This window comes from Panthera pardus, unplaced genomic scaffold, assembly GCF_024362965.1.
Source record: "Panthera pardus isolate Hobbes unplaced genomic scaffold, ASM2436296v1 HiC_scaffold_13, whole genome shotgun sequence".
Lineage (NCBI taxonomy): Eukaryota > Metazoa > Chordata > Mammalia > Carnivora > Felidae > Panthera > Panthera pardus.
In genome coordinates this window covers 147,064,601-147,136,689 of record NW_026526688.1, presented here as the reverse complement: position 1 = coordinate 147,136,689, position 72,089 = coordinate 147,064,601, and the positions used below count along the sequence as shown (strand labels likewise).

The 72,089-nt window shown below is 37.4% G+C and overlaps 1 protein-coding gene across 1 annotated transcript; it reads right to left on the bottom strand.

Moving 5' to 3' along the window:
• Positions 1–14,488: 14,488 nt before the first annotated feature.
• Positions 14,489–45,807, bottom strand: GC (GC vitamin D binding protein). Its single transcript, XM_053901494.1, has 13 exons — positions 45,592–45,807; positions 33,219–33,288; positions 32,523–32,655; positions 30,043–30,254; positions 28,797–28,929; positions 28,411–28,505; positions 25,184–25,313; positions 23,846–24,048; positions 22,993–23,122; positions 22,443–22,540; positions 20,521–20,653; positions 16,911–16,965; positions 14,489–14,660 (listed from the first exon to the last, which is right to left on the bottom strand). Exons 1-12 carry the CDS (start codon positions 45,647–45,649, stop codon positions 16,936–16,938), a joined length of 1,425 nt encoding a protein of 474 aa, XP_053757469.1. The 5' UTR covers positions 45,650–45,807; the 3' UTR covers positions 14,489–14,660; positions 16,911–16,935.
• Positions 45,808–72,089: the final 26,282 nt, after the last annotated feature.

Below are 72,089 nucleotides of genomic sequence, written 5' to 3'. Positions count from 1 at the left end.
TAGATATAATTCTCCAATAGGTGGAAAACAACATCAAGTTTATTGTTTGGTATCATCTTCAATTTTGCAAAATGCTTGACACATTTAAAAAATTCCACCATATCTTTAGCAATGTTATAACAGTACTGGAGAGGAAAGAAAGAAGGAGAGATGGTGGAAGGAAACTAAAATCTTCGGACCCAAACAAAAATATATAAAATGTACCTGGCTATTAGAATATATAGGTAGAATAGACTGGGTAGCCTCAGTTGGTTAAGCATCTGACTTTGGCTTAGGTCATGATCTTGTGGTTCATGGGTTCGAACCCCACATTGGGCTCTGTGCTGACAGCTCAGAGCCTGGATCCTGCTTCGGATTCTGTGTATCCACCCCCCACCCTGCCCCTCCCCTGTTGTCAATCTGTTTCTTTCTCAAAGATAATAAACATTAAAAAAAAAAAAAGAATATATTGGAGAAAATGCCTTCCTGGCCAAACATAAATGTTTCTTTTATCATAACTTTGGGCATAATTTAGAGAAGCTGCTTTTTTCTTAACCATTATGCCCAGTGGACACAGACAATGAGGTGTACAAGTTGAGTACATGGGCTCTGAGGTCAGACTGCTTAGCTTTGAATCCCAGCTCCACCACATTTACTAAAGTACCATTTAGCCAGTCACTTAATCTCATATGTGTCAATTTTCTACTTTATAAAATTGGTATAATTACTGTAGCTTTTTCATAGAGCTTTTGTGTGTGTGTTGGAATGAGATAGTGCAGTTAAAGTGTTTTGAACAATGCTTTGCACATAGTAAACACTAATCTTCAGCTATTAAAATAATTGTTATTAATGGCTCCAGAGATCTTGAAGAAATTAAAGTCTAGGCTTAACTCAGTGGAACCATGAATCAGATAACATTTCTCTTGGACCAATCTCCATTTTAACCACTTCGAACTAATTCTGTTCCTTGGAGAATAGTTCTTCAATGTCTTGAAAAGATCATAGTTTCCTCTGAATGTGTTGAATCTGGCTCCACTCTGTACTTAATGTGGGGGCTAGGATGCTACAGCAGGACTCCAACTGGGGAAGTCATTATCCCTTTTCTTTCTCAGCAGTTGTCAGAATTGGTTGGTATTACAAGAGTAAGTGACAATGTAGGCTACTCTTCAACAGCACATGGAAGATGCTAAGTTTTGCCCTACTCATTGGCTTACTGGTCCCTGGGCAGGAGACTATGGACACACCTGATCTCTGAGAGTGATATCTTTATGAAATGTTGGGCCTGTGCCAAGGAGGCATGGGTATTGAGGCCCTGGATGATTTACACTGGAGAATATTTTGGATACCACATAATATCTTCCTCATCTCCCTCAACCATTATCACAGACCATGGGAGAGCTCTTGGAAAAGCCATGGATAGTATGGAGCTAGACTATATTTCACTTATAGGAATGAGGAAGTCTTGGTATAGCATTTTGACATTTCAGGTCTCCACTCCATATCTTAGTTGGAATCTTTCTGCTTTCTCATTGGATCTCAAGGATAGAAGGTAGTTAATGATGTTAATCATACTTTTCAGTTAACATACATTATCATCTTTGGTTCATGTAAGGCTCAGCGTTTAATATATCCCCATAACCCCATATCCCTCTGCCTATGACTAATCATTCTATGTGCTTCCTATGTATACTTTCACAATGTTTCTGTTCTTGTGAAATATAAAAATTGTGTTTTGCAGGTATGTATTTTTCATTGGAATAGATGGTATTGTGTAAAAAAATGTCATTGTATTTTTTTTTACTTTTTTGTGTGAGCACTATGATTTTAAGATCCATCCATGTTGCTATATGCACATTGTTTGGTGTTTTTAATGTCTGTGTAATAGTCCATGGTGTGGGTCCATTACATTCTACTTGTTTATTCTTCTAGGCTAGGGCTGGATAGGCAGTTTTTGTTTGACTCTCTACCTCCACAAACAGCACTACAAAAGCATCCTCCTCCATGTTCTTTTTCAGACCCATGTGATAATTTTAAATGTATTTATATGTTTATGTATTTATCTCCAAGTACAGAATGTGGGGTCAGAGTTTACGTCTATGAGTAATTGGCTAAGGGCCTCTATATTCCTCCCACAACATATACACCAGACTGCACTCCAACCAGCAATGCATGAGGGGTCCTTTGTCCTCAGATCTTCACCAACTCTTGTCATTACACAGCTTTCCAAGTTTCTTCAGTCTCACAGAGGTAAAGTGATATCTCATTGTGATATCTCATTGATATCTCATTGATCGCTTTTCTCCGATAATTAATGAGTGTGATTATCTCTTTATATGCTCACAAGTCTTTTGGGTTTCCTCATCTGTATTTTGTTTATTTAATTTTTTATTAATAGGTTTAAATTTTTTTTTATTACTAGGCTTTATCTTTTAGAGCAGTTTCAGATTTAGAGAAAAACTGAGCCAATAGTACAGTTCCCATACTTCCTCCCCAACTCCCATATTGTTTCCCCTCTTCACACGTTACATTTGTATGATACATTGGTTACAATTAATGAACCACAGTTGATTTAGATTTCTTTAGTTTTTACCTAGTACAGTTTCTTGGTTCAGGATGCCAACAAGAATACCCCATTGTATTAATTTTAATGTATCCTTGGGCCCCTCTTGGCTGTGACAGCTTCTCAGACTTTTCTTGGTTTTGATGACCTTGAGAATTTTGAGGAGTACTGGCCCAGGTATTTTGTAGAATGTCTTTCTATTGGAATTTTTCTGATGTTTTTCTCATTAATAAACTGAGTTTATGGATTTTTAGGAGAAAGACCACTGATGGAAAGTTTCATTTTCATTCCATCATTATCAAGAGTACATTCTATCTACATGACTTATGATTATTGATGTTGATTTTTATTACTTGGCTGAAGCAGTGTTTTTTAGGTTTCTTTCCTGTAAAGTCTCTTTTTTTCCCCCCTTTTTACATAGTATACTCTTTGGAAGAAAGTCACTATTCAAAGTCCATACAGAAGGAGTGGGGAGTTATGCTTCCCCTCTTTTAGGGTGAGAATATTTACAGAATTCATTGTAATGCTTTTGCAAGGAAGTTTTGTCTCTCCTCATTTACTAATTTATACAATCATTTATTTATATTGGTATGGACTAACTTATCGACATTTATTTATACTTTGAGCTATAATCCAATACTACTGTATCTATTTTGTTCTAGTTTTGACCACTAGAAACTCCTTACATTGACTCCTGTGTCCTTTTAACTTATCCCAATGTTCATGGTTCACCCCACCATACTTTTTTTTTTTTTTTTAGCACTTCCATTCTTTCTGGAGATTTTCTCACTTTGAATATTTTCTCCCTTGGTTATGGGATAGCCATTTCTCCAAGGGTGCCTAGCTCCTTTTATTGGAGGATGGTATTAGAAACTAAGATCAGAGTGCTAGGTATTTTCATTGCTTCTGGGTTATGGTTTCTTTTAGGCCTTCTCAGCTGGCAGAACAAGCACACACACGTATACATATATATATATATATATATATATATATATATATATATATATGTATATATATATATACACACACACATACATATATATATTCATAAATATTTCTATGTGTAACAGTCTGCGTCCATTTTAAGCTAAACATGAGTTCTTATTGATGTTTCCAACTCTACTCCATTGCCACATGGATCATTTCAGCCTCCTTCCCTCACTTATTTGTAAATGTCCATCCCAACAGTGAGAAACCTGGCTCCTACTATCTTCCATCCACTTACTTAATTATTCAATTCTAGTATACACCTATAGCAGTATCAGAATTGTTAACAAGTATCCTCATGGGAAATAACTTTATCAACTGGAACACAGGGCTTATGTGCAATTCCTTTTGCCCTTAGTTTTACAGACTTTGTTTCTAAATTAAAAAAAAAAAAAGTCTACTTATTTTTGAGACAGAGAGAAAGAGCGCAAGCTGGGGAAGGGCAGAGAGAGAGGGAGACACGGAATCTGAAGCAGCCTCCAGGCTCTGAGGTATCAGCACAGACCCAACATGGGACTCTAACTCACGAATAGTGAGATCATGACCTGAGCCAAAGTCAGACACTTAACACAATGAGCCATCCAGGTGCCCCCAGACTTTGTTTCTAAGGTTATTTGACACCTTTCCCCCTAACTCTGTTGGTGAAGTTGTTTCTTCTCTTGTCATAGTCTGGATTCTTTCCTGTGGTCCTTGACCTCATAAATGATGTTTTTAAAGTTGCATACATTAAGGTTCAGCATTTGGGTTGTACAGTTCTGTGGATTTTGATAAATGCATAATGTCATTTATCCACTATTACAGAATCATACAGAAGAGCTTCACTACCCTAAAAACGCCCTGTGGTTCCCCTAGTCATTTGATCGACAGATTTTTATTTTTTCATTTATGCATTTTGTCTGCATGTGTCTGTGAAGTTTACTCAGGGTATACTTTGTTGAACAGAATTCTTTAACCTTTATGTAATAAAATCCATCACTATTTTGCCTATGATTTGTCCTTTTTGAATATTTTTTAAAATAGGCTGTTCTTGATATCATGTTATGAATATGTTTGCTTACGTTTTTCTCTATCAACTTCAGAGTTTTATAATTTTATCTTAAAGACTTTAGTCCATTTGTATCTTTACATATGTTGTTTGATAGGATTCAGATTTAATTTTTCTACACATTGAAGAAAAATTCCACACCATGTACAAAATAATCCAATGTTTTCACATTGATTTATGATGCCATTACTATAGTTTTAAGTTCCCATATATGCCTGGATTTGTATTCTACTCTGCTTAACTATTTGTATGTTATTATATTGTTTATTATTTGTATGGCTTTGTATTATGTCTTAATATCTGCTTATGCACATTCCCAGACATTACTCTTCTTTTTTTAGCCTTCTTTGTTATCGATGTTTTAAAATTTCTACATATATTTTCCAACAAGGATTTTGAATGATTCTTTAAAAAAATTCACCTGGAATTTTAATGGGGTATTGCATTTAATTTATAGATAAATTTGAAGAAAATTTATATTTTTATGACAGTCATTCACTTCAAGAGCATGGACTGTCTTTTCACTTATTCAGCCCACCTTTAATGATTTTATCAGACTTTTAAACTTTTCTGAATGCATGAGCAGAGTTTAGAAGCTTTCTTCTGCATACTTTGCCTGAGGTTGAATCCACTACAATTCAACCTTCTTCCCCTACTATGTTCCCAAGTTCAAGACAGCCTTTAGAGAATTCTCCAGCCTTCAGACTCTCCAAACGTTCTCATAATTATTGTTATCATGGCGGTTAGTTCTTCAAATCATTTTAGTTTCCTTTCACATTTATAGTTGTTCAGGTTTGGAGGAAAGAGTCAGCAGCTTGCTTTAAGTCACCATCCTGATAAGCCTGGTGCAATTTGTTGTTAAAGGGGGCTGAATAAGGCTGTGTATTGCTTTTGTGTGTGGAGGGGGAGGGGAGGGGCGGAGGGAAGAAGTCTCTTACTTGATCCATTTCGGTACCTGTATAATACAGACCTGACCTGAAAAACTGCAGGCCCGTGTGGAGGAGCACAAATGGAGGCCCACATAGCATATGTCTAAATATTTGAAGGTTTGAAAGCAATCTGACAAACTGTTAAATAAATAAAACATGTTGTATCCTCCTTGTTTGGCAAACATACTTTTATAACAACCTGAAAATCCAGGTTTAAGCTTAAAATCCTTAGATTCCTCTGAATTCTGTAACAGAACTTGGCAAAATGCAAAAAGCCAGCGTCTACCCAGTGGCCTGTCTCTGTCCACCTCCGTGGCGATCTCACACATATGCATATGCAGACCTTGGTCTACAAAGCTAACCCCTGTCCACATCCTCTAGAGACAACTGCCTCTTGGGCCACCGGTGTGGTCTTTCTAGTGAGGAGAGCTGTGCAAGTGCTGCAATGGAATGGAATTCTGGCATCCTGGGTACTAGAATGAGGTGTGGAAGGAGGAAGAGTAGATTCTAGGGTTGGCATATTCCTTTGGCTCCATGGATGTCTGGCTCCATGGTGCCATGGGAGAGTCCTGGCTAGGCAAAGGCAAGAACAAGGTACCCTAAAGTGTGGTGCCCAGAGCTGGAGTTCTGTGTGCCTAGGTCTAAGGGAGGTAGTGGTCAAGTACTGTTGCTTTTTTTAGGCTTAGGCTTTGAAGAAATATCATCCATTCCATTTCAGTTCTGAAGAGGTATAGTTGTTGCCTAACCTGATGTAGGGGAGAACTTTCTGTTTTGGGGGTAAAATGAACTATGGATTATGAGAAGAAAGACATCTCCTCCCAAATTGCTTTTCTTCCTGTTCTACCTGCAGAATGTAGATATGAATCACAAGTTTGCTCTTAGCCTGGCTCCTAAAAGAGCATGGACTGACTTAAAACAGAGGCTGGGAAGTGTGGATGGTGACTCGGGAAAGCAAGCCTTCTTTTATTTATTTTTTATTTTATTTTTTAAAAATATTTTAATGTTTTATTTATTATTTTTGAGAGACAGAGGGAGACAGGCAGAGCATGAGCAGGGGAGGGATAGAGAGAGAGGGAGACACAGAATCCGAAGCAGGCTCTAGGCTCTGAGCTGTCAGCACAGAGCCCCACGGGGGGGCTCAAACTCAAAAACTGTGAGATCATGACCTGAGCCAAAGTCAGATGCTTAACTGACTGAGCCACCCAGGTGCCCCAGCAAGCCTGCTTTTAATGAGACTTCACTAAGGATGGATCATATAGTTGTTTTGAAGTTGTGTTATGGTTAGGATTAAAATCAAATAATGTGTTTCCTTAATTATCTGTGCATAGAAAAAAGGGCTCAATCCTGAAAAGTCCACATCACTGATGTTCTTAGCATTTTATTTAATGGGATAAAACAGTCCTTTATTAAGGAGGGGAGGGTGAAGAGGACAAGATGCAATCTTTGTTCCTCTTTTGTAAGGACTGTGTTCTGGACTGGCAGAGTCATGAATCAATCTCTGCTTGGGAGGGGTGAACAGTACTGTATTTTGCATAAAGTAGCAGAAAAGGTGCAAATCTCATAGGTACACAAGTCAGAGAGACAGTGGAGTTTAAACGACTGGTTACTTCCGGTCCCTGTTGTGTCTCAAATCTTCGTGAAGTAGATGAATGATAAATAGTGATGGCCTCATCGCACTTGCAGCACAAGGGATGGGTGGGTCTAGGTCGTGCCGCTGGTGTGCTCTGATAACCTGAGTTTCTGGGTAGAAGTCCAGTCCTTTCATGTTTTCTGCATACGGCTCAGAAATGTAAGCAGTGGAGTGGAGGCAGTGACCAGTTTCATAGACAGGTGCTCCTGAGGGAAGTGTCTTCTTTTTATTATGTATTAAACCACAGTACATCCTGCCTTCGTGGTTGTTTTCCAGGAACAGCTAAGAAATAGAAGAAAGATCTGGGAGGTCTATTTTCACAAACAATGATCTGGTCTAAATTTACGGCAAGAATGATGCGGTTCTAAAATTTTTAACATGTCAGAAAATTTTACTCAATGTTTGCGTTATATAGCCATGGAAGTGCTTAGAGCAACCATTTTGAAATACAGTTGTGCTAATTAAAAATTATATAATCGACTATATATAATTGCTAATTGGTGACGTTGATTTTATTTGAACCAAAATTAATCACAGATTTCATCATTGCAGTCTTTTGAGTTAATAACTGATGATGCTTCACTATATAATTCTGTGCTTTTTACATAGAGACATTCTATTAGAAATTAGATTAATAGCTGAGTGTATTTGTCCGCTTGACTTAAATATATTAGACATCATAATTAGGAACATATGAATGACAATGAGCCAAATATGATAAACTGGATGAGAAAAACTCATTGTAGACTGTAATTCACTTTTTTCGATGGTAAGTTTGTAGTAGTTTTGATCTTATTCTGAGTTTATATTAGTTTCTTATTTTCATCTGATTGATTTTATAATATCTAAATTTATTCTATGCACTACTTCTCAGATTACTGATCTAGAAAGTAATTTTTTAAAAATGGTGATTTTCTTTCTGTTCAGCAAATCTATATTTGGCTTAGACTCCTATTTACATGATTTCTCCAACCTTAGGAGTGCTTTGTCATATTCTGCATAGCCATTGCCAATGACAAATGGGTTGATCTACAGATTTTATCTGGAGGGTGGTTTTAAAATGTTTGCAAATTATTTGATACTTCATTCAACAACAAATGCAGTCTATCTCATCTTGTCTTGAAGCACTGCCTGTTAAAATAGAATGCAGTGGAAAGAGAAACTTAACAGGTGAACACAGGGGAAAGGAAGGAAAAATAAGATAAAAACAGAGAGGGAGGCAAACCATAAGAGACTCTTAAATACAGGGAACAGACTGAGGGTTGCTGGAGGGGTGTTGGGTGGAGAGATGGGCTAAATGGGTAATGGGTATTAAGGAGGACACTTGCTGGGATGAGCACTGGGTGTTATATGTAAGTGATAAATCACTGGGTTGTACTCCTGAAGCCAAGACTATACCGTATGTTATGAATATAAATAAAAAAAAAATAAGTAAAAAAAAAATGCAGTGGGAAGGATGCTGCCTGACATCGAAGGGTTGATTAGAAAGGGCAGTTTCCAGGGACACCTGGGTGGCTCAGTTCAACTTCAGTCCAGGTCATGATCTCAGTTCATGAGTTGGAGCCCTGCATGGGACTCTGCTGACAGCTCAGAGCCTATTTCAGATTCTGTGTCTCCCTCTCTCTCTGCCCCTCCCCAGCTCTCTCTCTCTCTCAAAAATAAATAAAAACATTAAAAAAAAAAAAAAAAAAAGAAAGGAAGGACAGCTTCCACCATTATGTCTTGGGAAACTCAGGAATCTGTAGCCACCTAAGAAAGGTCTGGCTGTCTTGAGGCTGCCTGAGAAGACCACCTGACCAGACTACCTGGAGCCCGCCCTCTGGTTCCTTTCAGGCCCAGTCCAGCTTATGTGAATGGAACCACCTTCAGGATGGGCCCCACTGCTGCCTGACTGCAACTGCACAAGAGACCCTGAGCTCAGTCAACTCGGATAGACGTGAGCAAACTTTTAATGATTGCAATTGTCTTCAGCTGCTCTGTCAGGGTGGCTTTTGACTAAGCCATAGTAAGTGGCACACTTACCAAGTAGTACATGCTGTACCTGACTTACGGGAAGTGCTTAGTGCATGTTCAGTATTGCTAGATCAGTCTTCGCTGTTAGCTTGTGTTCATCTCACCGAACCCATGTTACCTGTAAATTAGATGTGTTAGGATCTGGATTATCTGCTTCATGTAAATGTGAAGATTAGTTGAGATCATAGAGGAAAGTTTCCGAAAAAGTAACATCAAAACTGCTTAAAAGCATGAAGTTGAACAAAAATCAAGATGGCTGCACTATTCTTCAGAGGAGCTTGATTTTAAAGTAACCTTTTTCCTCTCTTCCCCAAACCTCTCCTCCTCTTTTGGTCTTTTGTTTCAGGAACCACACAGCCTGAAAAACCACTAAGGAGGCTGGCACACACACACAATTCGTGTAGAAACCGACTAGGTCCTGTATTTCCCTACCCACCCCTCCGCATCGTCAAGCCCCTTCCTCTGGGTAGCCTTGCAGTTTCTGAAGACCTTAGCCTTCTTCAGTCTCCTTGCCCCACTAAGCAATACACCTCTTGTTCCTCTTTATCCCAAACTCTGTTTTCGAGTTCTATTTTGGCCCTGAAGCACACAGGTCAGTTATAGACAACGATACAGTGTGTAAAAAGTGAAGTATCATACTAGTTTTTTTTTTTTTTTTTTTTTTTACATGTTCTTACCTAGTCTTTTACAGGTTCTTACCTAATTCTTACTCCATCACTTATGCTATATTTAAAGAGAGAAAAATGGCTTAATTTTTTTTTTCTCAAAATTTTAAACATTCTCAGGAACTAAATGAAAAAATTAGACTGATCATTCGGTTGTGTTGAGTACAAAGTTGCCAAATTGACACAGTTGTTAAAATCTCCTAGAAAAGTTGAAACTTCTATATCTTGTTAACTTGGCTTTTCATATTGTTCTAAATAGAGCTGTAGCACAAAGTAAGCATATTCCAGGTGATTAGTACTGTCCGTTTTATGAAAATCTGATTTCAGAATAGATTTCTGCACGGCCATCTGTCTTTAGGCCTGTCAACCACAAGGTGGAGGCAAAGATTTTTATTTTAAACAGGCACGCCTTCCAGAGGCTTTTCATGGTGCAGCACACAATGTGACAAAGATCCATATTTCTGATATTGAAGCGTGGGAAGAGACACTAGTTCATTGTTGGAAACTTTCTTACTGGGATAGAAACAATACAGGACTTCTAAACCGCTCATCTGTGGATAGGTAAGTAGGTACTATTGTTAATTGCAAACTAGAATTTGCTGAAAAGCATTAGTTATACAACAGGAAGATTTGTGGTGGTGGGTGCAGTGCAAGGAATAATTAGGTACTTTTCTTGGCCTAAGGGAAAAAAAAGCTCAGATCCTGGAAGAAATGGATAAGGATGGAATAGCTTCTGGAAAGGGGCATCTTTTGACTAGATTATCTATGACTAGGTTTCTTTCTTTCTTTCTTTCTTTCTTTCTTTCTTTCTTTCTTTCTTTCTTTCTTTCAAGTTTATTTATTTATTTTGAGAAAGAGAGAGAACACATGACAGCACAAACCGTGAGGGGCCAGAAGAGAGGGAATAGAGAGAGAATCCCAAGCAGGATCTGCACTGACAGTGCAGAGCCCCACGCAGGGCTCACACTCACGAACTGTGAGATCATGACCTGAGCAGAAACCAAGAATCCTCCCCTATGACTGGGTTTCTTTAATGAGAGACAGAAATTTCACTGAATAATTAAAAAAAATGTTTATTTACTTTTGAGAAAGAGAGAGAGAGAGTGTGAGCAGGGGAAGGGGCAGAGAGAGAGAGAGGGAGACACAGATTCCGAAGCAGGGTCCAGTGTCCCCACTATCAGCACTGAGCCCAATGCAGGGCCTAAGCCCAGGAACCGTGAGATCATGACCTGAGTTAAAGTCAGCCGCTTAACAGACTGAGCTACTAAGGCGCCCCGCGTTGTATAATTGACAACATTTTCCTAATGCAATGGCAGACCGAGAGAAAATGATGTTAGAAATTTACCCTTGCCCCGGGTACCTGGGTGGCTCAGTTGGCTAAGCATCTGACTCTTGATTTCGGCTCAGGTCATGATTTCACAGTTAGTGAGTTCAAGCCCCGAGTAGGGCTCTATAGTCACAGTGCTGAGCCTGGCTGGGATTCTCTCTCTCTCCCTCTCTCTCTGCCCCTCCCCTGCTCTCTCTCTCTAAAATAAACTTAAAAAACAAATAAATTTACCCTTAGCCAAAAGGTCCTTAACTGGTTAATTTCAGATGTCTCCCTTTTCCTAATGTGGGTGAGGGTGTCAAGCTTCTAAGGCAGTGATTTGCAGGCTTTTGCACTTCAGGTTCCACTCAAGACTGATTACCCATCTAGCCCCTCTCCCACCCACCTCCCTCCATCAATCCCCAGTTTGTTCTCTATCTTTAAGAGTCCTGTGGCTTATTTTCCTTGCTCTCTCCCACCACCAATCCTCCTTAGGTTCATCTGTTTTGTTTCTTAAATTCCACATATGAGTGAAATCATATGGTATTTGTCTTTTTGATGAATCACTGAATTCTACTCCTGAAACCAATATTACACTATGTGTTAACTAACTAGAATTTAAATAAAAATTTGAAAAGAAAAGAAAAAAAAAGACTAGTTAAATCTGTGTCTCTGGGAATTGTTGGTCTCTCATTTGGGTGAAGGTGAGGCTTTCGTGGTGGGAAGATCAGAGTCATAAAAACACAAGCTTCTAAGCCTTCAGATTTATTTTTAGCTAATTGGAAATTGGGTACACTGTCAAGTTGATGGAATTCTTGTTTCATGAGGGTTTATTGCTGTTGAATTAAATGACATCATAGACACAATCCCTTTGCTATGTTTTTAAATTAAAATCTCCATAAAAAAGAGCTTTGTTTTTGTTGAAGGATTTCCAGGAAAAGGTATTGATGGCGTAGACCAATTAAGGTGATGGTTCTCAGGTGACAGTTCGAGAATCGCCTGTGAAATGACTTAGGCATCTAGAAAAGCACAGGAGGTTAGTACTACAATTTGAAAGACAGTAAGCCTGATAAAGGACAGTGCAAATAAGTTTTGTGTGATGGCTACCCTTTTTTGTGTCAGTTTGGCTAGGTTATGGGGGCCATTTGTTTAGTCAAATGTTAGTCTAGACATTTCTGTAAATGTATTTTGCAGATGTGATTGACATCTACCATCAGCTGACATGAAGTAAAGGAGATTACTCTTGATGATATGCAAATGCATCATCCAATCAGTCAAAGGCTTTAAAAGGAAAAACTGAGACTTTCCAGAGGAGACTTTTACCTCAAAGCTGCAGCACGGAAGCAAATCCTTTGTGGTTTCCACACTGTTGGCCTGCCTTGTGGACTTCAGGCTTGCTGGCTCCATGACTATGTAAGCCAATTCTATAAAATCTCTTCATTTCTCTATCTCCTCTTAGTTCTATTTTCTTGGAGAACCCTTATCGATATAGTGTGTAAGTGCCATTTTTAGAAATACACAGTTTTATTTTATCATGGTGAGTATCTGGTTTCTGGAAGAAGGTGATAGGCAATGCATAAAAAACTGAGGATTATTTAATAGACACAAGTAAATTCAGCTATGGTTGACAGTAGATGGAAATTCAAAAGCATGTCTTTAACGATGAGAAGCACTTAGGAAGTAAGTGTAAGTTTTGGCAATATCTTCTCAAAAGACCTCTGCTTCCCATAAAGTGGAACAAATACAGGCATAATTATGCATATAAAGTCTAAAATTAAAATTCTTGCATTAGAACGATGGTGTATTTGGGTCAGATATGCTTAATATAAAAAAATAATGAAAAGTGTTCGGAATTGGCTGGAAAATCTATCCACAGGAGCCCTGAAAACACTACTTCAGCCCATCATGTAATACTTACTGAATACTTAGTGGTAAAAAAACACCCGGTGCTGGTCAGGCATAAAAATGCTTGACGAAAATTGACTTGTTTGTAGTGATTAATGAACATTTTGTGAATGTAATTTCTCAAATAAGAACAGTAGAATTTTCCAAGATTAAATTTACAGAGAGATAATTCTGGGTGACATCCAAAGAAAAAGGGGGTCTGTGGTTAAATTTAGGGAAAACTGAATTGTACACAGTAAATTGTGACTCTTCAAGGGAGCTAACCTAGATTGTTTCCAGAAGTAGTTTAGTTAAGGAACACATTCTTCAAGTATGCCCATTAATCTTGCATGGCATACTGGACCTTGAAAACGAAGTCTCTTCTTTATTGTTGCATTGGGCCATTCATTTGCCTTTTGGAGTTTCATTCTCTCATTTTTATCAGTGATGTTTACATATCAGAATTGGTTTTGAAACTTCAGCAAGGTACTTTCAGAAATGATAAAGAACTTTAAGAAATCTAAAATACTGCCTAAGTATGTAGCGTATAGTTGGTTGCCTCTTTTTTTTTTTTTCTTCATTGTATCTGAAGAACTCATTTGAGGTTAATTTCCTAACATTAGGGAATATTTGTGTAAGGTAGGACTCAACCTTCTACTGACACTGCAAAGGGACAGGCATTTTACTTCCCAGATACTGGCAGCTAAAGTCTTGAGCATTTGACCTTGACTTAGTTAATGAAATTCTCCCTGCTGGGACTTAGAATCTTGAGGAGTGACCAGGGATGATTCTGGTTAATGTGACTCCAGTTACATTTGCTATAAAATCTGTATCTCTACCATAGAACTCTATATCTACCATGAGATAAATGTAAAGTCCTTCAGGTAATTAATTATAAATATAGAAGTTTTCCTTGGCTTGTATTGGTTTGAGAGGTATTTATTTGAAAGGTATGATCTTTTTTTCAAAACTAAATATGTTGAGTTAGAACACCTTCACTTTCCCTGAGCAAAGAAAGCACATAGAAATATTCTCTACAGTGTACACATGATAAATTGGATTAAGCTGAAATCAGGTTTTTAGAATTTTGACCCAATAAATTGCTCTGAGAAGTCATCTTTAACAAAAACTTGTTCAGGCCACAGAGATTTTCTTTTTGCAAGGTAGATGTTACTTAATCCCATACAACCTGCACCTGGGAGCAAGGTTTTCTCCAGAAGGTGGTGGTGATGGTTCTTAAGGAAGTTAGTAATCCCAGGCTATTTATGATAGAAGCCTGGCTAACTTTTCCTTAATGGTACCTATTAGGCCTGAGGAGCAATTAAGGAATGGAACTTCGTGTGCTGGGAATTTGAAAGTGGATACTTAACGTTGTGAATCTTCTAGATATAGATAGAAAACAGGTGCTTGTAAGGTGGGGGCTGCCTATCTCAGCATTTTTGTGAAAATCACAGGGACAGTGCTGAAGATCAACGTGGTGACATCCTTGGTGACATTTATGATCTGCATTGTTTTTATTTTATAGCAAATTATCATACTTCTCATTGTATAAAGATACTGTAGTTAATAAAAAGCAGGAAGTATTCTGGTCTCCCCAGGAGCTCTGGTTTTGCTTAGGTAAGGTCATCAGATGTTGTTCCCAGGGTGGTTCCAGCACTAGATCTATGAGAACAAGGCAAATAAATGTTAGACGAACAGCTAATGGGCACAATCATAATACTGCTCAGCAGAAGTTTATAAGATCAGGTTATTTTTATGTTTTAAGAGAAACCTGTCTAGCATGACCCATATATCCACTGTGACCCACCTGATGGGTCCAGAATAAAAATGTAAGAAATTCCCAAAACCTGTACATAAGGCCATCACTGTTGTTATGCCAAGGTATATCATAGCTTTTCTTTTCTTCTTTGAACTAAGGATGTATGTAGCTTTGTGCTCTGAGAATGTTCTCTGCCATAGCAAAAAACACAGCAACCATGAGGCTTCTTAGTCATGGGATTGAGATGATAGTTTATTTTAGTAAAACACTTAGTGTAAGTTCTTATCAAATCCCCTTCTACATTGTAATGAGCCAAATGTGTCTCCGTTTTGATTCCCACCCCCCCCAAGATACTACAGCAGTTATACCATAGTTCTATTTGCACCGTGCAAGAAATTCTACCTTTCATTGTCCTGTGTGAGGTTATGTCTGAGGATGAGACAGACACACCTGTGTTTTCCTCACTTGTTTCTTTCAAAGTGTAAGCACCTGGCTATGCTGAGTTCTTAGGTTTCTCTCATGTAAGCACCTGCTGAGTGTAATTCTGGTAGTGCTTTCTACCCAACTTGAATCTTCAATGTGGACCAAATCCTTTATCTGTTGGCAACTTGGGGAACACCATTTCCAAAGCTGAAGGAAAAAGATAACTAGATTTATGGGATTTATTAAGAGACCATAATTCCCCAGTGAGACCTACAAATGTGGCCACAATCCATCAATTTGGGGGCTTGAAGAAAGAAAGTGATCAAGGGGACCACTAACTGTCCAGATGACAACTCAGGTTTACAATGGTTTTAGTTAATCAAATAGCATCACACTGTTGACTGGAAGACCTGAATCATAGGTGTCCTTGAGGATGAGAACACCTTGAGACAAAGGCTTCTGCTTCTCCAAGGCCAAATCTCTGACGAGATGAAGGCTTTCACTGAGAAGGCAGGCAGCGCTAGCCAGTTGGTTTAACAGTTGTAGGAACTGCTTCCTACTAAACAATATGTGCCACTTCTGTCTTGGAGAGCTGATGTGTTCTAGTAAGAGAAAAATCAAAAGAAAATGGATCTATTCTAGAGCAATTTAAAATCTGAAAAGCCTCTCTGGGGGAAACTTGTTTTAGTTTAGATTTACATCTGTAATAGAAGCAACTGTAGCAACTTTGCTAATAGTATTTCTTGGCATTTTATACACATCACCTCACCTTCATCGTTACAAAAATGCTGGGAGGAGCAGTTGTAATTTTCTTTTTACAAAAAAGTTAACCGAGCTTTAGGGGGTATAGATAACTTGCTCACAGAGATGGATAGTTGGAGTGGAGATTCTAATGTAGACTGGGTAATTCCCCAAATTTCTGTGACCACCACCCCCTCCATTGTACTGCCTCTGAGTGTTAATTTTCTTTTTTACTGTTTCAGATGCAAATAGTTTATATTGAAAGCCTGAATGTGGTAGAAGAATTTAATTTCCTTAGTCAATGGTTTTTGCTTCCACATCATTCTTAGGAATGTTGTCAGTAAATTAGCAAAATAAAAATCTTACAGTGGTGAAAAGCCTCAGTTCAAGTAAGGTCTGAGATAAACCCAAATGATTGTTTTCATCACTTTAAATCTCAGAAGTAATCTCTTTAAAATGAATATAATTAAATCTGGAGAGAATAATTTTGTTAATTTGCAGAGTTGAGGTCACCTTCAGTTTAAAGTATGGGGTTCTAGCTTCTGTTCTTAGCCTCTTCATGTATTTTTTAATGGGTAAAAATGTAATACTTAAAATAAGCGAGTGAGAATATTTCAAACATGCTTTAATTTGAAAAATGCCTTTCTCCTCCTAAGAGCCCTGTGGTCTTTAAGACTTGATGGACTCGGTCTTTAAATCTTTAAACTTTTAATTCATCAAAATCCCTGAAATGATCTCTGTGCTGTCATTACCTTAGATGTGAGGTTGTAATAGGTACGTATCAAGCTGGAGACCTGTTTTCTAGTCCTAGACAGGTCAGAAGTTGGTTGTGTATGCTTGTATAAGCTCTTTAACTTTTTCACATACTTAATATTTTCATCTGTAAAATCAGTTTGAATAGCTAACAGAAAGGAGACTATTCAAATGCTGATGTTTAAAATACATTATATAAATCTACATTCTTTGCTGCCTTCAAAAACTATACTTACCTAAGACAATACACATGCATCAGGACTATAGGGTATTTTTCATTTCAGCCTCAATCTGCAATGAAAAAAAAAAGTCTTCTAAGTCATAAAGTATTTTGTAGACTGTTGTAGATGGTATACAAAAATGTGAAACTTGCTTGGGGAAAAGATTCTTGTCAAAATGTCGTTTCATATTAAATTATTTATTGGCCATCATTCACGTTGGGTTTTATACTGTCTCTGCTCTTAAATTTACAGTGTCCCAGGAAAAACAGACCAGAAAAAAAGTCAATAGTTAATAAGATCTAATTATTGGGTGTGCACAGAGGACAAAGAGAAAACAGAAGAGCTTGAGTGTCAGGGAAGGACTCCCAGAGGAGGTGAGGTTTAAATTGTATCCTGAAACTTGAAAAATTTAGTCAGGATGAAGTAGAAGGATTAGGCAATAGGGGATGAGTCATAATGTGCAAAATCCTTGAGGTAAGAGCAAGCTTAAGGTAATTGAAAACTTGCAAATAGTTCAGGAGAGTAAAAGGAGGAAGAACAAGAAGTAATGGTAGATCTGACTGAAGGGGCAAAGGTCCAAACTCTATTTAAAAACAAAACAAAACAAAACTTTAGATGCAATGGAGAGCAATTATAGGAATGTATTAACTATTTGGTAGTTTACAAAGATTATTCTGATCTCTGTATAGAGATGAGGTTAGGTGTAAGAAAAGGAAGGGGGGGGGGGGATACAACCAATCGGGATGTTGTAATCCAGGCAAAGGATTGCCTCAATTTAAGTACCAGTAACTTAGAAGTAGATAGGGAGACCAAGATACTGAGGTGTTAGAATCCTAGAATCAGTAGGATTTGGAATTTGGACGAATATGGAAAACAGGTGAAATACAGGAGTATTTGTTATCTTAGACAGTGGGTGAATTGTGATATTCATAAGTTTAGGAAATACAAGAGGAGGTTTTTAAGGGGAAGATTTGGGGCACATTGAATTTGAATTTCTTCTGGAACAAGAGAGCCCCATAAAGTTGGATAAAATGCTCAGTGCTGAAGGAAGAGATCTTGGCCTGAAGGTAGGGATTTGGAGATTAAAGGCATGTTTTTGGATGAGAATGCTCAAGGAAAATGTACTATAAAGATCAAGGAAGAAAACTCTGGAAAGGAGGTAAAGGATGGCTAGAAGAGGACAGTATAAAACAGCATGAGAAGGGAAAACTAGAAGGACAAAAGGTAGAAAATGATGATAGATGCCAAAGAAATTGTTTCAAGAAGGAAGGAATAGTTGTGGGTGTCAAGTGTTTTTGCAGAGAAGGCTGGTAAGAAAAGGACTGAAAAACGTTGGTTAGATTTAGCAAGAAGGAGATGGTCAGTGTAATGTTATTGTTATGGTACCATCAGAAGTTCTGTGAAGAACTAAAGAATTAACAGGTGCGAGGAAAGAGAACATACTATTTCAAAAATCTTGGCTGTAAGGGGAGGAGAAAAGAAAAATAATGAGGGAGTAGTGTCTAAAATGTCTTATTTAAGGTCAGGAGAGAAGTAACTTTAAATTGGATGAAGCCAGTAAAAAAGGATTGTTGAAGCAAAATAAGTATAACTAATGGAAGAAGAGCAAGGTAGTGGGATGGGTGGCATTCAGATGGACAAAGCTGACCCAGCACAATTTTTGTTCAACTTCAGAAATAATTTTGGATTTCAGTCAATAATTAAGTCTTTTGGTATCTATACTTTGATTTTTTTATCATCATTAGCTAAGTTGGGGCTGAAGTCTATGACCATGCCTGGAGTGAGAGTAATGGACTGCAAAGGAATAAACATGATTTTCCTAACATCTGGTAATCTTTGCATATTTCCTTAGACCCATCTGTAAAAAGGAAATTAAAAATAGTACCTTTCACTTAGAAAGGTTTTAGATAATTTTATAAATACATGCACGTAAGGCTATTATCCTTCACATTTAATAATGGCTTAATAAATGCTGGCTATGATGTTGAGGATCATAAAAGCTACTTCTAAGAGCTAGGATAAGCTGTAGTGGATATGCCAGTCTCCCCTGTAGTATGGGCGAAAGAAAGGGGGAGGAGAGAGTCTGTCTCCTCCTTGCCTGGCTCCCACTTGGCCATTTGCGGTTGTCTTTGTTGTCAAAATTGTAATGACCAACTCCAGCATGTAACAGAGACTTTCTGAAACTTTCTGAAACCATATTTAATGCCCCTAGCACTCTGTTGGGATCTTAGAGGAGCATAGTAATGAGTTCTCAGAAGAATCCATGGTAGTGCCTGGACTGAATGATGGGTGGAGAGGAAAAAAATTACAGTCTAATTTTACAACTGTTTCTGCAGCTAATGAGCTTCTATGGGATAATAATAATAATATAATAGAACTAGTTCTGAGGGTACCACGGTGAAGCTAAAAGAAAATTACACTGGTGGCTATTTGCTGGTCATTTCAAGATCAGGGTGAGGGGTAGGGATAGGTCAACTCCTAATGTTAATTTAGTTTGGTTCAGAAGCCCCTTGGCCGTTCTTCTAGTGGCTGTGCCAAGTATATTTAGAATGGCAGATAGAGGCAGATCCCTGGATATAAATGACTTTGGAGTCAGTGTAGTAGATAGGCATTAATTTTCAGGAAAAGATTTGTCAAATATAGGACAAGGGGATTTAATAAATTATACCCCCAATATTACAGAGTCACAGGACAAATATGCATACCAAGCATTGAGAATCAAAGCACATGCTGTTGTAAGCTGAAGTCAGAAAGTAGAGGCAGCTTGGTTACCCAGCTGTGAGATGAGTGTGGAAAGACCATCTAAAAGGCTCATACAAATAGCAGAGGTCTCATCTGAGTGCTCCAGACCATCAAATATGCGCAAGTGCCTCAACTCCATTTATCTCCCTCTTTGCTAGCAATTACCGAAAGACTGGTTGCTCAGCAGCACTGCTCCACACTTACTGGTTATAAAGCAAGAAAATAGTTACGAACCTGCCTTTTCATCATTGTAATTGAAAATACAAAGGCTTTAAATGGCAATATGTTATAGAAAGTAATGGAAAAGCAAGTCAAATGAAAAGCAAGAGACTTGAAGGAAGCCTGTGTTGTGTGCAGTTCAGTTTGTCTTGGATGATGTCAAAAAGGAAAGTGTAATTGGATAAGCAGATAAGAGGGACTAGGAAAGGGTTGTAGAATTGCTATTTTTTGACAGAATGTAAAAGAAAAATATTTCTTAAAATTGAATGAGACTCTCAGAGCAAAATCTGATAACAACTCCTAGGTAAGGTAACTTTATTTTCCTGGGATAAGGCAACCTAATGCAGCTGTTGTATCACCAGCACCCCACCCCCCCCCCCCCTCAAAAATAAACATTAAAAAGCTGTTAATATGTTACCACCTACAGTTGGGAAAAACCCTGCCCTGTACTTTGTTGTATTCACAAACCTTTTGTTAAAAAAGTTTAACTGCCTCATTTGCTTTTAAATTGGCATAACCAGGAAACAACTTTTGTCTTTACAATGAAAACATCAGGAAAAGTCTGCCACATGCGGGCATTTCAATAACAAAGGAATGAGTAAATCTGAGTACACAAGTTCTTAAAATGCTGTTGGGTGATAAGGAGGGGGTTAAATTTTCTTACCTCTAAATCACAGTAGAGAGGAGGTGAGTTTATGGAACAGCACTTGGAGGCAAAGTCTGAACGCTTGTCAATCAGCCCTTGGAGTTCCAGGGCACTGACGTCAGGCAATTTTGCTCTTAATCGTTCTGCTAGTCTGAAAAACCATATTTATGTAAGGTTTCCATACTTGTATTTTATAAACCTTTCTCATACAAAATGATAACCCACTTCTGGTCTTTTACAATACAAAGATGGAAATAGTTGTTCTTAAATTACGGGTCTGTGGAGTGATTCTTAGCGACTCAATTTGAGGTTAGAAAATGAAATCTCCAGCTCTTCTCAGATCCTAAAAGTAAATTTACAAATTGCTGCTAGATTTGAACTCCAGGCTTCCCCCTTCATTTGCTCCATTATATCAACATAGAAGACTTCCTCTCCTATTCTTGCTGATGTTCTATCTTCTCTCCTGTACTACATTTCAAGTTCCTTAAAAAGCCTTTCCCTGTCAGGACTTTATGCCACCTTAATCTTTTTTCTCTTTACTCACTTTATACAACTTCCCCCTCAGCGCGCCTACTTTCCAACTGGCTATGTTGGAAAACACAAAGAAGGTCAGAAACGGGCTCTTGTTTTTAGCTCTACTCTTCATTATGTCTCCACTCACTTTCAAGATGGTGCTAGGACTTGAGTTCTCTAGATTCTCTCCCAATTTGAATGGTCTATAATCTTGGTATCCCTCTATTGTTATAATGGGCAATTCAGTCTGGTTTTCCGACCTTCTCCAGGAACTGTTTGCCAGCCCAGTTGTGGGCAATGGGAGGTAGTAGAAACCCGAATTTATCTAGTTGGGGTAAGGTGGATCCTGGGAAAGCACAAGAGGATGAGGGGGGCTGGTTTGCTTATAAAAGCATTACTGAAATGAGTTGGTCCCAGCTGGAAGGGGAGGCAAGTCAGACCAGGAGGAACTCAGAGGATGGAGAAAGTGTGTGTGTGCACGTACCCTGGTGCAGTGTTTCAAATACCTAGACTCTGTAGTCTGTCTTGTGATTTTATAACCCTACATGTCAATTCCACTATATTGATAATTTCTATAATCTCAGTATGTTAAAAATATCAGTAATTGTCCCATGCGACCCTGGAGTACAAAACTTGGATTATCTGTTTAATGTTATTCTATACTATTTTTTTATAATTGGGAAATATTTTGGACTTCAGGCTTTCACAATTTTTCATTTTAGAACTTTGCTAAAGTAGACTTCATTGGGGTCCTACTTTTGGGGATTTTTTGGTCTTTTTGTGGAGTTCTATTTGTGCTTGCTTTAGGCCTATGTTGAGCAAGATGATTTGAAATGGATGTGAGCAATCTACTTAATGAAACTAGGAATGCAATGGGTCTTTAGGAACCCAGCAAAATTTCTTTCACTTTTATGTCCGTTCTTGAGAAATAGGACTACTGACTATTGTACAACATTATTGATGATTAATTAACATTTGTATCTTCAATTTATAGAGAATACATGCTGGTCATGGGTGGTACTACACTTGATTGAAAGTTTGGGTTGTTTGTCAGACCATCTGCCATGAAGTTAGATAACTTCAGTAGTTTTACAGTTCCTCAGTTATTGATAGCAATATCTACATATGGCTTTAGGGCAAGAATGTTGATGAACTGTGGGCTAATCTGTTGTTTTTTTTTTTTTTTTTTTTTTTTTATGAAGTTCCTATAGGTCTTATAAATATACTTTTGTGGCTGTGTTCTAATTGATATCTCACCTGATACACATGACCATTTTTTCCCCTCCAAAAAGAACTCCATTTAGATAGAACTCCATATAAATATCAGATTCTACTTTTTAAAGTCTCAAGTCTTCAACTATACTTTCAAATCATAATACCATGCTAATATTTTTGATAAATGTGGAGGAAACCGAAAATTTCCTTACTTCTTCTTAAACTCTGTGAAAGTGTTTTCTGAATAATCTGCACATAGTTTTTGTCCCTTGTCAATGAAAGAAGATAATTCCTTTTTCAGTTGAGGGCCCTGTAAGAAAACAATTACATAACAAAATTATTTGTCTTGAAGCACTGTTCTATGAGGCATTAATCAGAATTCCGTGTAATGTGTTATTATGTGTGTTTATTATCTACACCAGACATTGGCAAATATTTTCTACATAAAACCAGATAGTAGATATTTTAGGTTTTGTAAACCATATAGTCTCTTTTATAATTATTCAACTCTGCCAATAGGACACAAAAGCAGCTATAAACAATATGTAAACAAGGAGTGAGTCTGTGTTCTAATGAAACACTATGAATCCTGAATTTTGAGTTTCACATTTTAATGTGTCATAAAATTAAAAAAATTAGAAGACCACTCTTGGCTCATGGGTCATGTGAACACAGATATGGGGTCAGATTTGGCCCATGAGCTACAGTTTTCCAACTCTTGACCTAAACCAAGGTTGCTGAAGAAAATAGAGCATATAGTACCTGTGTATTAATGCAGGCAGCAGAGTCCTCAGACTCACAACATTCAGCAAGGCTTTTCAGGGTTGGCTCAAGGATTTTACTAAGGAATACTTCTGGAAGAGGAGTTCTCCTACTTAGTTCAAATATATATCTGGCATGAGAGAGAAAGGAGAGAATGCTCTTTAACATGTGTAGATTTGTGTAAATGTTCTCTGTATTATAAAACGGCAGATCACCTGACTTCTGCATCTAAACTAAAAATAAAAGATTTAAGTAAATGTGACTCCAAATTGACAGATTTTGGATTAATATTCTCATTGAAATGCAAATTATTAGCAGTTGCTTTGTAACTATTCTGACTAGTTCATAATGAATTAAAGCTGTGTGTACTGTATATGCATATGTATATGTTCTATATAAACCTATTTCAAAATAACATGGAACTAGCTTTTGTGCAACTATAACACCATGAATCTCACATAAAGCATCAAGTAAAAGCCTTAATTGGCTTTTCTATGAAAACAGATTTCTATAAATTCTTCCATTGTTTTATTCCATTGTTATCTATGCATTTATAAAAATCGTACTTGGACAAATACAGACTTCCAGCCTAAAGTTAGTCTCCATTCTGCTCTCTAATATTGATAATTTTCTGACCTGTTAATACAACCTATTTGTGAAATATTTCTATGCAATGAATATGCATATACTTGTAGCTTATGCAACTTAGGGTATATGCAGCAAGGATGTATTTTTAGTTTTTGTTGGATCAAAACAGATAAAGGTTTACCCTTTCTTCCATTTAATTTCTTTGTCATTTAATGCTAGTGAATATCCATACTGTCAAGAAAGAAAGTTACTCCAGTTAACTCACTGATCTATGGCTTTGGTGTTTCCTTTATCACATACGTCTTGACCTGTGGGCAGCTCAACAGCTGGCAGCTCTGGTGTTGGGGCAGCAGGCATGAAGTAAGCGCACATGAAAACGTCCATGGGCGTTTTTTCTTGACAACAGTCCTTAAACTTAGAATTCTTTGTGGCTAAGTTGTCACAGATCTTTACTGTGTATTCAGGCAGCTGCAAAAGCAATTGTGAGTTTGTGCATTGTTAGTTTCTTGGTTGGCCTAATTAAAAACAAGGAAGGCTTGGGTGCCTGGGTGGCTCAGTCGGACTTTGGTTCAGGTCATGATCTTGCAGTTCACAAGTTCAAGTCCTGTGTTGGGCTCGGTGCTGATAGCTCAGAGCCTGGAGCCTGCATCAGATTCTAGATCTCCCTCTTTCTCTGCCCCTCCCCTGCTTATGCTCTGTCTGTCTCTCTTTCAAAAACAAATATTAAAAAAAAAGAGGAAGTCTTATGTAGGCTTACAAACCTTGGCATGGTATAGATGAAAAGTTATAAGTCATATACTTATAAGTTATAACTTATAAGTTATATATATATAACATATATAACTTATAAGTTATAAGAAAAACACCTATTAACGGAGACCTGTTTTCTTAGGTTGTTATCATCTGTTTTTTTTCCCCACTATTATTTCTAAAGCTGTCCAGACTTGGAGTAACCCTTATCTAAAGCACCAGTTCAAATTCCTATCTAAAGGATTATGTAAATGAAAAATGATGAAAAAAATTGACCATCAAGTTATAACAGGTATAAACATGAGCAGCTTTGAATAATAATTGTAGCAGTATTGTTCAGTAGAACTTTGATGAAATGATCTGTATCTATGCTGTCTTATGCTATTGTACATTTAAAATGTGGCTAGTAGGGTGCCTGGTTGGCTCAGTAGAGTATGTGGCTCTTGATCTCAGGGTCATGAGTTGGAGCCCCATGTTGGGTATATAGATTAAGTAAACTTTGTTAAAAAAATGTTTTTTCTTATGTGGCTAGTGTATTGAGGAACTCAAGTCTAAATATTATTTAAGACATTAAAATTAACTAAGTGAAGTTTAATGATAATTAAACTGCATTGGGTTGTGCAGGAAGAGTAAGGAATTCTTAGGAATTAGATAATCTTGTCCTTGTGTGTGGACTTTGCCATTTACTATTTGCAAGACTTCAAGTTATTCATCCCTGTTAATCATTACTCATCTGTAAAACGGAGTTAATGACACACTTAAATTTCATGAGGATTCACTGAGTTGATGTATGTAACCAGCAATTTAGAGTGCCTGCCACACAGTACATGGTACATGATGATGATTCTCTTACCTCCTTGGCCATACAGTCCTCAGAGGTAGACTCACAGCACTTGGAGAGGATTGTGGTGATCTCTTCAGCTAGTGGCAAAACATCCTCCAGATCAGCAGTAGGCACTTTCTGGGCTAATTTTACGAGATGGCTAAATGGTTAAAAATGGATTGTTAGGTTACCCATATTCTGTTCTCTTTTTCCCTATGACCGTACAGTCTGGAGGAAAATTACCATAGTTTCAACCCTTTGTCCTTGATAGCTGCGTGGAACACATCTGCTATGCAATGCTTCCTATGTGCTAGAGCCGCTACTCAAAATTCAGTCATCCTAAATAAATCATTTTGTATTTTTAGTACTGATACACAGCTTTTCTTCTTGTCCCATCCACCTACTCGAAGCACGCCTTTAAAATGTTAGATCTACGACAGCAATAAAGCACTAAGTCCCTATTCATAAGACCAATAGCCTATTTTTGTGGCCCCTCATTGTACTTTTAAAGATGGTTTATAAATTCTCTTAGAAACTACAGATAAAAGGAATATGAAGACTTATAGCCCTAGATCACAGAATTAACAAATGCTGGTATTTTGGTATATAACCCTGAAGCATTTCATCAGGTTTACCAAGTATTTCATAAAGGATTCTGCTCTGCTACACTATTTATATATTTGCCTTTTTCACTTAATGATACAGAAAACATTCCTGATTGACAAGTATTCTTTTAAAATTTTGGCAAAAACACATAATAGCATTTGCATCTTAACTATTTGAGCATATAATTCAGTAATGTTAAGTATATTTACTGTAAGTAAATATCTGTAAATACAGCAGACCTCAGAATCTTTTCACCTTGCTAAATTGAAGCTCTGTACCCATTGAAAATTGCCTCCACGCCAATCTTGTGGCAACTACATTTTTCCTTTTGTTTCTATGATTTTTTCACTGCTTTAGATACTACAAAGTGGAATCACACAGTATTTGTCCTCTTGTGACTGCTTATTTTGCTTAGCATAAGACATTTAGGTTTCTTCTACCTCTTGGCAATTGTGAATACTGCAATGAACATGGGTGTGCAAATATCTCCTTGAGATTCTACTTTGAATGCAAAAGTGGGATTGCTGGATCATACGATTCTAATTTAAAATTTTTGAGAACTCCATATTGTATTTCATAATGGCTACACCATTTTGCATTCCCATTAATAGTGCACAAGGATTTCAATTTCTCCACATTCTTGCCAACACTCATTTAGAAAGTGGCCATCCTAAAGGGTATGAGATGATCTCTTATTGTGGTTTTGGTTTGCATTTCTCTTCTGATCAGTGATATTGAAAATCTCTTCATGTGCTTGTTGGCCATTTCTATATCTCTTGGAGAACTGTTTAAATAACTTGATTAGACAGAATTGAATACTTTGTTATTGTTGAGTTAAATAGTTAAATAGTTAAACAGAAGCTTAAGTTTGTAGTTCCATTTATCTATTTTTGCTTTTGTTGTCTATTCTTGGTCATTTCCAAAAAATCCTTGTCAAATTCAGTGTTCTGAAGCTTTTCCTTTTGTCTTCTAAGAGTTTTATAGTCTTAGGCCTTATGTTTAATCCATATTGAATATTCAAATCTGTTGTAAGAGTTCAATTTAATTCCTTAGCATGTGGATATCCAATATTTTCAGCACTATTTGAGAGCATCCTTTCCCCATTGTGTAGTCCCAGCACCTTTGTTGAAAACAATTTGGCCAATTTGGATCTGTTCCATTGATCTACCTACATATATATAAATTTATACATTTATAAATTTATATATTTATACATTTATATATATGTATTTATGCCAGTACCATAGCATCCTGATCATTATTGCTATTAGTGTGTTTTGAAATTATAAAGTGTGAGGCCTCCAACTTTGTTTTTCTTTAAGATTGTTAGGCCTGTACAGAGTCCCTTGGCATTCTATATGAATTATGAATTTTAGGATGCCTTTTTTTTTTCTGCTGCTGTCAAAAATGTCACTGGGGTATCGATAGGGATTGCATTATATCTGTAGATTGTTTTGAATAGTATGAGCATTTTAACCATATTCTTACATTAATGATCATGGAATATCTTTCTATTTATTTGTATCTTCAATATCTTTTACTAGTAATCTATAGTTTGTTTTAATTATATTGTAATAAGATATTTAATCCAAACTATGGCATTCTTCTATGGATATACCACAATTGATATAAGTATTCTCTATTTTAGGGAAATTTTGGAAGCTTCTAATCTATTCATATTTAAAAAGAAATGTTGCAGCAACATATCTACTAAACCTTTGTTCATGTTCAATGCTATTTCTGTGGGATAAATTCTAGACACAAATGCAAGTATAAACTAATGATTAAGATCTAATACATATATATTATATATATAATATATACTATAGGTGGTTTTATATTATAAATCCTTATGTTCTACTTCCTAAATATATTACCTTAATGCAAAAGGAAAACTAAAGGGAAGGTCTAGAGAAAATGCCATTTAGTATTTGAGTATTTCTATTGGAAGATTCTTTTTAAAGGACTCATGAAAGTAGTTTCTATTACCATTAGAGAACCTTAGGATCTGATGCCAACACAAAATAGGCTTTTTCATTACCATTAGAGAAAAAAGTCTTGTGAATTATAGACTGTAAATACTGAAAAGATAAACCAGCAAAGTCTAGAAGTCTGGGGAGATGAGAAAAGTGTTAACCTAGAAACTGTCAGAATTAAAATATAGTGTTAACAGTAGCCACACAAAAATCAAAGTGAAGGTTATAAATAAAGTAGCTAACTAATTAGAATATATTCATTAAGCTTAAGAGATATGCATGATATATAGGACAAAGCTTCATATAATAAGAATTCAGGAAGTCTCATCCCAAGAAAAAAATAGGTCAAGGAAATAACAGGTGATGAGTAAAGAGTTTTTGTGTTTGTAATATATGCTAATATGAATACTGAAGAAACCATTTCTAGTGGTCTACCAGTTTTCCCATAAGTATATGGAAAAGGTTGATTAAAAGTAAATGTCATATTTGACAATGTATACTTGTTCTTGATTCATATTTCATGTAGAGAAAAAGAACCGGACTATATTTTGAAAATTACAGGAACATAAGACTATAGTCTATATATTCTATCACAAATATTTTCTTAGAGAATTCTAATATTCTAGATCGTGTAGACACAAACAGCTAAACATACTGTTAGTGCTTAATCTTTACCTGAGCCTTGATTTCTCCTTCCCATAAGCAGCGTATTGTGAACAGACTCTGTTTGACATAGTGGTAAGAAGTGATAAATGTTTCATCTGGAGTCTCTAGGAAATAAGTGAGAGAACCTTATTAGATGGTCAAGATCCATTGAAAGCAGTTTTCAGAAATGGCAAAAAGAAACTGCTATCTTTTATGACTATAAAACTGAATTCTGACCAAAGGAACTTACTGATATTTCTTTCCTAGAGGTGGTTATATTTTTTCCAATGAATGAAATGCAAAGGAGCCATTTTAGAAAGTTTCTCCTTCCAGAATCTGAACTACTATTACTTAAATTGAATGGCATTAATAGAGGAAAAAAATAGAACATAACTACATAATAAAATGATACCTACCTCTTTCAAAAAGCATACTGTTGGGCTTGGTGAGGTACAGCAGGACCCTACCATAGAGAGATAACTCTTAGTATAACCGACTAAGAGTGGTAGAGGAGCTTGTCCATAATTAATGGAATATTCATACATAAATCTGTGGGAGGGGAAAATAGTATTGGTAAACATTTGTGGGAAGCAGAATCTACTTTTTCATTAGTTTGGTGGAAAAAGGCTGTGTTACATTAGTTCAATTTCAATATCTAAGGCTCACTAAGGACTTAGAGATAGGATACTAGTCCCTTTTAATCAGTATTTTTAGTAGTTTCTTAAATTTCCAAGTGGATTGAGAGGAGGGGCCATTTGTCTCTTTATCGTTTAGTGTCTACTAAGTGCATGGCCCATGATAGTTGCTTATTAATATTGAACAAACTAAAATGAAACACCTTTACCTTTCATCATCTATCCCAGTTGACTTATTCTCCACAATTGCTATTTGTAGGCTTATTTCTTGAAATGTTTTTTAATTGTTAGGAGTATAAGCCATAAGGGTCTATATGAGACTCTGAAATCTTGGGCAAAATCCTCATTATTTACAGGGATGAGAAAGCCAACCAATTTTTATAAAATCATGACCTTAATTTCAATTCTAAGGCCAATCTGAGCCACGTTGCATTTGACTCTTGGACATGTATTTTGCCATTATCCTAAATAGAATTGTATAGCTGTGTACACTTTAAATGTTTAATTTTCAGAAAAGCATGTTTTTTTTTTATTCTCATATCCCTAGAAACAGTTGCGAGCATGATGTGTTCTACCACATAAGTGAACATGTAATTTGATGATCTCCTTGATTAACATTCATGAGGAGCCAGATGATATATTGATTCTTCTATTAGTCTTGGAAGATCACAAAAATTAATATAAATGGAAAGAAAAAAATCTGAGTATGCAAGGATCCCTAGCATAAGGGGAATCATGGTAGCTGTCCAATATTTGAAAATGTCACATAGACAGGGGATCCAAGTGATTCTGCTTCAGGTGATAGAACTAAGTTTGGAAGTTTTAGAAAGTTGACTTTATCTCTGTCTGAGAAAGGCATTTATAATAATCAGCACTGACTGAAATGAGAAGTCTTAGGGAAGAGTCAAGTTCTTAATGGAAATTTCCTGGTTGCTGTAGAAGAGGCGTTTATATAAACTAGGGGGTTAGATTTGACACACTTCTGATGATTTTATGCCCTGAAGTTTTACTTATGAAAGCAGCTTACTGCTCAGCAAAGTCTTTGGGATCTTTCCTGAATGCCTCACAGATTTCATCATTTGATGGCTCTACGTAGGTAGGAAATTCTTGTGGCTGGTGCTTCAGGGCAGCCATACAGAGTTTCTGTTCAAGGCCCTCTTTGGTACAGCACTCAGCAGTTCCCGGGTGCACTGGGAATGGAGAGTCAGTTTCACAGGACTTAGCAGACAATGCTGAGGTCTAGAATGAGAAAAGAAAAACAAGTCAATTTCTATATGGAAGTTTCGAGGCTTGTAATTCTCCATGGAGTATGACATATTAGACTTTAAATCTAAAAATTCTCATCGGTAACAAACTGTCCATGCCAAAAACTCTACTGGATGACTTATCAACATGACAATTTACATAGTTACAGGTAAATACAGGGTCTTATGTTAATTACTCATTAATGAAAATAGAACCTTCATTAACAAGTGGACTGTGTTTGCAGCTGTTAGAGGTGGGTTTTTTGTTTTTGTTTTTGTTTTTTTTTTTGTTTTTAGCGCAATGTTTCTATACGTAAATATTAACATATCTCTGGGGTAAGTGAGGTCATTTGAAAAACTTCGCTGGTGATTCTGCTATGATCTCCCACCTGCTTTCTGCTGCAAATACCCCAGGGAGAAGGGTCACATCCTTCTATTAAATGAGCAGACTCTTCTTGACTGTTTTAGTCTTCTGCATTTGTTTGCATTCTCTTACCTGCTGGTGCTGGAGCCTGCTTTTGCATCAGGATCAGAGCCCAGATGCCTGGGTTTTACAAGGCAGAAACTGATTCATTAATTCAAAGAGGCAGCCTGAGGATCTGTTTCCTAAAGCCCCAATATTTATTCTCTTCTGCAGTACAGATTGAGCACCACTGGTGCAACTTAATTTACTGCCTCAACACTGTGCACTGATAACGTGGGCAGACTAAGCCCATAGTAAGGGCACCACTAAACCAATTGCAGCAGCAAAATGTTCTTTTTGGAAAGAATTTGATACTTGGAATAAATGTAAAATAGAGTCCCCATGGGAAAAACTTTCTGGGGATTTACTAGGGAAAACTGCCTAGACATCCCTACACTTAATTCATGTTGGTCATCTTTTTAAAAACTTCTAAAGATCATTTCCTGTAAATGAAGGCAAGCAACATGATGAATTAATTACATAAGCCAAAAGTAAACCTCTCCTCCTCATCTCCTCCTCAGACTCTCAGAACTTAGGAATTCTTAGAAACTCCTTTTCATCCTTATCTCTTGTTGGTGAATTTTTTTTTCCCTTTCCATTTCTTTCCCTGGCAATTGTCCTTTTTTTTTTTTTTTTTCTTCTTTCCAAAAAAAGTTTGTAAAGAAAGTATCAACATGGTTTTAAAAATGCTTCCCACCCCTGACAAAGGCAATGCCATCTCTGTTTCATGTGATCTGTCTCTATAATCCTGGGGCTTATCTCAGGTCAAGGGGTCAGTTAACTAATGCATGAAATAAAATGTAAATAAGATAAAAACACGTTCTGTTATTGATCATGGTTGGTAGTTTATTTTACAGTGGTATAGAAGGTCTGGTTGAAATGATAGGTATTTATGGAATTGATGGTGGGGGGGAAAATGATTTAAAATTCTTAGAACATATACAAGGGCCCGATGAAGCAATTAATAGGTAAGACTAATAATCATTGTGTAGGATTAAAAAAAATTTTTTTTTCATGTTTGTTTACTTTTGAAAGTAAACGGAGAGAGGCAGAGCATGAGTCGGGGAGAGGAGAGCGAAGGAGAGACCCAGAATCTTAAGTAGGCTCCAGGCTCTGAGCTGTCAGCATAGAGCCCAATGTGGGGCTAGAACCCACGAAGCATCTGTGCCTCCCAGGCACCCCTGTGTAGGATATATTCAAATCAGATCTTTGGAGCATGATTTCTGCAGGCTTGAACAAAGAGAGCTTGGTCGGTAGAAGCCTCTATCAAGATGCATCTAAATGTCCTTTGCATGAAGCCTGATAACTGTGTTAGTAAACTGCTAGAAACACCTGTAGTTTTACCTTTTTCAGGTCCTGTCTACACTTCGAATCCTGTCAGTTCAGCATTTTAACTTCTGCATTTATACTTAAAGGGAGAAAACCCAGAACCTAGTGTATGTATATAAGGCAATTTTTGAAACCCAAAATAACTTGAGGCCAACACTAAACTATTCTGGGACAGTTGTACCTGTCTTAACATGATAAATGTATAAGTATGGGTAGGCTTTTAAGGTACACAGAATGCATTATTTCAAGGGGTTCATGAACTAATAGATATCCCAGTCTTTTCATCCGAACCTTGTAGGACTAATGGGCAAAACTGATTCATTATACTAGAATAGGTCTGGGCTGGGGGTAATTCTCTCAAACTTGGAGTAGGTAGAGTTGATGTCTAAGATTTCCCCAAGATCAGCATAAAGGCCTATCTTGGCTTCTTTCTGTGACTCCGTAAGGACATGGGCAGGCACATGAACCTACCCTGAGGTCATAGCAGTCCGGGTCAGCCCCTTCAGCACAGCAGGCTTCTGTCAAGGAGACAACTTCATTCACAAGGTGACTGATCTGTTCAAATGTGCTACTGGGAAACTTTCTGCTGTATGAGACCATTGATCTGAGGAAAACAGTAGGTTGATATATTTAGAATTTTAAGAAACTTCACATTTGTACATATTAAAACATGAAATTTGTTCAGTCTTTAACCAGAATATTTCATACATTGATTAGTGAAAAGAACCTGAGGTTCACTTTTAAAAAATAGTTTTTGTTCTAGGCAAATGTTCCTTGTAAAATGGAAGTTGGATTTGGGGGTTTTATCCAAGAAGTCTTCTATTCTTTCCTTTCTCAAGCCTCCCCAGTAATCCTGTTCTATGTCTTGTTTTTGTTTGCCACAGCCCTTGTATATACTCTTTGCATTTTATTTTATCTTAAACTGTGCTTGTTCTCTTAACTCTATTAATAACCTTACTGCTAACAAATTCTTAGACTCTAGTAACAATAATCCAACTGGATTCTTTGGATGTCCTCCACTGGCCTAACACCTGTGCCCACATTGGTCTTGGGTTCTCACAATGTGCAGAGAGTGGTTCAGCCCTCCCTGCTGAATTGAAGTTCTCTCACATGTGGTTTCATTCAAGGTCAAGTAACCAAGAGAGTGAGTGAATACCTTGTACTTACAAAGATGTGAAGTCATCTTTTCCTAGATTGGCAAGTTCCTTGCAAACTTTATCCTTCTCATAATCTCGGCCTAGGAACCAGAAATAGAAAAATTGGTATCTTTTCCTTTCTAATGAAACGTTATATGTATAGGTCTTCCACATGATGCATCTATGGTGAAGGTAGCATTTTCTCAATATCTATATACAATTTCATTTTGGGGTGCCTTTCTAGCTGGGTTCCTACAGATTAATTTTATGGCCTGCTATGCATTGTAATGAACAGCAGAACAAACTCCCTAATACTGAAAGCAGAGAAGTCAAATGTCAGAACTTACTGATAGGGCAGTCTCTTAAGTCACTTCTTTATAATAATGCTAAAAATGTAACTTTTAATCCTTCCCTTATTTGTCTCCATTAAACTAAGGTCTTGAAAGAAACAGGAACAAAACATAAATGGCGACTATATGCCCATACACACTTAGTGAAGAGCTAGCCCCTCTAATGCAGGACTTTAAAGGAGATTTGTGGCTTGGTGTTGCCACCATAACTCCATTACCCACTTCAAATTCTATCAGGAAGGCTAGGAATTCAGCTTAGGGGGGAAAATGGAAATTTGGCAATTTTCTCCCCCCCAAAAAATAGCCTGTGAGGTGGGTTTGGAGAAATGGTGGAAAGCACTTCCCTTGCTTCAAGCACTGAGAGAGGCTTAAAGGAAAACACTCAGACCTTGATAGGTGACCCCTGGGGTTTGGGGTACAATGGCAGGTGTCTGATTCAGACTAGAGAATATCAGAGGGTAGGAGGGGCTAGTGAAGTGGCCTGGGGCAGCAAAGGTGAGGGCTTTGAGTGGGAAGCTGTGTTGTGGTCTGTGGACCTTATATAGATCAAGCAGGAGAGCAATCTGACCTGGAGTTGTCTTAATTTGGGGGGAGGAAGGGGTGGCCTGTCGAGAGGGCAGTGTGCTGCCAACAGTGGGACATCTCTGTGTGGAGTCCGACAACTTGAAAGTCAGAGGCCCAAGGGGAAGTTTTAAGGTGCCAGCTGGATGTCAGAGATTCCAGAAATGTTGCAAAGAGCTTTCCAACGAACCATAAAGTGTCAACTTTGAATATTTCCCATAACTAGTGGAAACACTAGCTCACAAAACTGTCCATTGAATTAATGTTCCTGCTGCTTGCTTCTCCTGCTAGCTTGTCCCTTTTCTGTTAACCTTGGAAGAGGTAAAAGCAGTTAAGTGAGCATGAGGAAGGAGAAGAGAATAAGCAGAGAAGAAACTGTACATGTCTCTTGTTGCCACCACAGGCAAAAGGACTGAAACAGTCCTGATCTGTGGGGGAGTAGTTTCAACTTCAAAAGAACTTACAAATATTTGACCATTAAACAAACCAGCCTTTCCCATGACTTTTATGAGGTAGTTGTTTTGAGGTTCAAAAGGATCAGAGGGACCTCTTTAAGGGAACAGAAAAATCAAATGAACCCACTCTCAGGTCCATTCAAGTGGCTGGGAAGAGCTCGTTCCCACAGGAGAAGAGTTCTTTACAGATTAAGACACACTTGCTCAACATCCCTACTACATAACACAATAGGATAGATGTGTGGAAGTGGTCCATGGTGTCCTTCCCTGACTCATTTATGCAAGTAAGTCTAGGAAACCTTCAACATTTAATGATACATCTTTTGGAAAGAAATGTAGGAAGTATATAAACTGCCGAGTTTCTAAGTGTGTTAAGGGTTAGCAACTTCTCCTGGACTGTAAATATTGAGAAAACCATCTCAGGTGATACAATGGCAACTTCTGTCATGCATTTACCCTCCCACATGCCCTTGCCTCTCAGTTAGGGCTTTGAAAGCACGAACAAAAGGAATCCAGGGTAGAAATTGGTCTTCTATGGTTTGCTGTGGAGGTGGTGGTGCATGGATGTAGACTAGGGAAAATTTTTTCTTTTGAAAAGTTCTCTTTAGTATTTTAGATTTAATGGCAAATACCTCCTGCAGAAGAAGCTGTTGCCCCCTATATCTTTCAGGTGGACTGTTCAAAGTATATTACTGCAGTGGGAAGAGTCAGAACTGGGGGACAGAGACATTCCTAAGCAGTACTTTGAGTCGCCCCCTTATTACAAATACCATCTAAATCAGAGTGGGAAAGAAACTACATGTTCAAATCTCACATCCTCTTGGAAACCAGGACAAGACAGTAGGATTGATAAAGTTAACAGTCAATGGAGTATAAAAAGCCACTTGCAGTGAACTTGTTACAGCTGAGAACCTTCACATCTAGTACATTTTCTGAAATGTATTGACAAGTTTGCAAGGTCAGATATTGTCACCATTTCAAAGGGCTGAAAGCTTCCATTAATCATTAATGATATTCAATGAGACTGACCACTAGGGCATGGGGGAAAGAATCTAGGGGAGAGCTGCCCTCCTATAATGAAGGATATAACATTAGGATGTCCACAGTTGTTTTATGTTGTTCCTAAGGTAGGATGTCCAGGCTTTTATGTTGTTCCTAAGGTAGAGCTAAGAAAAACTGGTGGTAGGTTTTAGTTCAATGTGTGAGAACTTTATTATAGCCATGACTAATAACTGAAATGATGAATACCTTTTTGAGGAGGTGAGTTTTTCCTGGAAATAATCAAATGGAATTTAAATAAACATATGTATTAAATTCCTAAATTTAGTACAAGATTATATCCTCGTATCAATAAGATCACATACAAGGGATTACAAAATAATTCCTTTTAGAAATATTAAGAAATTAAATGGAATCTTCCCCTTGCCCCCCAGAACTTACCGTGTTTTTAACCACAAAAAATAACTCCAATAAGAACTTTTCTGTTTAATGCATAAGAGCTAATTTTGTTTAATGTTCCCTATAAAAATACAGAAGTCAATTTTTGTTGATATTGCTGAACACTCAATAACATGCAAAGTGAGAGCCTATATTCAAAGGGCATACCTCTGATGAACATTTAAAGAAATATTTTTTCTGGCCTTCCAGATTCAGATTTCTCACTTCATCCAAAAAAGTTTCACTCAGTGCATTATGGGAATGTGAGTACGTGTGATATAAGCAGACACTACAGATTAGCCCCTGTTAAGTAGCTTTAATTAAATCAACTGGTGTTTGTACCGAAATGCATGAGAATCCACAGGTGTTAGGTACTAAGTGAAATAAAGATAAATATCATATGATTTCACTCATAGGAGGAATTTAAGAAACAAAACAGATGAGCATAAGGGAAGGAAAAATAAAAGGGAGGCAAACCTAAGAGACTCTTAAATACAGAGAACAAACTGAGGTTGCTGGAGGAGTGTTGGGTGGGGGATGGGCTAAATCGGTGATGGGCATTAAGGAGGACACTTGTTGGGATGAACACTGGGTGTTATATGCAAGTGATGGATCACTAAATTCTCGTGAAACCAATGCTACACTATATGTTAAGTAACTTGGATTTGAATAAAACTTAAAAATTAAAAAAAATTCAAAATAACGATGCAAAAAAAAGGGAGGGAAATTAGATCAACTACATAAGATTTAAAATGGTTTTGGAACCATTTTTTCTAGAAATTCAACCTTGGGCTTGATAGAAGCAAGGAAGGCAGCTCAAAAGAGTCAACTGAGAAAGTTTAGAATTAAGGGTAAAAAGCTCTCAAATAACCTGTAGAGGAAGCTGTTGTACCATGTATCTTACAGATAGACTACTCAAAATATGTTTCTGATTTAAAAAAAAAATGTTCACTTATTTATCCAGAGAATACCTATATCTTATAAGCCTAAGCAGATGTTAATCATTATCTAATGGTTGAAAAAACAAATACTGAAGTTAATTTGCAATATGATTATTACAAATTGATTCCTTACTCCAGGGAGTGCTGCTAAATGTTTTCATACCAGTTGAACCCACTTTGATTCATGTAATTAAATACTATCTAGAATGAATGATAAATGACACAGTCTGTTCTTAAATGTTCCATGTGGTTATAAAGAAGGCAATCTGGACTTTGATACAGCCCCAGTAAATATTGGCATAATCTCAGTGACTCTGGTGAAATCACTTTGACATCAAGTGACCCCTAAGCACTAAATGTTTACAAATTAATGGAATTTTTGCTTTTGCAATAGCCTGTCCCATTTCTTTCTATATTGTGAAATATTCTGGTAAGTTGTGTCTAATTCAATCTAGATTTTGAAAACTTGATTTATTTTTAGGAAATTGGTATTGCTTTATGTACCTCCTCTCTCTCAACAGAGCTAATAGTATTAATAAATGAAACAGATAGGTTTTGAAGACCTACTCTGTACTAGGTGGTTGGATTCAGTAGTGAATATACAATGGAGAGCAAAATACTCCTTCTGCCCTCATGGAATTTTCAATCTAGTTGAAAATAGACCATAAGGTACTACTGTCCTGGTACAAACTTTGCTAAAAAATGTATTTTGAATGCTTGAACTACTGCTACAGTATTTCTCTAAAACAAATTCCGGTCCCCTATAAAAGCCATTTATATACCAGGAGCAATGGCTGTACCCTAAATAACATTGAATTGAATAAATGCTTATGTAGGATGCTAGAAACCGTATTAATGTTGCTATTTTCCTTTTTTGTTTTGGAGAATCATAGGTTTTCAGAGCTCCATGGAGCATTATATATTGTTTTAATTTTATTCCTTTGGCATTTTCATTTCCATCATGCACTGACAGACTCATTGGTGTCAGAAAATGTCCATATATTTGGGGGGGGAGGTGTGTGAGTGTGAACTTAGAAATATGATTTGTAGCATTTATTTAAACTAAGCAGACTATATATTGATTTCAGAATAGTGATTTTACTTGAGAAATTGAGCCTTGCTGGACTGGTTTAGGAAGCTTCCCTAGTTATTGGAGATAAAACTACTGATTTATTGCTAGAATCCCTGTTAATGAAGCAGTGGCGAATTAAAACTTGATTTCATTTTTTCAGGCTCTTTTGGTTCTCATTTCTATTGTTTTTTTTTTTTTTAATAGTAAAACACTGATCTGGTCTTTCACATTGATAATGATTATAGGCCAGTGTGCAGTTTTCTGGGTTTGAGTCCATAGAAAGAAATTCAATCCTTCTAATACTAAACCTAGAACTCTACATGACCTCTATAGATTAAACAATTTAGAGGAAATTAAATGTCCTTCTTAGGATGCCATCAGAAGAACAAATAAAGCTTCATTTTATATTTTGAAAATTAAACGGTAGGAGATACGGGGTCAGTGAGTCAGTTCTCTAGAAATGACAGTTGTGGTAGAGAGTGGCCTCATGGACTTCACTCAAATTCAACATCCGTGGGTCTACTGTAGTGGTCTCACCAAAGTCTCAAAGGAGGGCATTCTTTCTACATCTCCTTGCACTGCCCCTTCCCTTTATAAGTTGGGTACCTTGTCATCTACAAATGCTTTTGCAGGGGTGAAGATCAGGGAGCAAGTTTCATATTCCCACTTTTGGGATACTTGAGGGCGATATGTTCTACATCTTGATGTGGAAATTTGGAATGCATTGTATAGCCTACAGGAATAAAAAGGTGCTATGCCAAAACTCAGAAGACCCCGATACTTAAGGAACTGAAGTCTGGTGGTAGAGATAAGCATGTCATACCAGTAGTGATCATTGCCCAAGAAGAGATTGAAACAAAGCATTATGAAACTTGAGAATGGAAGGGAGAGCTTTTAGAAAGCCTCAAGAAAGGAACTATTCCCTGAAGTGAATCATGAATAATAGGCAGGATTTTAACAGGAGTAAATGAATTGGGAGAAGTATTTGTGTGGAGGGTACAACTTGAAGAGCTGTCTTAAGTTAGAAAATCATAAATCCTACTTGGAAAGTGAATAGTCCAATAAGAGAACTGAAGTATGATACTTAAACACAGACTTAATAGTCAAAGTTTTAATTTTAAGGTATGGGGTATCCATTGAAATCTATTCCTGTAGGGGAATTCAAGAAAGAGTAATCTTGGGCTTAAGGTAATCAATAGTATCTTTTTCATAAGGTTCTTCTACATTAATCTATGTAAAAATGCTTAACACCTCTCCTGCCTAATGTGTTAAAAACTTTTTATAGCAAAATTCAACTTTTCATAGCAAAATCCAATTATGGTATATATTATCAGATATTCTCTACTCTGGTGATATAGATATTCTGTGATTTGTTCCAGTCCTCCTTGCAGGAGATAGGTTAAGTTACTTTCTGGTAAGAGGAATATGAAAGAGAAGATAAAAATAGAAACTCTAAGAAATCAGCGAAATGAGTCAATGTGCACCCCAGTCATCTCCTGGCCAGCTTTCACTGGATCTGACAAATAAAATGGTAGCTCATCAACCATGAGATGCCTTGCCTCACTTCTCCTTTTCTCTGGGAAGTCTCAACTTGTCACAGGGCCCAGAAACCTACTGTATGAGACTTCTATTGCTACTGTAACAAATTACCACAAATTTAGTGGTTTAATCAACACAAACTTACTGCCTTATAGTTCTGTTGGGTAGTCTGGCCAAGGTCTCCTTGGGCTAAAATCAAAGTGCCAATAGGACTATGTTCTTCCTGGAGGTTTAAGGAGATCATCTGTTTCCTTTTCTACTCCAGCTTCTAGAGGCAGTAAACATTTCTTGGGACCAGGCCATCCTCTCCATCTTCAAAGCTAGAATTTTGCATCTTTTTTCCTTAGTCACCCTTTCCTCTGACTCTTCTGCTTTTCTTCCACCATAAGCACCTTGTGATTGCATTGACCCCACCGGGTAATCCAGCATTATTTTTCTATTTGAAGGTCAGCTGATTAGCAACCTTTTTTCCATCTGCAACCTTAATTCCCTTTTGTGATGTAACCTACCTATTTACTCACAGGTTCTGGACCTTAGGATCTAGACATTTTTAGAGGGCTCCATTCTGCTTACCATTTGCTCATTCCTATTTCAGCCTGAAGTTGTACTTACCATTAGGTGGCTTTAAACAGACTAGAATTGGGGTGGATTTGTATTAGATAGCCTGATCCCTGAAATCCTACCAGCTGGCTGTACAAGCTCAAATTGATCATTTCATTAATCTCTCAGTAGTGATCCTGACTTTTATGTAATTCATCTTTTGGACTCCAGTTACCAGATTGTCAGGTTGTGTATTGTATTCTAATATGAACCAAGTGGGGAAGAGATAAGAGGTAGGGATCTGGTCGGAAGCCATTACAATAACCATGCAAAGGGGGAACAAGGGCCTGGACAAAGACCGTATATGGAAATGTAGATATGAGAGGTAGTGTTCACAGGGTTTGAGCTTAAATACACATAGAAGGTAAAGGAGAGAGGCAAAAGGGAATACGGAGGAGGTTCCTATAGTGGAATGCTCTGTATAAGGCTGATTTACTTCAGGGCTGAAATTGGTAGAATATGGACATGATTGAATATAGATAACAAAAATGAAAACAACAAAACTCAAGAAGTCTCTGCAGGATTGGACATCAAGCAATTCCAAGGTTATGGTACTGGGAAAACAGGGAAGTTAGAAGACAGAGCCAGTCCTATGGAGTATGAACTAGAGTTTGGATCAGTTCTGGATGACCATAGTAGGCAGAGTGAACTTGACTTAATTCCCCCTAAACAGGTGCTAATGAACTGTTTTTCTCTTTTGTCCTTAGGTTAGTGAGAGATTGTTCAGATATCTGTCCCATGAGAGGCGGCAAAACCATGATTTCAAGCATTATCTTTGTAAACCTAACTAATCTAGGTAAAATTCTGATTCTGCCACTTATTAGCTTATTTTCCTTGGATAATTTCTCTCACTTTCAAAGTGGGGATAATAGTACTGAGTTGATCAGGGTGTTGTAAAGATGAAATTTATTCAAAAGATTTTGAACATGCTGACACATTATGAATATTGGCTATAGTTAGTGCATAGACTCTAATGTTTCACATTGGATACTTTATAAATCTTATTTTATAATTTTACAGAGTATACTACTTCCAGGATATCTATTATATGTCCTAGTTGATGTTGAATTTTCCTTAAATAATCAAAACTACCTAACAATCCTAACTTTCTGATTTTACGCAAAAAATCTGTTGAACACATATTACATGTCAAGTAGTCTTCTAAAACTTGGAATTAAGCAAGGAACAAAAATAAACTCCTTGATTTCCTGGAGGTTGTGTTCTACATTTTATATTTATTATAATACATAGCTGGTGATCAGATAAGGTGAGGAGTACTAAAAAGAAAAATCAAGGTTAAAGGGATAAGGAAAAATGGAATAGTCAGTGCTATTTGAGATAGGTTGGTCAGGGAATCCTCTTATGTACATGAACTTGGAGCAGACACTTGAAAGGAGGTGAGGAGGGGAGCCATGTGGATATCAGGTGGATCAGTGTTCTAAGAGGAGGGGGGGAGCTAGCACAAGCTCCTTAGGTGCAGAGCACATAGTGTGTGGGATAGTGTGGAGGTCAGTGTGACTTTAGCAGAGTGAACTGGAAGGGGGGAGGGGACAGAGCAGGGTAGTGGTGGGCAGAAAAAAACAGGTTAAGTGGCCATAGACACCTAGGGAGAAGGGTAATAGACACCTATTAAGGATTGTTCATCTCTTGGGGCACCTGAGTGGCTCAACTGGCTGAGCGTCCAAATTTGGCCAAGGTCATGATCTCATGGTTAGGTTCGTGAGTTCAGGCCCCTCATTGGGCTCGCTGGTGCCCTCTCAGAGACCACTTTGGATCCTCTGCCACCATCCCCCTCTGCCATCTGGTGTCCCTACCTTGCTCATGCTTTCTCAAAAATGAGTAAACATTAAAAAAAAAATCTTCATCTCTTCCTCCTAGGTTAACCTCATGTCTGCTTAAAGCATACATACTTCTCCCTATACTAGCCATATGGTGGTGAGTGTGTACCTGGCTTTGTACCTAACAGTGGAGTGTAACTTTGCTATTAATTTCCAGGGAAGTTAACAGTGCCTTTGTGATATAGTTAGCTACCTCTCTGACTTCAGCTGCTCCTCCTTTTCCCTCAAAAAGAGCTAAGCCTCTTTTGTGCTTTTTCTCTGGCTGCTTTGTGAACTTGATTCAGGCCATACTTGTTCTAAGACTTTTATACCTCTGTTCCTTCACCTTGAAACACACTTCTAGATCTTTTCATGTCTGTCTCCTTTTCATCATGTAGACCTCCTATCCTGGGTCACCCCCTCAATAACCATTTATGTAGGTTTTGGAGAGAGGATACAAAGACCTATCTAAGAAAACAGAAGATCTCTACGTATCCTAAATTACTTCTCTGACATTCTGCGCAGCGATGCTCTTGAATCAAGCTTAGAGCAACTTATTTTTAATATGGCTGCTGATGAAGGTGGAGCTTGTGGAAAAGAGAAATGGTGATTCAGTGGTGATTTGGGAGATTGGGATAACCCACATTGTCTGGGGCTGTTCTGACAGGCAAGCGGGAGAAGGATAAATGCAGCTCCCCCACAACTCAAAGAACTTACTTTCTTCCTGCTATTTGATACCCCATCTAGTAACAGTACATATGTTGAGAATGAGATACTTCAAGCAAAAAGGAAAATGTTTGTAATAATCGATCCTGCTCTTGCCAACAGCTCCTATAAAATGCAGAGGCTTATTTCCCGTAGCATTATTTCCTTAGTAATTGTGTATCTGTGTCAGCCTTCCTGCTGCTTTCTTGGGGAGAGGGAGAGATAGATTTTAGATTTCAGTCCTGAGGAAAGAAACTTGAGTGGAGAGGTGATTGGCATACACAGACTTCTTGCCTCTCATGGGGTAGCTAATGTGGAGGTATTTTTATGACTCCATCCGGATTTGGCATACTTGGTAAGCCCTTTTCTCCCAAGATGTACCCAAGGGCTTGTGCACTAAGTCTCCAGGGCCATTTGATAGGACAGGATTGGCCTGACTGGAGCCGCTATTCATGTTGAGCTGCAGCAGTATCCATCTTAAACCTGAGGTTTCCCAAAGAATACTTCCATGGTGTCTGGACACTTCAGGAAAGAGCCTGTGTGTTTGGGAAACTGGGTGAAGTAAGGTTTCTTTCTTATATGACTTCTTGGAACCTTTAGGGTAACAAAGACATGGATTGTAAACCAACCAAGAGAGACTAATATATGGCTTATTTCTTATATGTGTTTGGCCATAAAACTTTTCCTAACATGAGTCTTGAATGAAATATACTTTGGAAAAAGGTCTTCTAGATACATGTTGTGGATTGTTGATCAGCTCTCTAGAACTATAATCGAACTGCAACACATACCTATTGTCTACCATCCAAGCCTCCTCTCAACTCCATTTATTTTATATACATACATATATATACGTATGTATATATATATAAAATATAGTAACTTTCTGCTAGAAGAGAGCCTACCTAGCTCCCTAATAAATCATTGACTTGGTCATTTGGGTCATGCTCAGGACTGGTGGGTCAGGAGTACTATTTCCAAATATTGGACATTTATTACTTATAAATGTATTTTATGTCTTGGGGGTTATCATCTGACCTTTGGAATCTAAGTAATCTGAAGTTCATTGTTAAGCTTCCTTTAAGGTCTGAACTTAATTGAAGTTCTCAGGATCCATTTCATTAGAGCCTGAGAGAGTGCTGAATGTCAAAATAGAGGTTGCAGAATACTGTTTTCCAGGGGACATTTGTGATCCTTTGGGAAGCCAATATGCACTTACAGAGTCAGCAGTCCAAAATGATGACCCCTGCCCTATGCTGGGCATCCACATACAATCCCAGGACCTAGCCATTACTAGATCTTCTGTGTTTTGAAGATCTTGATGTGAACGTATTTCAGTAGGATTTCTCAGGTTCGTATATGCCCCAGGGAAACCATAGGCAAAGGAGTAAGCTTTCAGGGTTTCCTGGGACGTGGCCTATTTAGAGCTCTTGTAAAGGACACAATTTATACCCCATGAGATCTCAGACTTTGTAGTCGAGCATAGGATCTGTAGCTTACTTAAAAATCTATAAATGAGGTGTGCCTGGGTGGCTCAGTTGGTTAAGCATCCGACTTCAGCTCAGGTCATGATCCCATGGCTTGTGGGTTCAAGTCCCACGTGGGGCTCTATGCTGACAGCTCAGATCCTGGAGCCTGTTTCAGATTCTGTGTTTCCCTCTCTCTCTTTGCTCCTATCCCACTCTCAAAAATAAACATCAAAAAAAAAAAAAAAAAAATATATATATATATATATATATATATATATATATATATATATATATATATATATATAGAACTTAAAATGTAAAATAACTTGGATAAAAGATCAAGGAAAAGTGAATGTACAGAGAAGAGGAATAAAGTTATTCATGTCACAGTAACTGGTAATTTCTGGGTTATACATCTTGTTCTATTGGTTAGATATGTTGTTAATATGAATACTACCACATGACTTGAGTGAGGCTGCTCACAGATAGCACTAAATGTAAGTTTCACTTCTCCAAGATGAATGCAGATTTCCTTAGAAGCACTAAAGAATCAACCAGAGAAGGAATTTGGAAAGGATTATGAATTTGAAGCTTGGAAACTTTTCATGAAGTCGCATGCTTCTATTTCAGCTTCTATCATTTAAAAACATTTTTAAACGTTGCTCAAAGACGAGATGCCATTTGGAGAATATTTAAAAAAATTTTTAACGTTTATTTTGAGAGTGAGCCAGCAATTGGGGGAGGGTCAGAGAGAGAGAGTGGGAGAGAGGGAGAATCTCTGTGCAGAGCCCAATGCAGGCCTGGATCTCACAAATCATGAATCATGACCCTTGCCTATACCAAGAGTCAGACGTTTAACTGACTGAGCCATCTAGGTGCCCCTCCCATTTAAAGAATATTAATGAAAAATCTAAAACATGGTTATCAAGATAATTAAGCTATATTCTTTCATGTGGATGTTTTAGAAACTATAATGCACTTTCAAATATTAAACATACACAGAATTCCTTAAAGAGGATCTAGGATCTTTGCTGACTTCACGCATCATTGATAGAATGTATTATGCTCTCAAAGACCATCAATCTTTGAAGTCTAGGGGGAAAAGTGCTCATTGATTGACCACAGCTTCCATTTGCATTATCTTCTAACAACTGAATTTCTAATTTCAAGCGATTCTCTCCAAATCTTGGCTCTCAAAAAAATCAAAGAAGGACAATAATCTTCTCAATTTTATTTTCTGAGATTCTTGATTTCTTGTCTATTCCAATTAAATGCTATATGCCACATTTGAGCTCACATTAGTGCCTTTTTGATTCTATCCTTTCTCAACATGTTTACCAACTCTGTTCTTATATACCAACTCTCTGTTCTCTAATTTTTGTATAACTTTTCAAAAGGGTAATGGAAAATCAGACTACTAAGAGTTTTTATAAATGATCACACCAATGGAAGTCTTACCTCTTTCTAGAGCATGCACAAATGCTACAGCAAGCAGAAGAACCAGGATTCTCTTCATTTTTCTGCTGGTGAGTTCTGCAGCACCCCGTCTCCTGTATGTCACCCAGTAAAAGTGACAGCCCAAAGTAACCAATTCCCTTTTACTAAGATTCCTGACTATGAACCAATCAATTATTAATCTCTACACAGAAGCAAGGGCAGTCATCCTTGGACCATAAGAGATAAAATAATATCAATCAAGACAAATAGACACCCTGGGGGAAAATGTAGAAGATTTTAATCATTAACTTTGTCAAACTGCAAGAGTCAGGGTATATATAGAATTTTTCCCCCCACTGCTGCTTTTTACTAAAATGTACTTAATGTATTAATGGGCACATTTCCCACCTGCCCTGTGAGTTAAGCATCTTGGGACTGTCTCTACCCTTCTCATGTATAAATGGAAACTTGGAGGTTTCTCTCTATTGGTCTGCCTTTCTTTAAATGTACAACAAGTAAGGATTATCTTTAAAATATCACAGACTAGTTGTTTTTAAGTCCTAAGGGGGCAGGGAGAGAATGAGAAGCCAACTTATCACCCATTCCATAATTTTAATGTTTTAAAATTTTATTGAATACAGTGGGATAGTACTTCATGTCCTATATTACACTTTTTAAAGCACTGACCTACATATTAAAAATAACTCTTGAAGGGCAAATAACTAGGGGTGATGGAGGTGGTGGTGGTAAATGCCCCAAATCCCAAAAGTTAGTGGCAAATGTTGGACTCCCTGGAGCTCATTTAAAGTTCTTTCTACAAACACTCTACAATTAATATGTTTGGGAATAGTATAACTTGAGAGTTCATAGTGGCCTTGTAGAATGCAGAAGAGGGAACCAAGCCCCAGATAGATTTTGTAAATTCTCCAGAAAGGCATAGTTATCATTCATCCCATCGTTGGAATCAGGTCAGTCCCTGGGTCTTGGAGTAGCCCTCTTTTCAGGAAACTGAGTCAGGTAAGGGTTGGGTACATAAGCTATGAAATCAAATCCTCCCTCAGCTCCTATTGACCCTATAGCCTTGGGAAGTTTTGTTTAAGCCTGATTTTTTTTCTCCTATACAAAGTAGTGATAACTCTTAGTACCTTTGTCACAAGATTGTTGTGAGCTTAATGAAGATAATCCATGTACAGAGTTTACCATGACATCAAACCCATAATAACATTAATGTTCTCTATTACTGTTGTTTACATTAGCTATTACTCTTATTTTAGCTGTTGTCCAATTTCTTTGCTGGCAGAGCTCTCCAAACTGAGAAGATCACTGGAACTCAGCAGAATATTTTAAAGCCAACACTGTATCTTGGCTTTAGGACCATCACAGACAAGTAATTTAGAATTTCAGTAATGATTTAGTAGCAAAGGATTAATTACATGGGCAGATTCCTTCCAAATCTTGGTAAACTGCACTAAACAGTTACATTTTTAGTCTGATCCACCATCTATATTGAAAATAGTAGGGTTTTAGGTTCAGAAAATGGAGTCCTGTTAGTTGGAAAAAGATCTCTGCTTTGATCTTGTTTAGTTACTGCTGTAAGGCCAATGGACATCTATGTGGTAAAGGAGATTAAAAGATACTACAAACCTTGCTAGAGACCATATGGGAAGATATTCTTGCACTTCAAGAACCAACTCTATAGTGTTGAAAGATGAATTTTCTGCCGCCTCAAAATCTTCTAAACTTTTCCTTTGGCTAAACTACTGGTTTATTTTGTAAGTTAATTAAAAAATGTTTTAGTCTTACTGTGAATTATTTGGAAATCCACTCTAAATTAGGGCCAAAGAGTTTAAAAATAACTGAGAAGCCCAGACTTGAGAATAACTGATAAGTTCCATTAAGATAACACAACATACGTTCTTAGTTTACTTAACAGTATTTCAGTCCTCTTTTGATTCATTCAAAGATAGACTATATTGTTTCCTATTAAATTTGCCACAGAGTTTAAGATCAGCCTGTTCTTTCACTTAAAAAATAACTTTATCTCTGCTTTTGCAATAACCTCTATCACTTCTGTTTAATGACAAACTACATGTAACAAGAATTGCAACATCTCATTTAGGAGTCCTCTTGAGTAATCTCTACACAAGCTGCCAAAAGCATTCTCTTGGTTGAGTTTCTTTTTCTAACTGAAAATTAGCTCTCACCTGCTAATAGCTAAATATATGAGCCTTTGCTCAGTATTATTTGTGTATCACTCTTTAATCTTTCAAGTGTTCATTGCTTATAACTATTCTAAAACTGGGAAGAAATAATCATAATTGGCTTAAATGAGAAGTCTCATGTCGCAATGACTACTAGTAAGTCAGATGAGGACAAAAGGTGAAAACAGCCAACTGAAATCTGCTACTGTATTATAGTAGCAGTTATGGCCACTTAAATTTATTATTGAAATATATTTTTAAACAGATTTATTAAATATTTAAGTAGAATTTTACAGTAGTTGTCTTGCCTATAAAGAATTGGTTGGGACACTTGACTGGCTCAGCTGGTAGAGCATGTGACTTTTGATTTCAGGGTCATAAGTTTGAACCCTACATTGGGTATAGAAACTACTTAAAATCTTAAACACTACTTCTTTTTTTTATCTTGTCACTGGATTTAGAAGGAATGTAGGTTTTTCACACAAAAAAAATAGTTCTAGGCAAAATTGTGAAACAAAGCCCATCTTTGCTTCTTTACCTATTATGCTCTTTTACTAACTCTTAGACCATATACTCTTTACCAGAGCAGTATCTTGAACATTTTTATGATCCTACAGGCTGTTTAGAAATTGTCCCATTATAGTATGATAGTACAAATGACCTTCTTCAGAATGATTTCATTTCCCAGAGTGTTCTTTTCATTTAGATTCTCTTTAATAGTATAAAGTGCATTATCAGTATCTTGCCCTGATGAATGACCTGATGAGATGGATGTTAGTAGCATAAAGTATGTAATTATCCTTAAAGTTGATGTGCAGAGTAGGAATTGAACACAACCTAGATTGCAGGGTATTTTTTTTTTTTATTAAGCTCTTTAATTTCAGTATAAATACAGTATTATAGTAGTTTCAGGTGTTCAATATAGTGATCCAACAATTCAATATATCACCCAGTGCCCATCACCAGAAGTGTACTCCTTAATCTTCATCACCTATTTTACCCATCCCTCCACCCACCTCCCTTCTGGTAACCATCAATTTGTTCCCTGTAGTTAAGAGTCTGTTTCTTGGCTTGTCTCTTTTTCCCCCCTTTGTTCATTTGTTTTTCAACTTCCACGTATGAGTGAAATCATATGGTATTTGTATTTCTCTAACTTATTTTGCTTATCATGATATTCTCTACCTCCACCCATATTGTAGGAAATGGCATGATTTCATTTTTTTTTCCATGTCTGAGTAATATCCTTTTGTGTACATGTACTACATCTTCTTTATCCATTTATCTATTGATGGATATCTGGGCTGCTTCCATAATTTATCTGTTGTAAATAATGCTGCTATAAACATAGGAATACATGTATTCCTTTGAATTCGTGTTTTGGCATTTTGGGGGACAAATATCTAGTAGCACGATTACTGGATTATAGGGTAGTTCTGTTTTTAACTTTTTGAGGAACCTCCGTACTGTTCTCCAGAGTGGCTATACAAGTTTGCATTCCTACCAACAGTGCAAGAGGGTTCCCCTTTGTCTACATCCTTGCCAAAACCTTGTGGCTTCTTGTATTTTTTACTTTAGCCATTCCGACAGGTGTGAGGTGACATCTCATGGTACTTTTGATTTGCCTTTCCCTGATGACGAGTGATGTTGAGCATCTTTCCATACATCTATTGGCCATCTGTATGTTGTCTTTGGAGAAATGTCTGTTCATGTCTTCTCATTTTTTAATTGAGTTTTGTAGGTTTTTTGTATACTAACCCTTTTTCAGATAGGTCATTTGCAAATATTTTCTCCCATTCAGCAGGTTGCCTTTTAGTTTTGTTGATTCTTTTGTGCAAAAGCTTTTTGTTTTGATGTACTCCCAATAGTTTATTTTTGCTTTGATTTCCCTTGTCTCAGGAGACCTATCTAAAACCCTTTGCTCTGGCTGATGTCAGAGACCATTCTTTCTGTGCTCTCTTCTAGGATTTTTATGATTTTAGGTCTTATATTTAGGTCTGTCTTCCTTTTTGAGTTTATTTTTGTGTGTGGTATAAGAAAGTGGTCCAGTTTCATTCTTTTGCATGTAGCTGACCAGTTTTCCCAATATCATTTGTTGAAGACACTGCTTGTTTTCGGTTTTTTTTCCCCCTCATTGGACGTTCTTTCCTGTTTTGTCAAAGATTAATTGACCAAGTAATTGTGGACTTAGTTCTGGGTTTTCTACTCTTTCTACTTTGATCTATGTGCCTATGTATGTGTCAGCACCATACTGTGTTGATCACTGCAGATTTGTAATGTAACTTGAAGTCTGGAATTGACACTACCAGCTTGGCTTTTCTTTGTAAAAGTTACTTTAGCTGTTTGGGTTCCATACAAACTTGAGCATTTTTCTAGCTCTGTGAAAAATGCTGCTGGTATTTTGATAGGGATTACAAAACCGTATAGTATTCTGGGGTAGTATATACAGTTTCACAATTTTTTTCCTCCAATCCATGAGTATAGATTGTCTCCATTTCCTTGTGTCCTCTTCAATTTCTTTCATCAGTATTTTATAGTTTTCAGAGTATAGATCTTTCACTTCTTTGGTTAGGTTTATTCCTAGGTATCTTAATATTTTCAGTGTAATTGTAAGTGGGATTGATCTTTTTTTTTTTTTTTTTTTTTTTTTGAGAGCGCTGTAAGTGGGGATGGTGGGGAGCAGTAGAGAAAGAGAATCTTTAGAAGGCTCCAAAGTCAGTGCAGACCCTGACACGAGGCTCAATCCCACAACCCTGTAATCATGACTTGAGCTGAATTTAAGAGTCTGACACTTAACCAAGCGAGTCACCCTAGTACCCCTGGGATTGTTTTCTTAATTTCTATCTCTGCTGCTTCACTATTGGTGTATAGGAATACAACATATTTCTGTACATTGATTTTGTATCTTGCGATTTTACTAAATTTATCAGTTCTAGTAGGTGTGTGTGTGTGTGTGTGTATGTGGATTATTCTGGGTTTTCTATATATAGTATGATGTCCTCTACAAATAGAGTTTAATTTCCTCCTTGCCAATTTGGATGCCTTTTCTTTTTGTTGTCTGATTGCTGTGGCTAGGACTTCCAGTACTATGTTGAATAAAAGTTGTAAGAGTGGTGATCCTGGTCTTGTTTCTAACCTTATGGGGAAAGCCCTGTTTTTCATACAGGGTAGTCTTCATAGCCAAACAATTTTCCTGTTCTTGACTCCCATGAGAAATTCCAATATCCAATCTCCTTTTTTATTTAAGTTGACTCAAGCTGCAGTTCCGGTCATCTGCAATTCAAGGCTCTCTAACCGATCTTTAGATCAATCCTCCCTCTGTTGCTATTATTTATCTAAAAAGCAAATGAGACCATATTATTGCCTAATTATAACCTTTAGTTGAATGCCTCTGTTTAAAGTTCATGACTACATTCTATGCACCTCTGTAAGATACTCTTTGCCTTGCATATTAAAATTTAGTACAGCTGAACTGCTTGTGGTTTACTGAGCACATTGCATTGCTGGGTCTCCAAAGGTCTTTGTTCCCTTTGTTTTCATTGGAAGAGCCCTTACTTTCCTTTGTGTCTGCTCTTGAAACTTTCAATTTTTTATTTAACATATATTTAATTCACACCACTTTTTGGAAGGTATCATGAAAACTTGGTGGAATTACCATTACCTGCAGACCTCCATAGTCCTCATGGACCTTCTAATCTAGTTAGGAAGGCAGATAATGTAAACAAAATTGCAAAGTGCTGAGTGGTAAGTATGTAGAGAATGCAGAGGAGATGAGAGTAGATGCAGAGAGGCTGGTTTGAATGCTGCTTCAGGAGTCCAGACCAGGGTTGACAGTAGCTTGGCCTGTGGTTCTGGCAATGGGATGAGGAGACTGTTTGGTCAGTCACCACTGATTCTCTCTCCTAATGTTGAAAGGGAGAAAAAGTCAGGGGTGAACCCCCAGGTTTCTGGTTTAAGCAAGTTGGTGATTATTAATGCCATTTTCTGTTATAGAACATACTAAAGGAGAGCGTTTGGGGAAGATGTGTTAGGAGGAACGCTGAGTAGGCACATGGATATACTATTCTGGAGTACAGAAGAGACCCGAATTTCTAGGCTGCACTGAGTCTTTCTGCACTGTGCTCTCTTTACCCACAGTGTTCTTACTCTAGCTGAGATTTGTTCATCTAAGTGTTCCCAACAGCTAGTACAGAAACTCAATGTTATAAATCCTCAATAATAATCAGTTTAATGGAGGAATTTAAATATCTGGTGAGTTTGTCAACCCTGTGTTTAAAATTAAAGAATACAATAAAAGTCTATAATTTGTTTTTACTCCTTGAAATTCAGGTAAAATGTGAATGAGTCAATTCATTTTAAATTTTACTTGCACTTTCATGTGAATCTGCAAATGACTCCTCTGTATTTTAAACAAGAGGCTATTATATAAATATATTCAACAGAGTACAAGGAGTTAGAAAATCTCACAAATATATATGGGTTTATTAAGCAAGATGGCTTCATTTATTTTAAAAGGAAAATTTGGAAATTAGAGATAAATTCTACCATGGTTTTACTAAGGCTACAAGTAGTCTAAGAAGTCTTCTATGATAAGTTGGCAAATAATAACTTTCCCAAGAATATGTTCATGAAATATCACTAAAGAGAACACCAGATGTTTAAGAGAAATGCTTATTCAGACTAGAAGCAAAAAAAAAAGGTCTTCTGCTTGAAAGAGTAAAGAAAAAGGAATTTAAAAGTCTCAGGAACAAGTTTCATAGCAGATTGCCTCAACCTTAGACAAGGAGTTACAACTGTTTGACTCTGTTGCTCAATGGAATGAGGATTTCTGTGGTCACCACTGCTACAGTGATAGTCCTAACTAGTGAAGTGCCAGCTAAGAATTCCTAAGAAAAAATGATGTCTAGGTTCAGTTAATAAAGAAGAAACCACTTTACAGTGACTTCCTGCTCAACTATTTTCCAATAGTGGAGCCAAGTAATTTGTGAAAACAGGCTTAATTACTAAAACTGTGCAATTACTTTCTGGAGAACTTTGAATGGTAGTGTAGAAGAGGCAGGGGTTGATAATGAGAAAATGAGACCAGGAGGAGACAAATAAGATGAAAGAAAATAATGGGAAAATTAGCCCATTTATAATCAAATGGCCATTGTGAACAGTACAGATTGATGTGCCCAAAATGTACATATTTCTTTTCCACATTTTTAAATGCTTTCTAAGAACAGAATTGAGTTCTCAAAAATAGAATAGGTGTTAATATTCATAGCCTGTGTTAACCTTCACTAAAAGCTTCTAATGTTGTCTTCCAGGCATTCTCTAATAAGCAGCACTCTAAAAAGGAAAGGCTGACAATTTGAATAAATTAAGGTGATATTTAAATTAGATGACATGGGTTTAGCATTTCCAGGATCATATTGTAACAATTAAAAATGTTAGATAACCTAATAGATTATACTTGGGGAAAATACATTATCTTGGTTTTCATTAATTTCTTTTTAGTGGGGGCTAGAATGTCAAGAAATAGGAAATTTTGAGAAAGTATAATAGGCAGTATATAGGGATATCTCTGAGATGTTGTAGGTTTGGTTCCAGACCACCTCAATAAAGCCAATCTCACAATAAAACAAATGAAATGATTTTTCCCTCTGCATATAAAAGCAATGTCTACATTATACTGTAGTCTATTAAGTGTATAATAGCATTATGTCTAAGAATTTACCTTAAGTAAAAAATACTTTGTTGCTGGGGTGCCTGGGTAGCTCAGTTGATTAAGCATCTGACTTCAGCTCAGGCCATGATCTTGCAGTTTGTGAGTTTGAGGCCTGTGTGGGGCTCTGTGCTGACAGCTCAGAGCCTGCAGTCTGCTTCAGATTCTGTGTCTCTGTCTCTCTCTCTCTCTGTCTCTCTCTCTCTCTGTCTCTCTCTCTCTCTCTCTCTCTCTGTCTCTCTCTCTCTCTCTGTCTCTCTCTCTCTGTCTCTCTCTCTCTGTCTCTCTCTCTCTGTCTCTCTCTCTCTGTCTCTCTCTCTCTCTCCCTCTCTCTCTCTCTGTCTCTCCTCAGCTTGCACTCCGTCCATCTCTCTCTCTCTCTCTCTCTCAAAAATAAACATTAAAAAAATTTTAAAAATACCTTATTGCTAAAAAAGTGCTAACCACCATTTGAACTTTCAGCAGGTTATAATCACTGATTGTAGACCACTATCACAAATATAATAATGAAAAGTTTGAAATTGGTAATTATGAGAATTACCAAAACATGACACAGAAGCACAAAGTAAGCAAATACTGTTTGAAAAATGGTGCTGACATAATTGCTTGCTGTAGGGTTGCCACAAAACTTAAATTTGTGTTTACAAGAACTGTTATCTGTGAAACACAATAAAGCAAAGCTCAGTAAGACAAGATATGCTTATAATACCCCTTTTTCTACCTACCCCCCCCCCCCCCACCAGATGCTCACATCCTAATTCCTGGAACCTGTGAATAGGTTATGCCAGGGTAGTAAGGGGAGTATTAAGGTTGTTAATCAGATTACAATAAAATATGTTGATTTTTCTGGATTATCTGGATGAGCCCAATGTAATCACAAGAGTCCCTTAAACAGAATAAGAAAGGTTAGAAAAGGTTAGGAAGAGATGTGAGGGTGAGAACTGGAATGATGTGATTGTTGGCTTTCAAAATGGAAAAGATACATGAACCCCAAAATGCAGGCAGCCTCTAGAAATTGGAAAGGGAGCAAGAAAACAGAGGGGTGTTATGTTACAATCTCCAGTTCTAATTGAGAATTTTTCCGTTTTCTTTATTTTTGTACTTGTTTAGCTTCTTAAAATTTGAAAATGCTTTGTATACATACATACTTATAATTTTTACTTCTGATAAATTAGTCCTTTCTCAGTATGTCCTTTTTTCTGTAATACTTTGTCTTGAAGTCTCTCTTGCCTAATACTAATATAGCCATGACAGGTTTCTTACACTTAATGTTTACATGGTGTAACTTCCATCATATTTTTTACTTTCAGCCTATTTGTGTCTTTGTATTTAAAGTGAATCTCTTGAAAAGGGCATTTAATTAACCTCTCTTTTAGACATCATCTCTTCAATTGAAGGGTTTAGTTCATTGATGTCATCATTGATATGATTTTGAGTCTACCATCTTCTGTGCTTTTTCCATTTTTCTCTTTGGCATTTTTTTAAAAGTTTATTTTTTGAGAGAGTGAGCGAGTACATGCACGAGCAGGGGAGGGGCAGAGAGAGAGGAGAGTGAGCATCCCAAGCAGGCTCCATGCTGTCAGCACAGAGACTAATGTGGGATCGTGACCGGAGCCAAGATCAAGAATCAGATGATTAACCAACTGTGCCACCCAGGTGCCCCTCTCTTTGGTATATTTTGTTGGTTTGTTCTTGCCTCTCTTCTTTGTCAATTGAATATTTTTATTTTTCAGCTTCTTAACTATTCCCTTAATGGTTTCTCTACGACTAACATTATCTTTAATATATCAAAGTTCATTGGTTTTACATCCAACACTTCACACTTTCTATGTCACACTTCCCATTTAACATGAGAGTTCATATTTCACACTTTCCCACTTCTCATTTCATGTTTTCACTTCCCACTTCATACATTTAAAAATGTTACACAGTAGAATACCCTTTACCCATACCAATCTTTGTGCTATTTTTTCATACTTTGTATTCATGTTTTATAAACTTTCCTTTCAAAATTATTCTTGCCTTAGTTAGCACTTTACACATGTTATCTCATTAACTTCTTCTAAGTACTCAATGGTAGTTCTTTTCATTGCTATCCTATATTAGTACTCTGTTTTTGGTTTTCACTAGTTTTTGTGCACAGGGTGGTTCTTGTTATACCTGAATAAGGTTTCATTGAGCTTCTTGTATCTTTAAGTCAATGTTTTTTCATCAAATTTGTGAAACTTGAGGAGGAGTCAGGAAAGTAGGGGGACCCTGGGCTTTCCTTGTCTCTCAAACACAGCTGTATTGACATCAGATCACTTGGAACACCCAGGAAATTGATCTTAGGATTGGAGAAGTATCTCTCCTATTGAAAGGAGGCAGCATAGCAGGTGTGAAGCTTATTGTAACAAATCAAAGCACACCTGGTTAAAGGTCCAAACACTCTCCACTGCAAGCAAGGAGGTGCTCTTTAGAGGGCTGACTAGTGAAACGAGCAGTCAAAATGAAGAAGCAGAGTGCATGCAGCATATACCAGAAACACTTCCTGAAGTGCCAGGTCCTGGATGGTGTAGGACCCCTTTTTAATACAGAATTATTCTCAGGTACAGGAAACGTAGCTTTCAAACCACTCAAAAGACAGAAACTTGGCCAAAATGACAGAGGAATTCTCCCCAAAAGAAAGCCCAAGGAGAAATCACAGCTAGGGACTTGCTCAAAGCAGATAGAAGCAATAGATCTGAACAAGAATTTAGAACAAGAGTCATAAGACCACTAGCTGGGCTTGAAAAAAGCATAGAAGATACCAGGGAAACCCTTGTTACAGAGATCAAAGACTAAAAAGTAGTCGGGTTGAAATAAAATGCAAAAATGTTGGGTTGGGATGCAAAAATGACTGGATACAGTGACCATGAGGATTGAAGAAGCAGAGGAGAAAAATTAGTGATATAGAAGATAAAAGGAAAATAAAGAAGCTGAAAAGAAGAGGGAAAGAAAATTATTAGATCATAAAAAGACTTAGGGACCCCAGTGATTCCATAAAGCAAAAACAATATCCATATCCTAGGAGTGGCAGAAGAAGAGCAGGGAAAAAGGGGAAGAAGGTTTATTTGAAGAAATCTTAGAACTTCCCTAATCTGGGGAAGGAAACAAGCATTCAAGTCCAAAAGGCACAGAGAACTCCCCTCAATATCAACAAAAACAGGTCAACACCATGACGTATCATAGTGAAAATGGCAAAACAGAATTCTGAAAGCAGCTAGGGACAAAAGATCCTTAACCAACAAGGGCAGACAAATAAAGTAAGCAGCAGACCTGTGCACTGGAACTTAGCAGGTCAGAAGGGAGTGGTAGGAAATACTCAATGTGCTGAAATGGAAAAATATGCAGCCAAGAATGGCTATACAGCAAGGCTATAATTCAGAATAGAAAGAGAGCTAGAGTTTCCAAGACCAGCAAAAACTAAAAGAGTTCATGACCACTAAACTAGCCCTGCAAGAAAATTTAAGGGGAACTTCTTGGAGGAAAAGAAAAAAAAGGCCAAAGTAACAAAGACAAGAAGGGACCACAAAATATCACCAGAAAGACCAACTCCACAGGAAATACAGTGGCATTAAATTCATAGCTTTTAATAATCACTCTGAGTGTAAATAGGCTAAATGATCCAATCAAAAGTCCTAGGGTACAGAACAAGGGGTGAAGAAAGGGATTATATCATGATGAAGGGGTCTATGCATCAAGAAGATATAACAATTGTAAATACTTGTGCCCCCAGCTTGAGAGTACCCAAATATATAATTCCATCACAAACATGAGCTCATTAATACAATAATAGTAAGGGATTTTAACACCTTACTTACAACAATGGAAAGATTAAGCAGAAAATAAGGAAACAATGGCTTTGAATGACACTGAACTGGGTGGTCTTAACAAATATATTCAGAACATTTCATCCTAAAGCAGAAGAATACACATTCATTTTGAGTGCCCATAGAACATTCTGTATAATAGAATCACATACTGGGTCACAAATCAGCCCTTAACAAGTACAAAAAGATCAAGATCATACCATGCATATTTTCAGATCACAACACTATAAAACTTGTAGTCAACTGCAAGAAAAATTTGGAAAGCCCTCAAATATTGTAGGTTGAAGAGTGTCCTATTAAAGAATGAATGGGTTACCAGGATATTAAGAAATAAAAAATACATGGAAGCAAATGAAAATGAAAACATGACAAACCAAACCCTTCGTAATGCAGCAAAAACAATCCTAAGAGGAAATTATATTACAATTCATGTCTATCTTAAGAAAGGTCCTAGGCTCCTGGGTGGCTCAGCCAGTTAAGCTTTTGGCTCTTGGTTTCAGCTCAGGGTTATGATCTCACAGTTGGTGAGTCTGAGCTTTGCATCAGGTTCTGCGCTGATAGTACGCAGCCTGCTTGGGATTCTCTCTCTCCTTCTCTCTCTGCACCTCCCCTGCTGGTATTCTCTCTCTTTAAAAATAAACTTAAAGAAACAAAAAAGGTCCAAAATCTACAGTCTAACCTTACACCTAAAGGAGCTAGAAAAGGAATAGCAAATAAAGCCTAAAGCCAGCATAAGGGACGTAATAAAGATTAGGGGAGAAAGAAATGGTATGGAAACAACCCAGTAGAACAGATCAGTGAAACTAAGAGCTGGTTCTTTGAAAGAATAAATAAAATTGATAAACCCCTAGCCAGCCTTATCAAAAAGAGAAGGGAACACAGAAATTTGAACAGACCCATAACCAGCAAAGACATTGAATCAACAATCAAAAATCTCCCAACAAGAGTCCTAGGCCAGATGGCTTCCCAGGTGAATTCTACCAGACATTTATTTTTTTATTTTTTTATGTCCAATATCTTATTTTTTTAATATGAAATTTATTGTTAAATTGGTTTCCATACAACACCGAGTGCTCATCCCAACAGGTGCCTTCCTCAATGCCTATCACCCACCCTCCCCTCCCTCCCACCCCCTATCAACCCTCAGTTTGTTCTCAGTTTTTAAGAGTCTCATGTTTTGGCTCCCTCCCTCTCTAACCTTTTTTTTTTTTTTTTCTTTCCCCTCCCCCTTGGTCTTCTGTTAAGTTTCTCAGGATTCACATAAGAGTGAAAACTTATGGTATCTGTCTTTCTCTGTATGACTTATTTCACTTAGCATCACACTCTCCAGTTCCATCCACGTTGCTACAAAGGGCCATATTTCATTCTTTCTCATTGCCAAGTAGTACTCCATTGTGTATATAAACCACAATTTCTTTATCCATTCATCAGTTGATGGACATTTAGGCTCTTTCCATAATTTGGCTGTTGTTGAAAGTGCTGCTATAAACATTGGGGTACAAGTGCCCCTATGCATCAGCACTCCTGTATCCCTTGGGTAAATTCCTAGCAGTGCTATTGCTGGGTCATAGGGTAGGTCTATTTTTAATTTTCTGAGGAACCTCCACACTGTTTTCCAGAGCAGCTGCACCAGTTTGCATTCCCACCAAGAATGCAAGAGAGTTCCCATTTCTCCACATCCTCTCCAGCATCTATTGTCTCCTGATTTGTTCATTTCAGCCACTCTGACTGGCATGAGGTGGTATCTGAGTGTGGTTTTGATTTGTATTTCTCTGATGAGGAGTGACGTTGAGCATTGTTTCATGTGCCTGTTGGCCAATTGGATGTCTTCTTTAGAGAAGTGTCTATTGATGTTTTCTGCCCATTTCTTCACTGGATTATTTGTTTTTCAGGTGTGGAGTTTGTTGAGTTCTTTGTAGATTTTGGATACTAGTCCTTTGTCTGATACATCATTTGCAAATACCTTTTCCCATTCCGTTGGTTGCCTTTTAGTTTTGTTGATTGTTTCCTTTGCAGTACAGAAGCTTTTTATCTTCATGAAGTCCCAATAGTTCATTTTTTTCTTTTAATTCCCTTGCCTTTGGGGATGTGTCAAGTAAGAAATTGCTACGGCTGAGGTCAGAGAGGTCTTTTCCTGCTTTCTCCTCTAGGGTTTTGATGGTTTCCTGTCTCACATTCAGGTCCTTTATCCATTTTGAGTTTATTTTTGTGAATGGTGTAAGAAAGTGGTCTAGTTTCATTCTTCTGCATGTTTCTGTCCAGTTCTTCCAGCACCATTTGTTAAAGATACTGTCTTTTTTCCATTGGGTATTCTTTCCTGCTTTGTCAAAGATTAGTTGGCCATACTTTTGTGGGTCTAATTCTGGGGTTTCTATTCTATTCCATTGGTCTGTGTCTGTTTTTGTGCCAATACCATGCTGTCTTGATGACAGCTTTGTAGTAGAGGCTAAAGTCTGGGATTGTGATGCCTCCTGCTTTGGTCTTCTTCTTCAAAATTACTTTGGCTATTCGGGGCCTTTTGTGGTTCCATATGAATTTTAGGATTGCTTGTTCTAGCTTTGAGAAGAATGCTGGTGCAATTTTGATTGGGATTGCATTGAATGTGTAGTTTTGGGTAGTATTGACATTTTAGCAATATTTATTCTTCCAGTCCATGAGCAGAGAATGTTTTCCCATCTCTTTATATCTTCTTCAATTTCCTTCATAAGTTTCTATAGTTTTTAGCATATAGATCTTTTACATCTTTGGTTAGGTTTATTCCTAGGTATTTTATGCTTCTTGGTGCAATTGTGGATGGGATCAGTTTCTTTGTCTTTCTGTTGCTTAATTATTAGTGTATAAAAATGCAACTGATTACTGTACATTGATTTTGTATCCTGCAACTTTGCTGAATTCATGTATCCATTCTAGCAGACTTTTGGTGGAGTCTATTGGGTTTTCCATGTATAATATCATGTCATCTGTAAAAAGTGAAAACTTGACCTCATCTTTGCCAATTTGGATGCCTTTGATTTCATTTTGTTGTCTGATTGCTGATGCTAGCACTTCCAACACTATGTTAAACAACAGTGATGAGAGTGGGCATCCCTGTCGTGTTCCTGATCTGAGGGGGAAAGCTCTCAGTTTTTCCCCATTGAGGATGATGTTAGCTGTGGGCTTTTCATAAATGGCTTTTATGATGTTTAAGTATGTTCTTTCTATCCCAAGTTTCTTGAGGGTTTTTCTTAAGAAAGGATGCTGAATTTTGTCAAATGCCTTTTCTGCATCAATTGACAGGATCATATGGTTCTTTTTATTAATGTGATGTATCACATTGATTGATTTGCGAATGTTGAACCAGCTTTGCAGCCCAGGGATGAATCCCACTTGATCATGGTGAATAATTCTTTTTATATGCTGTTGAATTCGACTTGATAGTATCTTGCTGAGAATTGTTGCATCCATATTCATCAGGGATGTTCATCAGATCAACAGGTAGTTCTCTTTTCTTTTTTTTTTTTTTTTTGCTTGGTCTCTGGTTTAGGAATCAAAGTAATGCTGGCTCCATAGAATGAGTCTGGAAGTTTACCTTCGCTTTATATTTTTTGGAACAGCTTGAGAAGGATAGGTATTATCTCTGCTTTAAATGTCTGATAGAATTCCCCTGGGAAGCCATCTGGTCCTGGACTCTTATTTGTTGGGAGATTTTTGATGACTGATTCAATTTCTTCGCTGGTTATGGGTCTGTTCAAGCTTTCTATTTCCTCCTGATTGAGTTTTGGAAGGGTGTGGGTGTTTAGGAATTTGTCCATTTCTTCCAGGTTGTCCAGTTTGTTGCCATATAATTTTTCATAGTATTCCCTGATAATTGCCTGTATTTCTGAGGGATGGGTTGTAATAATTCCATTTTCATTCATGATTTTATCTATTTGGGTCCTTTTCCTTTTCTTTTTGAGAAGCCTGCCTACAGGTCTATTAATTTTGTTTATTTTTTTCAAAAAAACAACTCTTGGTTTCATTGATCTGCTCTACAGGTTTTTTTTTTTTTTTTTAAGATTCCATATTGTTTATTTCTGCTCTGATCTTTATTATTTCTCTTCTTCTCTTGGGTTTGGGCTGTCTTTGCTGTTCTGCTTCTATTTCCTTTAGGTGTGCTGTTAGATTTTGTATTTGGGATTTTTCTTGTTTCTTGAGCTAGGCCTGGATTGCAATGTATTTTCCTCTCAGGACTGCCTTCACTGCATCCTAAGTGTTTGGATTGTTGTGTTTTCATTTTCATTTGTTTCCATATATTTTTTAATTTCTTGCCTGGTTGACGCATTCATTCTTTAGTAGAGTGTTCTTTAACCTCCATGCTTTTGGAGATTTTCCAGACTTTTTCCTGTGGTTGATTTCAAGTTTCCTAGCATTGTGGTCTCAAAGTGTGCATAGTATGATCTCAATTCTTTTATACTTATGAAGGGCTGTTTTGTGAGCCAGTATGTGATCTATTTTGGAGAATATCCCATGTGCACTTGAGAAGAAAGTCTATTCTGTTGCTTTGGGATGCAGAGTTCTAAATATATCTTTCAAGTCCATCTGATCCAATGTATCATTCAGGGTGCTTCTTTCTTTATTGATCCTGTGTCTAGATGATCTATCCATTGCTGTGGTGGAGTATTAAAGTCCCCTGCAATTACCACATTTTTACCAATAAGGTTGCTTATGTTTGTGATTGTTTTATATATTTGGGGGCTCCCATATTTGGCTCATAGACATTTATAATTGTTAGCTCTTCCTGATGGATAGACCCTGTAATTATATAATGCCCTTCTTTATCTCTTGTTACAGCCTTTAAAGTCTAGTTTGTCTGATATAAGTATGGCTACTCCAGCTTTCTTTTGACTTCCAGTAGCATGATAGATCTCCATCCCCTCACTTTCAATCTGAAGGTGTCCTCAGGTCTAAAATGAGTCTCAGGTCATGATCTCACAGTTCGTGGGTTTGAGCCCCACATCAGGCTCTGTGCTGACCACTTTCTCAGAGCCTGGAGCCTGCTTCAGATTCTGTGTCATCTCCTGTCTCTGTCCCTCCCCTGCTCACGCTTTGTCTCACTCTGTTTCTCAAAAATAAATAAATGTATAACATAAAAAGAAAAAAAAAAAACAACTCTCCCTCCCGGTGTTCTCTCACCCTCCTGCTCTCTGAGCAGAGCTGTTGACTTTTAACATTCCAGATGTTAAGTCCTGCTGGCTGTCAGAACTCGCGGAGCCCGGCCCCTCTGCTTTTGCAAGCCAGACTCAGGAGCTCTGCCTTGCCTGGCTCCCTCCTGCCAGTCCATGTAGTGTGCACCGCCTCTCCACCCTTCCTACCCTCTTCCATGGGCCTTTTGTCTATGCTTGTCTCTGGAGAATCCATTCTGCTAGTCTTCTGGCATTTTTCTGGGTTATTTAGGCAGACGTGGGTGGAATGTAAGTGATCAGCAGGACAAGGTGAGCCCAGCTTCCTCCTATGCTGCTATCTTCCAAGACCTCTCTACCAGACATTTAAAGAAAAGTTCATACCTATCCTTCTCAAGCTGTTCCAAAAAAATAGAAACGGAAGGACAACTTCCAAATTTATTCTATGAAGTCAGCATTCCCTTGAGTCTGAAACCAAAGACCCCATTAAAAAGAACTACAGGCCAATATCCCTGAAGAACATGGATGTAAAAAATTATCAACAAGGTATTAGCAAATCAAATTAAACAGTACATTAAAAGAATTATTCACCACGATCAAGGGGGATTTATTCCTGGGCTTCAGGGCTGGTTCAGTATTCAAAAATCAATTAATGTGATACACCACATTAACAAATGAAAGTATAAGAACCCTATGATCTTGTTAATAGATACAGAAAAAGCATTTGACAAAATACAGCATCCATTCTTGGTAAAAAACCATTACCAAAGTAGGGATAGTTGGAATATACTTCAACATCATAAAGGCCATATATGAAAGACCCACAGTTAATATTATCATCCTCAGTTGGGGGAAAAACTGTGAGCCTCTCCCCTGTGATCAGGGACAAGACAAGGGTGTCTGTTCTTATCATTACTGTTTAGCACATTGCTGGAAGTCTTAGCCTCAGCAATTAGACAACAAAAGAAATGCATCCAAATCAGGAAGAAGTCAAACTTTCACAATTTGCAGATAACTATAGGACACTTATAAAAGAAATTCAAGAGGTCACAAAGAAATGGATTGGAAGAAGAAATGTCATTAAAATGTCTGTACTATCCAAAGCAATGTATACATTTACTGCAATTCCTATCAAAATACCACCAGCATGTTTCACAGAGCTAGAACAAACAATCCTAAAATTTGTATGGAACCACCTAAGACCCCAAGTAGCCAAAGCAAACTTGGGGAAAAAAAATGAAGGCATCAGAATTCTGTATTTCAAACTATTACAAAGCTGTAGTCATCAAGACAGTATGGTACTGGCACAAAAACAGACACCTGGGTTGATGGGACAGAATAGAGGACCCAGAAATGGACCCATAGCTATATGGTCAACCAATCTTTGATAAAGTAGGAAAAAATATTCAGTGGGGAAAAGACAAGTCTCTTCAACAAATGGTGTGGGGAAAACTGGACAGCAACATGTAGAAGAATGAACCTGGACCACTTTCTTACACCATACACAAAAATAAATTAAAAGTGGATGAAAGACCTAAATGTGAGACAGGAAACCATCAAAATCCTGAGGGAGAACAAAGGCAGCAACCCCTTGACCTTGGCCATAGCAACTTCTTACTAGACGGGTCACCAAGGCAAGGGAAACAAAAGCAAACATGAACTACTGGGACCTTAACAAAATAAAGACCTTCTGCACCATGAAGGAAACAATCAGCAAAACTAAAAGGCAACCTTCAGAATGGGAGAGGATATTTGCAAATGACATATCAGATAAAGGGTTACTATCCAAAATGTATAAAGAACTTATCAAACTCAACACCCAAACCACAAACAACCTAGTTAAGAAATGGGCAGAAGGCATGAACAAACAGTTTTCCAAAGAAAACATCCAGATGGCTAACAAACACATGAAAAGATGCTCAAAATCACTCATCATCAGGGAAATACAAATCAAGACCATGATATCACCTCATACCTTTCAGAATGGCTAAAATTAACAGAAGAAATAACAGATGTTGGCAAGGATGCGGGGGGAGGGGGGAGGAGGAACCTTCTTGGACTGCTGGTGGGAATGAGAACTAGGGTAGCCACTCTGGAGAACAGTATGAAGGTTCCTCAAAAATAAGGAAGTATCCTAACATCCAGCATGTGTCCTATTAAGTATTTACCCAAAGGATACAAAAAATACAGATTCGAGGGGATACATCCACCCCAATATTAATAGTAGCATTATCAACAATAGCCAAAGTATGGAGAAAGCCCAAATGTCCATCAACTGATGAATGGATAAACATGTAGTGTGTGTGTGTATAACTATATATATGTATATATATTGATATGATGGAATATTACCCATAAAAAGAATGAAATCTTGCAGTTTGCAATAACGTGGTTGGAGCTAGAATATATTATGCTAAGTGAAATGAGTCAGATAAAAATACTATATGATTTCATATTGTTTAAGAAACAAAACAGATGAACATATGGGAAGGTGGGGGGGGGGAAAGGAGAGAGGGAAACAAACCACAAGAGATCCTGAACTATAGGGAGCAAACTGAGAGTTGCTGGTGGGAGGTGGGTGGTGAATGGGCTAGATGTTTGATGTGCATTGAGGAGGGCAATTGTGATGAGCGCTGGGTGTTGCATGTAAGTGATGAATCACTGAATTCTCCTGAAACCAATATTGTTTTGTATGTTAACTACAACTTAAATTTTAAAAAAACTTGTGAAATTTTCAGCCATTATTTTTGAAGGACTTTTCTACCCTACTCTTTTCTTTGGGAATATAACTGTACATGCTCCTAGTGTTGTGTTAGAGTAATTAATATCCCAGATGTCTTTGAGGTTCTATTCAGCTTCTTTAACCTTTGTTCTTGCTGTTCTTCAGTTTGGGTAATTCCTATTTATTAGCCTCAAATTCATTACTCTTCTATCTCTACCTTCATAGAATTCATTGAATTTATAGAATTTAGCATTTTTTTCAGTTTTAGGATTTCTATTTTTTTTTATAATTTGTTTTTGCTATTTCCCTGTTTACTTATGGCCATATTTGCTTTTAATTCTTCAGGCATATTATTCTTTAAATTGTTCTCCGTATTAAGAAAAGCTGCTTTGTATTCTTTGTCTACCAAATACTATGTTTGGGCCGTCTCAGAGTTGGTTTCTATTGCCTGATTTTTATCTGGACTATCAGTGACGTTTTTATGTGTTTTTTTTTTTTCATGTGTAGTGACTTTTTCACTATACGCTGGACACTATTGAATATGTTATAGAAGATCTGCATTCCATTATATTCCTATAAAAATTGACTTTTATTTCAATTGGCACTTTAATTACTGGGCAACTTGATCTTAAACTTGTGTGGTCTTAATTTTTACTTTTCTTACGGAGGATGACTGGAGAGCACAAAATGTTCCAAGCCCCTGTTACTTGGAGGGATCAACCCCTCCAAACTCTTTTATTGGTCTTATAATGACTTGGATTTTAGAGTCTGTATGGTGGGTCTGGAGTAGGTGTTACACTCCGATGAGGTCTCTGTGCCTGGAGCATAGGCTTCTTAGCATATTAGCTGGGTGTTTTGATGTTTAAAAACAAGGTGACAAAGTCTTTCCACTAGCTGGATGGGCCCTACAGGTTCTAGCACTGCTTGACCTCTATTCTCTTTTCCTTTCTCAATACAGTAGCCACTTTTTGGTAAGCTTCATCTATTTTTTTTTAATAGAAAATTACTGAGATAATTGAAGTTCCATAATGTTCATCTGTTTAAGGTGAATGGTTTTTTATTATAGTTGGGCAACCATCACCACATCTAATTTTAGAACATTTTATCACCCTGAAAGAGCAGTCTTGCAGTTGTTTTGACACGATAGCATGAGGAACACCATGGACTTGCTCCACTAGGGAAACTGGTAAAAGTCCCTTGAAATGGTTCTTTGGTCATATAGCAAATGAAGAAAAAAAATTTTTTTTCAAGAAAATCTATTAAACTTGGTAAGGAAGGTGACAATCTGTGGTATTTGAGACAAGAGACTCATTCATTCCTTACTCCCAGCTCAGCAAGACAAGTATAAATAAATACATAGGACACCCTTTCTCTTCATATCTCAGTTGGTAGGGCTGACTTTTCAAGAGGGCCAGGATGCCAGCATTTCTCCCTCACTTACCTATTACTGAGGCTAAGTTCTTGGCGAGTATGGCCAAAAAAGTAAGTGCCCTTTATATGCCCAGCTCCTGTTCATGAGATATATATTCAACCTTGGTCATGGCATCACTGAGAATACTTGGATCCTAACTGCCCTTGCTTTGGGTTGTGGACAGGAGCTCAAGGACAAGAGAGGTGAGCCAGGGAGATGATGCCTGCTCCCTCCACTGAATGCTCAGCTCTATTTCACTAGTAATTTCTTAAAAATGGGGAGGGGGGTATTCTTCATGACAGTGGATTGGTAATGGATTCCTAGATAGGACACCAGAAAGATAAACAGCAAAAGGGAAAAACAGTCGATGAACTTCATCAAAACTAGTGTCTTTTGCAGTACAAAGGTTTTTATCAAAAGCTTGAAAAGACAACCCTTATAGCATAGGAGAAAATACTTGCAAAACATATTTGAAAAGGGTTCTGCAGAGGGCCTGGGTAGCTGAGTCTGTTGAGTCTCTGACTCTTGGTTTCCACTAGGGTCTTGATCTCATGGTTCATAGGTTCTAGCCCTGCATTGGGCTTTGCCCTGACAGTGTGGAGCCTGCTTGGGATTTTCTCTCTTCCTCACTTTGCCCCTCCCCATTTTCACAGTCTCTCTCTTAAATAATTTTAAAAAATGTCCTGGGGCATCTGAGTGGCTCAGTTGGTTAAGGACCCAACTTCATCTCAGGTCATGATCTCACAGTTAGTTGGTTTGAGCCCCACATCGGGCTCTGTGCTGACAACCCGGAGCCTGGAGCCTGCTTCAATTGTGTCTCCCTCTCTCTGCCCCTCCACCTCTTGCTGTCAAAAATAAACATTAATTTTTTTTTAAAGGTCCTGTATCCAAAACATAAAAAGAACTCTTACAGGGCAGGGTGAAGGATCTGAATAGACATTTCTCCAAGGAAGGTATATAAACAGCCAATAAACACATGAAAGATGCTTGACCTCATTAGTCATTAGGGAGATGCAAACCAAAACCACAGTGGGGCACCACTTCATACCCACTAGGATGACTACAATCTCAAAGTTGGATATTGGTCGAGAATGTGTAGAAATTGAAACCCTCATAAACTGCTTGTGGGGATATAAAATGGTGCAGCTACTTGAAAAATGGTCTGGAAATTCCCCAAATGGTTAAACATAGTTACCATGTGACCCAGCAGTTTCTCTCCTAGATTTCTTCCCAAGAGAAATGAGACCTTATGTCTATACAAAAACTTCTAAACAAATGTTTATAACAGCACAGTTCATAATAGCCAAATGGTGCAAACAGCTCAGTGGTGGAAACAACCCAATTGCCCATCAGCTGATGAGTAGGTAAACAAAATGTGATATATCCATACAGTGTATGGGAATGAAGTATGGATACATGCTTAATATTTATGAACCATGAAGCCATTATGCCCAATGACCACATATTACATGATTCTATTTGTGTGAAGCATCCAGAATAAACAAAGCTATGGACACAAAGTAGCTTAGTGCTTGCTCAGGTTTGGGGAAATGGGTGCATCAGTGGGGTGAGAGCTAAAGGTATAGCATTTCTTTTCCAGGTGATGAAAATGTTCTAAAATTGACTGGTGATGATTACATGTATCTGTCAATGTACTAATATTTTAAATCTATGGTGTGTGAATTACATTTTAACGAAGCTGATATTATCAGAAAGAAAAACAATCTTATACATGAGCAAGGATTCTGGGTCTTTGCTCTGGGCATGTACCGCCCTGTCTTTGGCCTAGGTCCTAAGGGGAAGCTCATAGTCTCCTGAGCACATTTCCTGCCTGACAGCCATACCCAATGCTGCAAATTCTATTTGTTTCAGCTGCCCTAAATTCTCCTCCCTGCCTCCTCAGCTCAGTGGGACCACTGTGCTCTGCATGGATTGCAGCTTGTTACAGTTGAGGTCAGCATATTTTCTACAACTAGAGAGCCAGGGTAACCTTGGTGCTTACCTTTTGAGGTTCCTCATTCAGAGGGATGCAAAGTTAACTGTTGTCTAATGCCTGAAACCTCATTAATGGTTTATTACTGAAGAAACTCTAGTGTGGTATTTGATTTTCCTATTTTTCCTTCATACCTGGAATAGGAAATACTCTTTACACATAAACAGAATTACAAATACCTGAAACATAAAAGCTTTGTCCATAAGTGTTGATAATAAGAATTTCACTGGTATATTTCTAATGGCTAGACTTTAATTTTTACATATTTGTACTCAAGTTTCCTATAACTTCATGGTAGGTTCATTTTTTTTCCTGTTCTGAAAGTCCATTTTAAAATGAAAATTAGTCTTGGTATTAGAAAAATTAAGTGAAGATACCAACTTAATTTTTAACTTCGTAGAAGTGAACAGAATACCAATTTTTTGAGTAAATTGACTTTATTGCAGTCTTGAATAATGCCTTTATTTCTTTGGACTATACATTTGTCATGACTGAGTATTGGATATATCCTATTATTCTAATACCTCCATACTTTGATCATTTTTAATTTTTCACTCTTATCTCTTACAATGAACACTTCACTGTTTTCATAGTCTTAGGGTCTCCAGCACATTTGATGATCACAATTAATACTTGTTTGGAGTTTAAGCTTAACATTTTTATTTTTATTTTCTTGATATTTACCTTCCCGCATTATTCACTTGCAGGATCATATTGGCCATCTGCAAAGAGCTATGCCTGCACTGATTATGTTAGGTCAATATGGTCTTTCACAGGGAAACAAGACTTAGGATGGTGTAGTTAGCATTTGTGATGTTATAGGGAATTAAAAATCAAAGCACACAGAACTTTCAAGTTGTTTTCACATTGCTTTCTCATTCTTGATATCCCAGAGTATAATTAGTGCTGTTGAGACATCCTTTTAATTGAATTGATTGGATAGCAGCCAAATTGCTGCCCAGTTTAGTCAAACCACCATTTAGAATACTCAAATGTCTAAGATAGAAAGATCTGATGCAGTCAGTTTCATGTCCTACCTAACCTCTAATTTGGCCGAGGATAAAAAGAATGAGCAAAGAACAGTTTTCTGGTAACAGAAACTTATTCTCCTATCTCTGAACTAGTTTGTTTACAAAAAGGAAAAAAGGGCACCTGGGTGCTCAGTTGGTTGTGTCCAACTCTTAATCTCAGCTCAAGTCTTGATCTCAGAATTATGAGTCCAAGCTGGGCACTGAGCTGGGTGCTGGGCTGGGTGCGGGCATGAAGCCAACTTAAAACCAACAAAAAAGCACCTGATTACCTATTGGGAAGTTGATTTTTTTTTCCCTTTGCAAGTCTTTTTTTATTTGTATTTTTTTGTTTTCTTAATTTTATTTTTTATTTCTTAAAACTTACATCCAAATTAGCATATAGTGCAACAATGATTTCAGGAGTAGATTCCTTGGTGCCCCTTACCCACTTAGCCCCCCACCCCCACAACCCCTCCAGCAACCCTCAGTTCTCCATATTTATGAGTCTCTTCTGTTTTGTCCCCCTCCCTGTTTTTATAAGATTTTTGTTTCCCTTCCCTTATGTTCATCTGTTTTGTCTCTTAAAGTCCTCATATGAATGAAGTCATGATTTTTGTCTTTCTCTGACTAATTTCACTTAGCATAATACCTTCTAGTTCCATCCATGTAGTTACAAATGGCAAGATTTCATTCTTTTTGATTGCCGAGTAATACTCCATTGTGTGTGTGTGTGTGTGTGTGTGTGTGTGTGTGTGTGTGTGTGTGTGTGTGTGTATACCACCTCTTTATCCATTCATCTGTTGATGGACATTTAGGCTCTTTCCATACTTTGGCTATTGTTGATAGTGCTGCTATAAACATGGGGGTGCATGTGTCCCTTTGAAACAGCACACCTATGTCCCTTGGATAAATGCCTAGTAGTGCAATTGCTGGGTCATAGGGTAGTACTATTTTAGTTTTTTGAGGAACCTCCATACTGTTTTCCAGAGTGGCTGCACCAGCTTGCATTCCTACCAACAATGCAAAAGAGATCCTCTTTCTCTGCAACCTTGCCAACATCTGTTGTTGCCTGAGTTGTTAATGTTAGGCATTCTGACAGGTGTAAGGTGGTATCTCATGGTGGTTTTGATTTGCATTTCCCTGATGAGTGATGTTGAGGTACCAGTAGTTCATTTTTGCTTTTGTTTCCCTTGCCTCCAGAGACATGTTGAGTAAGAAGTTGCTGTGGCCAGGATCAAAGAGGTTTTTGCCTGATTTCTCCTCGAGGATTATCATGGCTTCCTGTCTTACATTGAGGTCTCTCATCCATTTTGAGTTTATTTTTGTGTATGGTGTAAGAAAGTGGTCCAGGTTCATTCTTCTGCATGTCGCTGTCCAGTTTTCCCAGCACCACTTGCTGAAGAGACTGTCTTTATTCCTTTGGATATTCTTTCCTGCTTTGTCAAAGATTAGTTGGCCATATGCTTGTGGGTCCATTTCTGGGTTCTCTATTATGGTCCATTGATCTGAGTGTCTGTTCTTGTGCCAGTACCATACTATCTTGATGATTACAGATTTGTAGTATAGTTTGAAGTCTGAGATTGTGATGCCTCCTGACTTTAGTTTTCTTTTTCAAGATTGCTTTGGCTATTCGGGGTCTTTTCTGGTTCCATATAAATTTTAGGATTATTTTCTCTAGCTCTGTGAAGAATGCTGGTTTTATTTTGATAGGTATTGCATTGAATATGTAGATTGCTTTGGGTAGTATGGACATTTTAACACTATTCTTTCTATCTAGGAGCATGGAATGTTTTTCCATTTTTTTGTGTGTCTTTAATTTCTTTCATAAGCTTTCTATAGTTTTCAGCATATAGATTTTTCACCTCTGTGGCTAGATTTATTGCTAGGTATTTTATGGTTTTTTGTGCAACTGTAAATGGGATCGCTTCCTTGATTTCTCTTTCTGTCACTTCATTGTTGGTGTATAGGAATGCAACCAATTCCTGTGCATTGATTTTATATCCTGCAACTTTGCTGAATTCATGAATCAATTCTAGCAGTATTTTGGTGGAATATTTTGGGCTTTCCATACAGAGTATCGTGTCATCTGCAAAGAGTGAAAGTTTGACCTCCTCCTGGCCAATTTGGATGCCTTCTATTTCTTTGTGTTGTCTGATTGCAGAGGCTAAGACTTCCAATACTATGTTGAATAACAGTGGTGAGATTGGACATACCTGTCTTGTTCCTGACCTTAGGGGGAAAGCTCTCAGTTTTTCTCCATTGAGGATGATATTAGCGTTGGGTCATTCATATATGGCTTTTATGATCTCGAGGTATGATCCTTCTGTCCTTACTTTCTTGAGGGTTTTTATCAAAGGATGCTGTATTTTGTTAAATGCTTTCTCTGCATCTATTGAGAGGATCATGTGGTTCTTGTCCTTTCTTTGATTGATGTGATGAATCACTTTAATTGTTTTTGTGGATATTGAACTAGTCCTACATCCCAGGTA

Coding starts and splice junctions, on each gene's coding strand:
- GC (XM_053901494.1), bottom strand. CDS start 45,649: ATGAAGAGAATCCTGGTTCTTCTGCTTGCTGTAGCATTTGTGCATGCT. Junction 30,255..32,522: donor CGGACTGCTATGACCTCAGG/GTAGGTTCATGT, acceptor TTCTCATTCTAG/ACCTCAGCATTGTCTGCTAA. Junction 24,049..25,183: donor AGGACTGTATGGCCAAGGAG/GTAAGAGAATCA, acceptor TTGCTTTTGCAG/CTGCCTGAATACACAGTAAA.